Source organism: Lygodium microphyllum, chromosome 19, assembly GCF_053477565.2.
Source record: "Lygodium microphyllum isolate KBCC chromosome 19, Lygodium_microphyllum_v1.1.10, whole genome shotgun sequence".
Taxonomy (NCBI): Eukaryota; Viridiplantae; Streptophyta; class Polypodiopsida; order Schizaeales; family Lygodiaceae; genus Lygodium; species Lygodium microphyllum.
The window spans coordinates 134,686,640-134,758,728 of record NC_141153.1 but is presented as its reverse complement, the minus strand read 5'-3'; the positions used below and the strand labels follow the sequence as shown (position 1 = coordinate 134,758,728).

Genomic DNA, 72,089 nt, shown 5'->3' with positions numbered 1-72,089 from the left:
CTTCATTCACTTTTCAACTTTATATACAAAACCCTACTTCCCTTTTGGGCGGTCATCCCCTTTTTCCCTTTTTTACATGGCCAGACCAGGCCCTGTTTTCCATTGTCCTTTTATCTTCCTTGTTTCCTTTTCACTACCCTTCTATATTTACAAATCGCACGGGTGAGAGCCCGGCACTCTTTTACAAGATTTTAGGGTGCGATTTTTATGCGCCTTTCTCTTTTCGTGGTTGCCTTGGCCTTTAACGGTTGTCCTTGCGCTTTTGGCCTTTTCTCTTTTTTTTTCTTCCGTCGAGTTACCTTTTTTCCGCCTTTGCCCTGCGTCTTTTCCACTTTCTTTCGCTCTCTTCGTGTTGGGGTTAACAAGCGGGATTGGATGCATGTCCTTGTTACAATCGACCTGCCATTCTCATACCAAGAAGCGCATGAGCAAGCCATCAAAATGACGGGTGCGACCGACGGTACGCCCACTATACCAGTGTGCATGATGGAAGAAACCCATCTTGGGAGACCTAAGCCCCTATCACCTTCCAAGTGCCAGGCAACAAGAAAGAACTCCAGGAGGCCCTAGAATACTTAATAGACAAGCTGGCTGACAACTCAATAGCAAACCTCACACCTCTCCAGGGCCTCTTAGGCGAATCCGAGTGGCAATGGACCAGAGTACATGACTTGAACCTTATGTACAACTGGGCCTTAGTCCCGGATCAGGACAAGAGAAGTACCAATCCCTACGGGACGACAAACCGACTAGTGCGGAGAACTCTGACAACGAATACGAAGACTGCCAACCCTTCTAGGATGAAAGTGAGGGGGAGGTGGATTCGATAAAGTACGACATGAAGGGACATGAAATAGAACAAATACAAGCGGATTCCAAGCCGCAAAAAAGAAGTGCCTACAAGACAGAGCGAGGACTCGTGCACATGAATTGTGACCGTGCCTAGTTAGAACACATAGCAGCCATAGACCTTGAGCAAGCAGGCCTAGCTCAACCAGGGGCAATACAAGTGCTTAGAGTAGAATCACCATCTGAACTGCGACCACTAGGGGATACCCCCTCTTCTAGCGAAGACGGTGAGTTTGACTCTGAGTCAGAAGTGAGCTCGGATAGCGACCCACAGATACCTAGGCCCCCAAGACCTGATGCACCGTCGGGGACTTACCTGTCCACCTGAGGTGCAAACGATTGAAGTAAGAAAGGGCGAACCAACCCAAGGACACCCGAATAGACGAGCAACGAAAGCCACGGGACCTTCCAAAATGATTTACAAAATTCAAGAAAGGCGATAGGGTAGTGATCTTGATGGGTGCCAAACGACAAGGGCGAACGAGCAAACCAATAGAGGGACCAACCAGGGTCAGAGAGGTGAACTTAGCTCGGAAAGGGGAGACACCTCGACCAGTCTTCGTTGTCGATGACTTGGCTGAGGACGAGGAGGTGAGTCTGGCCACCCTCTTGTGAGAGTATGTGGACGTGTTTGCAATGGTCCTTGGAAGAGCTTAAAGGGGTAGATCCAAGTGTGGTGACTCATAACATACCCATAACACCAGACGCAGCAATGGTGAAGCAACGACTGTACCCAATGAATCCTAAGCATGCTCATGCTGTCAAGGAAGAAATTGATAAGCTGATGAAAGCAGGATTCATTTACGAAATTGAGCACACGGATTGGGTATCACCCATAGTCATTGTGATGAAGAAAAATGGAAAAATTAGAGTATGCGTCAATTATAAAAAGGTGAAAGCTACTACCAAGATGGATAACTATCCATTGCCATACACCGAGCACATGCTTGAAAGAGTGGCAGGAAAGGAGGCCTACAGTTTCCTGGACGACTTCTCACGGTACAACCAGGTGCAAGTTGAATTACGCACTGATAGCAAGACCTTTGTACAAACTGTTGATTGTCTTCGAATGGACTAAAGCTTGCCAACGCACATATGAAGAGTTGAAGAAGGCTCTAACCACAACACCAATTCTACGAGCCCCGGATTGGACCATAACCTTCCACGTGCATATCAATGCTTCTAAAATCGTTGTGGGGGCAATGTTGTGCCAATCGCACAGGCGAGCACAACCTAGACTATCCAGTGAGCTTTGCAAGCCGACAACTAACAGAGATGGAAATGAATTACTCGACGACCGAAAGAGAGGGCTTGGCCATGTTGTTTGTGCTATGAAGAAGTTCCGACATTATCTATTGGCTACACCCTTTACCTTCTTTGTAGACCATCAAGCCTTGCTATACCTAGTAAACAAACCTTGCGCTACGGGACGCATAGCTCAGTGGCTCCTTCTGCTCTTGGAGTTTGACTACTCGGTGGTTGTATAGAAGGGGAAACAACACTACATGGCTGATCATATGTCATGCATCCCCACAGGGGAATCCGTTGGAGAAGGCATCACTGATGAATTGCCATACACCCACCTCTTTAACCTCTCCAACAGGAGGGATTTATTCAAAGCTGACTTAACACCATATTGGACAAATGACATAGTCCAACTTCTTGAGAAAGGACTACCTAAACGACCAATAGAAAAGACAAGACAGGCGACTTATTCTCAAAATCCAACCCTATCAATTGATAGCAAGCCAGCTATATCGCTTAGGGCAAGATGGATTGATGTGCAGATGTGTGTGCGAGCATGAGATGCATGATGTGCTCTCAGAGGCACACAATGGGATTGCTGGAGTACACTTTTGCAGAGACACAACAGCCCGCAAGGTGTTGCAATCTCAACTATGGTGGCCAATGATGTTTCGTGATGCCACGCGATTTGTTAAGCATTGTAATGAATGTCAGCAGACAAAGGTCCCGATTTTCAAGGATCAGATGGAGTTGACCCCAATCATTGCATGACAACCCTTCGAAAAATGGGGGATAGACTTCATGGGACCCATCAGTCCTGCTGCACAGTATTCTCAGGCCAAATACATCATTGTGGCCACAGACTACCTAACGAAGTGGGCAGAGGCGAGAGCAACCCGAAATAATGATGCTCGAACAACTGCCAAGTTCTTATGGGAGCAGGTGATCTCACGATTTGGATGCCCCATTGAACTAGTCAGTGACCAAGGGACACACTTCATCAATGAATTGATAACTCATTTCCTATCCACCTTCCTGATTATCCATCAGAAATCCTCTCATTACTACCCTCAAGCAAACAGCCAGGCGGAATCCACAAATAAGATTCTTGTCAACGTCCTAACCAAGGTAGTCTCGGCCTCACGCAATGACTGGGATAACAAGCTGATGGCGGCCTTGTGGGCTTACCGCATAGCTTACAAAACAGTCATCAAACAGACCCCCTTTAGGCTCACCTACGGAACCGAAGCAATTCTCCCCGTGGAATTCTTCGTGCCTACCCTACGAATTGCACTTTAGGAGTGATGGGAAGGAAAGGAAGCATGGATGCAACGCCTAGTAGAACTCGAACGCCTCTCGGAGACCCATCTTCTAGCCACTCATGCACTCATATGCGAGAAGGCACGATGCAAGAGCTGGTTTGACAAACATGTTAAGCAATGTGATTTCGAACAAGGCGACCTAGTGCTCCTATACTCAGTCAAGGGGCACAAGCAAAAAACAAAGTTTCGAGTTCTTGGACCTTTCAGGGTCCGTGCAATCAGCCGAACAGGCAACATTGAGCTCAAAACTCTAGCCGGTGACGGAATTGACTTCTTCAATGGCAGCCGTGTCAAGAAATACTGTCCCCCCACACATACTTTACATGAACCACCAATTTTGGAACCACCAGTCAACGTCCGGGTAGCCACCATCACCGAAGTCGATGACGCGGATGAGGAAGTCGTGGAACCTGCATATTTGCACATCACGGTCACTACCAAGCGGACATGCATCTTCAATGCCTTAATTGACGAGGGAGCGGACTTCAATGTTCTAACTCACAATCATTGGACCCAACTTGGCAAACCACCCCACTATAACCCACTAACGCCAGGTTGAACCCATATGGGGGCCGATCCTATGCACTCCTTGACAAGTGCAGGGCCACCGTTTCTATCGAGACTAAAACTGTACCAATGATCTTCTACGTGCTGCCAAACACCAAGGACGCAGGCACGGAGACGCTGCTAGGGCGAACCTTCAAGAAGCAAACTCGTTGCCACGCCGATTATGAGTCGCAATGCATTCACCTCGCCATAGGCAACATCTGCATTGATACACATTTCAGTAAAGGTGGCACGATGGAATAGTCCACACAACCACCGATAGAACTATTAGCATCTAAATCTAAGGAGAAGGGTAGTGCCCGACCACCCCCACCACCACTCAGAAACCACTACTCGTGGCGACAAAAGCTAAGGCTCAACAGCATAGTTTCCAATGGAGGCCTAAACAACCACAACCGCTGCCTAGGAGTCATCACACATGACCTCATAAGACCCATAGCTCTAAACCTAGGACACCAAGGCGTAGTTACAAAAATCAGGGCATGATCCATCACAGGTGGGTCTCCAAAGCTCTCCTACTCGTGCAAGGCTACTATGAGGGAAACACCTGGTTGTATATCCCTAAAACCCACTTAGCCAAGACCGCCACTCGTATGCTACCCCCGAGCTTGATTGCCCCCAGCCCCATCAAACCTCAAAACAATGAGCCGTAGTGCTCCCCAAGACCACATCCATCAAGCCCATCTACACATATGCCCGAAAGACTCAAACAAGCCTACCGGCCTAAACGACAAACACCATCGCATGACCCATCACCCGTAGAGTCCATCCGACTACAATGATCCATGCTGAAGGCAGTAGTCCATCAGAAGTAGCTGCCACTCCACTAGCCCTAAGCCAGGATGCCCAACCGCAACCTAAGGCACACCTGCAACCACAGCTATCCATTGTCAAAGGCTCTAGGGCCATCAAACCCTAACCACCGGCAGGTCTTAAGCCCTCCTACAAGTGGAAGTCATTTTTGACATTGGCCTCAGATCTAGCCGCAGATACAGGGGATGATGTGGTTGATTGCATTAGACGGCTCAATGCCACCTTCAAAGAGCTAGCTCTGAGCTATGACCGCTTGGACTTAGGCTTGTTGCCCAAGGCTTTTGCAACAAAAATTCGCACGATGCCTTGTTCTTGGGAGACATTTGAACTTTCCTTTGCAAAGGTAGCAAACTCTGCTTTTGTATTGCTCAACAGCGAGGTCTCTAAAGAGCAATCACTCAAACAACGTCTCATAACGTCATACGATCAGCGAACCACTTCTGCCACCATCACCGACCAAGAAATCGCAGAATTATCCCAACTTGCTGGGACTGAATCCCCATTTTTACGGCACTGGTATAGTCTTAGGTTGCAATGGGAAGTAGAGGGATGCCGAGTCATGACTAACGCGGAGCAGCGCTGCGCAATCAAAACAGCGGAGTACGACCCCACTTATATCGCGGCAACCTCCTACAAAGTGTTAACCACTCTTCGCAACTGTCCCCTGGAAGAGCACATCAAGGGACACCCTTACCTCGATCGCCTGCTGACTGAGGAGAAACTACACATTGCCAGTCATGGTGCCTCCGGTGACTTCCTAACAGATGTTCTCACTTACATAACGCACATTGGCACTCGCACTTTTGATCTCGATCGCACAGCTCAGTTAGAGTATAACCCCGATTTTTACACTTGGTTCCTACACCGATGACTCCTAAGACCCATTCCAAGGTCCTCAACCCCCCACACCTTCAATCCTAGTAAGGATTCTTCTCCAGTTGGGAGGGGAAGGGGAGTAAGGTGCATCGAGAGATCAATTAAAATTAGAATCAAGAGATCAATTAAAATCAGCAGGAGTCAAGCAAAACGCATAAGCACGTAGGCAACAAGCGAGGTAGAAAAATGTCAAGAGAACTTTAAAATAAAAGGCAAAAAGTTAAAGTTGAAAGGGGGGGCTTCACATTGGATAGGATTTTGAGGATTCCATTCAATAAACACGTAAATCTTTCCTTTTCAGTCTAGGATGTTTTCGTATTGTCAATTTGGAAGAACTAATGGAAACTGGGGTTCATGACAAGAACGAAAAATGTCGCAACAAGACCGTGCCCACTGGCTTCCATTCACAGAAGAGGAGAGAGCATAGTACAGCATCACCTTGGAGAGCCGCACCTACAACCAACTAAAATTCCGAACTATTCACAACATAGAAGGATTGGTGGCCAAGGAAGAGGCGGCCAGGAGAGTCATTGAAAAATGCAACTTCACCAAGTACCTCGAAAGATTCACACAAGAACCCAACCACACAAGATGTGTGGAATTTCCTGGGTCTTACGACCCCGACATCGAGTCCGGCACTGTCACAATAGGAAGGGGACAAAACGCCAAGCAGGTGCTAGTTCGCTTAACCCCCGCCTTGGTGGAAAAGGCATTGGGACTAGAATTGAAAATAGAAAAGAAGCAGAAGAGAGATGTGTACGCCATGCTGGGGATGAGAAAAGAGGACGTACTGACAAACAATGACATCAGCATTCAAGATATCCCTGATGCAGAAACCAGATTGCAGGAAAAACTGGTACACGTGCTCTTCTCCAGCTAGCGCTACAACGCATTGATGCACCGAATCAGTGTGCATGTGCTGGAGAACATGGCAGCTCATTGCCTGCATGAAGTCGATTGGAACAGTTATGTGCATAAAACTATCGACCAGGCGGCTAAAGCGTTGGCTTTAGGAAGCATGCCCGCAGGAGGAGAGTCTCCAGCGTCTAAGGCCACAGAAAGAAAGAAGGCCTCGTTCATCGCCTATGGAAGCATCTTAACAGTGCTCATCCAGGAGGCCGTGAAAGAGACACAAGATGCAGAAGAGGGGGAAGGGAAAACGCCCGACAGGTCACCCCCTCATCAGTACTACCAGGAGAGGTCCAGTGACAGGACTGAGACCAATAAGGAAGGATAGGGGTAAGAAGAGAAATCAAGCAAAAAGCAAGTCAAGGAAACCAAGAAGAAGATAGCGCAGAAGAAAAAGAAACCAGATGAAGGCCGTAGAAAGGAGAAGGAAAATTTGGAAAAAGTAAAAAGACAATCCCTTAAGAAGGCCAAGGAGAGGGAGAAGAAGAGGAAGCAGGAAGAAGAAGAAACAACAGAGCAAGTCAAGCGGGCTAAAAAGGCGTCGAAGCATGAGCCTGAAAATAGAAAAAGAGAGGAGCAAGAAGAAAAGGAGAAACTGGAGGAAGAATATAGAAAGGCCGAAAAAGAAAGGCAAAGAAGGGCTGCAGAGGAAGAAGAGGAATTAAGAAGAAAGGAAGAGGAGGACTTGGCCGAGGCCACACACCAGTCCATTGAGCAACAATGCAGGGCGGATGATCCAGGAGCCTAGAGCCAGCTGAGGGAAGAAGAGCCTAGCTCTAGCACGCAGGTACCGGAAGTCGCGCCACCCGCAATCCTAGAAGGCAAAGGCAAAGCACCCCTCCATCTTATCCCCACCCTCATGGCACCCTCCACTGAACCCCTTATGCTCACCCCTAGCATCCCCACCAACATGGAAGTTTCCAACTTTGTGGCCTGGATGTCAAGATTGTGGGAGAGAAGGAAGAAGTCTCACTTGTAGCTTTCTTGCTTGCACAATGGGGAAATACACACAGAGGTGGAGGCTGAAAACAGTTTTCCTCTTCTTAGTTGTGTAAGCCAAAAGAACTCAAGTACATAGAAATAGAAGAACCCTATATATGGGTCTCAAACCAAACTCAACTAACTAAGGTGGCATACTAACTAAGCCACGAACTAGAGTAGATAAGGATAGCTGTCATCTAGCTATTATTCATGGGCGGTGTACCAACCGCATCTGCAACTGACACGTCGGTGACATGAATGCACAACGGTCACCCTGGCATATCACGACTCAAGCTCGATATCTCAACACTCCCCCTCGAGCTCAATCCCAATTCCTATACACCAAGCAGGTCTCTAAACTTACGCAGCTTCTCTGCACCCAATGCCTTCATGAATATGTCAGCTACCTGATAAAACCCTCTCCCGCACACAGTGATAATGCACCTCAATGTGCTTTGTTCTAGCATGATAGACTGGGTTATTTGCCAAGTGTATACTACTCATGTTGTCACAATAAATGACAACTGTCCCATCTGTAGGCTAATGCATATCATAAAGTAGCTTATGCAACCAAGCTACCTCACATGCAGCCATTGCTGCACCCCTGTACTCAGCCTCTGTGCTCGACAAGGCAACTGTAGGCTATTTCTTGCTGCTCCAAGTGACTGCAGCACTCCCAAAAGAGAACACATATCCACTGGTAGATCATCTATCAGAAATGCTACCAGCCCAATCAGCATCAGTATATCCATGCAACTGTATCTGAACCCTAGTTTCATAAAATAGTCCGTACTGCAATGTGGACTTCACATACCTGAGTATGCGTCTAGCCGCATCCAAATGCGGTTTCCTTGGAGCCTGCATAAACTGACTTACCAATCCAACAACATAGCTCAAATCTGGCCTGGTAATAGTCATATAAATCAAGCTTCCTACTATGCGTCTGTACATAGTAGGGTCTTCTAGAAGCTCACCTGCATCTGTGCTCAGCTTCACATTCTGCTCCAAAGGAACTAAAATAGGCTCACAGCCTGTCATCTCATATTTGGACAACATGTCCAATCCATACTGCCTCTGCAAGAGCTGTATCTCACTTAGTGATCTACTCACCTCAATGCCCAAGAAATAACGCAGCTCTCCCAAATCCTTCATCTCAAACTTCTGCTTCAATAGCATTTTCACATGAAGGATATCTTCATCACTGTCACCTGTCATAATCAAATCATCAACATAAATGACAAGTAGCATAATACCTTTCTCTGTTTTTCTCACATAGAGTGAGAAATCTGCCTTGGAAATCTGAAAGCCAATAGTGACAAGATACTGTCCTATCTTGTCAGACCATGCTCTAGGTGCTTGCTTCAAGCCATACAAGGCTTTCTTCAACCTGCAAACAAACTCAGGATGAACAGCATGCACATAACCTGGTGGCTACTCCATATAGACCTCTTCTTGCAAATCACCATGCAAGAAGGCATTCTTTACATCCATCTGATGTAAAGACCATCCCTTTGATGCAGCCATAGCAATGACTGCTCATACGATTGCCATCCTTGCAACCGGACTGAATGTTTATTCATAGTCAATGCCATATGTTTGTGCATACCCCTTGATTACTAATCTTGCCTTGTATCTGTTCACAGAACCATCTGCATTGTGCTTCACCTTATAAACCCACTTACAGCCAATTGCATTTTTACCTTTAGGCAAAGGTACCAATTCCCATGTAGCATTTGCTTCCAAGGCATCCATTTCTTCATCCATGGCTTTCTCCCATTTTTCTTTTCCCATGGCTTGCTCAAAAGAAGTGGGTTCTGGTTCCTGTATCACTTTGACCATATATGCATAGTGAATGGCTGTAAATCCATCATATTTCAGCCTATCCACAGGAAACCTAGCTCTCGTAAACCTGCGCAAAGTAGGTTCACTCCCAGGTGCTCTCAAAGCATCCCTGGTCTTCCTTACTCCACGTGTAACAATAGAAGGAATACCCAACTCATCATCAATGCTCTGTTCTGAGCCACTGGATTCACCATCCACATAAGAGTGACCTGCATTCACATCAAACATAGGCTGATCAACCTTCTCTTTTCCTTTTCGTGATACTTGCATACCACTATCTGCATTGCTTTGAGAAGATTCTCCTGATCTCAATCTGCCTGTCCATGGTGAAGTATGTGAACCACTACTAGAGGACGCTCCAGGTCCACTAATATTTTGTGACTGCTGCTGTGAATTCTGTGCAGCATTACCATTTTGTGCATCTACATCATCAATCACATTTACTGGTTTATACCAGCTACTCATCTCATCAAAAACAACATCTCTGCTCACTGTAAACTTACGAGTAGAAGGGTTATAGCATCTATACCCTTTTTGCTGCAGAGAGTAACCAATAAAGATGCACTTCTCAGCTTTTGGATCCAACTTGGATCTCAACTCATCTGGCACATGTACATAGGCAATGCAACCAAAAATTTTCAAATGAGAAATATCTGGTTTCCTACCAGTATACCTCTCCTCTGGAGTCATCCCATGTATTGCTGCAGTGGGAGTCTTGTTCATTATATAGACTGATGTAGCAACTACATCAGCCCAATAAAAATCTGGCAAGTCTTTTTCATTGACCATGGCACAAGATACCTCTCCAATATGCATGTTTTTCCTTTCTGCAATTCCATTTTGTTGTGGGGTATGACTACATGAATATTGCTGCTTTATGCCGTGCTCTTGCAGGAACCTTGCAAAATCATTTGAGAGGTACTCTCCCCCTCCATCTGACCTTAGGCATTTTATTTGCAGGCCTGTTTCTTTTTCAACCATAGCTTTAAGAGTTTTGAAATGCCCAAAAACTTCACTTTTCTTTTTCATAAAATACACCCAAACTTTTCTGCTATAGTCATCAATAAAAGTGACAAAATAATGACAACCTCCAAGAGATGCGGCTTTAGTAGTCCACACATCAAAGTGGATTAATTCCAATGGCTTCTCACTCTCTTGAACATGTCTAGGAAATGGTTTCCTTGCCTATTTTCCAAACTAACAGGCTTCACATACCTTATGCATTTCTGCAACCTTGAATTTTGGCAATCCTGCAACAATATTTTGGGCCTTCATTCATTTAAGTCGCTGTACATTAACATGACCAATGCGTTTATGCCAGATATCAATATCTGCAACTACATCGGTCCCATGTGCAAACATTGCTGCACTCAATTCAGACATGTCTGCATCCAACGTAAACATTCTGCCCTTCTTCTTTCCTTTTGCTATCAAGCGACCTTTATTTTTCATATCCTCAACAAAGCATCCATGAGGATTAAATCTGACCTGCAAGCCCTGCTCAACCATTTGACCAACAGAAACCAGATTCTTGGTGATATTTGGGACATGAAATACATTTGACAAGTATTTCTTTCTCCCATCCTGCATAGACAAAGGAATTTTTCCAATCTGCACAATAGGATGTGCAGTATCATCACCAGTCTCCACAAATCCTAGTTTTTCCATTTTCCTTGCATCCTCCATCCATTCTGCATGACCTATCATATGGTTTGACGCACCTGAGTCAACATACCATACATCGTTGCTTTCTTCTGCACTTGTCACAGAATTGTTCATGTACTGCACCATAAACAAATGCTCATTTCTGTCATCACCCTGTCTATTAGAAGATGCATAATTTCCTTGTTGCAGTTTTCCATTCATGATGTCATTCTGCTTTTTATAGCAATCTTTAGCCATATGACCCATTTTACCATAGTAGTAGCATTGAACATTGCTATTTGCATTTTGGCCTCTTTGCCATCCACCACGACCTCTTTGGCTCCCCCTGCCTCTAGAGTTACCACGTCCTCCTCCATAGGACTGGTTTTCTTGAGTTTGCTGCATATTCTGATTTCTACCACGGCCTCCAAATCGGCCTCCTCTACCTCTGCCTCTACCTCTTCCAGCATTTGAGTAGAAGACAGCTTCTTTTGAAGTTTCTCCTGAAGAAGATGCACCACCATTTCTCTGCTCCTCAGAAATTAGAAGAGCAATCAACTCCTCAAAATCAAGAAATCTTTCACGGACGGAAATGGATGTTCGAAACTATGCATAATCCTTTCCTAGACCATTCAAGGTCACAGAAACTAAATCATCATCTTCCACTGGCGACCCAATGGAAGCAAGTGCGTCTGCGATCTTCTTCACCTTCATGTGGTAGTCATTGATGCTCATATTTTCTCTTTGCACATTGTGTAACTCTTGCTTGAGCTGCATTTTCCTCGCTTGCGTATTTGTGCTATACATTTTTGACAGAGTATCCCATGCCTCCTTTGGCGTACTTGCATCCTGAATATGTACAATCGTAGAGTCTGAAATGCTGATAGACAGCCAGTACATAACTTTCCTGGCTCTCTCATGCCATGCTTTAAATGCCTGCATTTGCTGTTGATTGGAAACATCAGGAAGAACTGGTTCTTCTTCATTTCCTGCAACAAATTCCCAATATCCTTTTCCCATAAGGAAATTCGTCATTCTAAACTTCCATGCTTGGAAGTTGTTCTTGTCAAGCTTTTCAGTGACAATCTGTGAAAGAGAATCAGACGCCATTACAGAACACTGCAAAAAATTCTATCACTGCAAAAAACACAGCTTCACCCTCACAAGGGCAAATCTGCAAAACTGGCGAAAGTGGTATTTGACCACACAATCACTTCCTAGTGACGATTTTGCATAAACAGGAACCAAGGATGATTCTGTAACTCCCAATGTCTCTACACACAAGCATACGATGCAATTTCTGTGGTAAATTTTCACCGACCTGTAGAACAGTGGTCGCACAGCATAAAATAGGGCCTTTTCCTGAGTGCGTGCAGAATACTTCCGCCTCCAAAACAGGCCCCGAAATGGCCTCAAATTAAAAAAACAAGGTCGCCTAGGGCTAAAGCCCTATCGCGCAGCATACACTGCCCTCTTGCTTCACCGCGAAGGGCGTCTCAACCTGAGACAATGCACTCCTGCACTTTCCGATTGTGCTGCCTGCAGAGACTTGCTCCCAAAACAGAAAATGAAAGCAACACTGCTCCTCTTACCAGAACACCGCGAGCTTGGCTTGCTTCCTTGAGCTCCTTACCACGAACAAGGCTCTAATACCATGTCAAGATTGTGGGAGAGAAGGAAGGAGTCTCACTTGTAGCTTTCTTGCTTGCACAATGGGGGAATACACACAGAGGTGGAGGCTGAAAACAGTTTTCCTCTTCTTAGTTGTGTAAGCCAAAAGAACTCAAGTACATAGAAATAGAAGAACCCTATATTTGGGTCTCAAACCAAACTCAACTAACTAAGGTGGCATACTAACTGAGCCACGAACTAGAGTAGATAAGGATAGTTGTCATCTAGCTATTATTCATGGGCGGTGTACCAACCGCATCTGCAACTGACACGTCGATGACATGAATGCACAACGGTCACCCTGGCATATCACGAGTGGAGCTCGATATCTCAACACTGGATGTAATACTTCATCAGTAAAGAAGTGGCCCAAGGGAAGAGCACAGAAACCACGGCCACGAGGCAAAAAAGGCCAGCCGCGGATGCAGAATTGAGACAGGACCAGAAGCGTCCGCGCGTGGAGGCCTCAACCACCCCCCACCCATGCAACAATGATGCCACCAGCCAGTTACGACGAATACGTCGCCGAGCTACTCTCCCAATTGGAGAGGGCAAAGGAGGAAAAGAGAATGGCGTGGCTAAGTTGGTGGCAAAGAAAGAGTCTGTAGCCACCTTCCAACTGGAGAAAACCCGCATCATAGCCATGCAACAATGACAAATATTTGACCTCAAGCAAGAATTGAAAGCAAAGGAAGACATGGAAGAAAGCTACAAATAGCGGCTTAAGAACGAAAATCAAGAACTTATGCAGATGTAGCGGCAATGCAAGCTCCTCCTAATGCAACATGGGAAACTAGAGGTGAAAACCACCAACATTGAGCAAATGATGGAGGAACTAAATGCCAAAGAAGAGGAGAGAATACGAGAAAGGGAGCAACAATGACAAGAGATTGAGTCTATGACCGATCAACTGCACCTCAGAAGGAAAGAGCACGAGAATATGAGCAAAGAACTCAGAGCCTAGGAGTAGAAGCTCGTAACCCTAGCACAAAGGCAGGGGAAGAGCATGGAAGGAATGAACAAAAGGGCCGAGGAATGGGCCACGCAGAACGAGAAACGGGTGAACGCACTGGCATGACGCCTTGCTTTGGTGGAAAAAGAGAAAATCTTGGCAGAAAGCAAAGCGAAGCCACCTAGACAGCCTTCACTACCCAGCAACAAGCCTTCATCAACACATTACTGGACACGACCCTGTTAAGATATCGAGCTCCACTCGTGATATGCCAGGGTGACCGTTGTGCATTTATGTCACCGACTTGTCAGTTGCAGATGTGGTTGGTACACCGCTCATGAATAATAGCTAGATAACAGCTATCCTTATCTACTCTAGTTCGTGGCTCAGTTAGTATGCCACCTTAGTTAGTTGAGTTTGGTTTGAAACCCATATATAGGGTTCTTCTATTTCTTTTGTACTTGAGTTCTTTTTGGCTTACACAACTAAGAGAGGAAAACTGTTTTTCAGCCTCCACCCTTGTGTGTATTCCCCCATTTTGCAAGCAAGAAAGCTACAAGTGAGACTCCTTCCTTCTCTCCCACAATCTTGACATGGTATCAGAGGCTTGTTTATGGTAAGGAGCTCAAGAAAGCAACCCAAGCTCGCGGTGTTCTGGTAAGAGGAGCAGTGTTGCTTTCATTTTCTATTGGGAGCAGATCTCTGCAGGTAGCATAGCCAAAAATTGCAAGAGTGCATTGTCTCAAGTTGAGATGCCCTTCGCGGTGAAGCAAGAGGGCAGTATATGCTGCGAGAGAAGGCTTTAGCCCTTGGTGACCCTGTTTTTTTTATTTGAGGCCATTTCGGGGCCTATTTTGGAGGCGGAAGTTGTCTGCACGCACTCAGGAAAAGGCCTTGTTTTATGCTGTGCGACCACTGTTCTACAGGTCGGTGAAAAGTTACCACAGAAATTGCATCGTATGCTTGTGTGCAAAGGCATTGGGAGTTACAGAATCATCCTTGGCTCCTGTTTATGCAAAATCGTCACTAGGAAGTGACTGTGTGGTCAAATACCACTTTCGCCAGTTTTGCAGATTTGCCCTTGTGAGGGTGAAGCTGTGCTTTTTGCAGTGACAGAATTTTTTGCAGTGTTCTGTAATGGCGTCTAATTCTCTTTCACAGATTGTAACTAAAAAGCTTGACAAGAACAACTTCCAAGCATGGAAGTTTAGAATGACGAATTTTCTTATGAGAAAAGGATATTGGGAAATTGTTGCATGAAATGAAGAAGAACCAGTTCTTCCTGATGTTCCCAATCAACAGCAAATGCAGGCATTTAAAGCATGGCATGAGAGAGCCAGGAAAGTTATGTACTGGCTGTCTATCAGTATTTCAGACTCTATGATTGTGCATATTCAGGATGCAAGTACGCCAAAGGAGGCATGGGATACTTTGTCAAAAATGTATAGCACAAATACGCAAGCCAAAAAAATGCAGCTCAAGCAAGAGTTGCATAATGTGCAAAAAGAAAGTATGAGCATCAATCACTACCACATGAAGGTGAAGAAGATTGCAAATGCACTTGCTTCCATTGGGTCGCCAGTGGAAGATGATGATTTAGTTTCTGTGACCTTGAATGGTGTAGGAAAGGATTATGCACAGTTCCGAACATCCATTTCCGTCCGTGAAAGATTTCTTGATTTTGAGGAGGTGATTGCTCTTCTAATTTCTGAGGAGCAGAGAAATAGTGGTGCATCTTCTTCAGGAGGAACTTCAAAAGAAGTTGTCTTCTACTCAAATGCTGGAAGAGGTAGAGGCAGAGGTAGAGGAGGCCGATCTGGAGGCCGTGGTAGAAATCAGAATATGCAGCAAACTCAAGAAAACCAATCCTATGGAGGAGGACGTGGTAACTCTAGAGGTAGGGGGAGCCAAAGAGGTCGTGGTGGATGGCAAAGAGGCCAAAATGCAAACAGTAATGTTAAATGCTACTACTGTGGTAAAATGGGTCATATGGCTAAAGACTGCTATAAAAAGCAGAATGACATCATGAATGGGAAATTGCAACAAGGGAATTATGCATCTTCTAGTAGACAGGGTGATGACAGAAATGAGCATTTGTTTATGGTGCAGCACATGAACAATTCTGTGACAAGTGCAGAAGAAAGCAACGATGTGTGGTATGTTGACTCAGGTGCATCAAACCACATGATAGGTCATGCAGAATGGATGGAGGATGCAAGGAAAATGGAAAAACCAGGATTTGTGGAGACTGGTGATGATACTGCACATCCTATTGTGCAGATTGGAAAATTTCCTTTGTCTATGTAGGATGGGAAAAAGAAATACCTGTCAGATGTATTTCATGTCCTGAATATCACCAAGAATCTGGTTTCTGTTGGTCAAATGGTTGAGCAGGGCTTGCAGGTCAGATTTAATCCTCATGGATGCTTTGTTGAGGATATGAAAAATAAATGTCGCTTGATAGCAAAAGGAAAGAAGAAGGGCAGAATGTTTACGTTAGATGCAGACATGCCTGAATTGAGTGCAGCAATGTTTGCACATGGGACCGGTGTAGTTGCAGATATTGATATCTGGCATAAACGCATTGGTTATGTTAATGTACAACGACTTAAATCAATGCAAGCCCAAAATATTGTTGCAGGATTGCCAAAATTCAAGGTTGTAGAAATGCATAAGGTATGTGAACCCTGTCAGTTTGGAAAACAGGCAAGGAAACCATTTCCTAGACATGTTCAAGAGAGTAAGAAGCCATTGGAATTAATCCACTCTGATGTGTGGACTACTAAAGCTGCATCTCTTGGAGGCTGTCATTATTTTGTCACTTTTATTGATGACTATAGCAAAAAAGTTTGGGTGTATTTTATGAAAAAGAAAAGTGAAGTTTTTGGGCATTTCAAAACTCTTAAAGCTATGGTTGAAAAAGAAACAGGCTTGCAGATAAAATGCCTAAGGTCAGATGGAGGGGGAGAGTACCTATCAAATGAGTTTGCAAGGTTCCTGTAGGACCATGACATAAAGCAGCAATATTCATGCAGTCATACCCCACAACAAAATGGAATTGCAGAAAGAAAAAATAGGCATATTGGAGAGGTATCTCGTGCCATGCTCAACGAAAAAGACTTGCCAGATTTTTATTGGGCTGAGGCAGTTGCTACAGCAGTCTACATAATGAACAAGACTCCCACTCCAGCAATACATGGCATGACTCCAGAGGAGAGGTATACTGGTAGGAAACCAGATATTTCTCATTTGAAAATTTTTTGTTGCATTGCCTATGTTCATGTGCCAGATGAGTTGAGATCCAAGTTGGATCCAAAAGTTAACAAGTGCATCTTTATTGGTTATTCTCTGCAGCAAAAAGGGTATAGATGCTATAACCCTTCTACTCGTAAGTTTACAGTGAGCAAAGATGTTGTTTTTGATGAGATGAGTAGCTGGTATAAACCAGTAAATGTGATTGATAATGTAGATGCACAAAATGGTAATGCTGCACAGAATTCACAGCAGCAGTCACAAAATATTAGTGGACCTGGAGCATCCTCTAGCAGTGGTTCATATTCTTCGCCATGGACAGGCAGATTGAGATCAGGAGAATCTTCTCAAAGCAATGCAGATAGTGGTATGCATGTATCACGAAAAGGAAAAGAGAAGGTAGATCAGCCCATGTTTGATGTGAATGCAGGTCACTCTTATGTGGATGGTGAATCCAGTTGCTCAGAACAGAGCATTGATGATGAGTTGGGTATTCCTTCTATTGTTACACCTGGAGTAAGGAAGACCAGGGATGTTTTGAGAGCATCTGGGAGTAAACCTACTTTGCACAGGTCTACCAAAGCTAGGTATCCTGTGGATAGGCTGAAATATGATGGATTTACACCCATTCACTAAGCATATATGGTCAAAGTGATACAGGAACCAGAACCCACTTCCTTTGAGCAAGCCATGGGAAAAGAAAAATGGGAGAAAGCCATGGATGAAGAAATGGATGCCTTGGAAGCAAATGCTACGTGGGAATTGGTACCTTTGCCTAAAGGTAAGAATGCAATTGGTTGTAAGTGGGTTTATAAGGTGAAGCACAATGCAGATGGTTCTGTGAACAGATACAAGGCAAGATTAGTAGTCAAGGGGTATGCACAAACATATGGCATTGATTATGAAGAAACATTCAGTCCGGTTGCAAGGATGGCAACCGTAAGAGCAGTCATTGCTATGGCTGCATCAAAGGAATGGTCTTTACATTAGATGGATGTAAAAAATGCCTTCTTGCATGGTGATTTGCAAGAAGAGGTCTATATGGAGCAGCCACCAGGTTATGTGCATGCTGTTCATCCTGAGTTTGTTTGCAGGTTGAAGAAAGCCTTGTATGGCTTGAAGCAAGCACCTAGAGCATGGTCTGACAAGATAGGACAGTATCTTGTCACTATTGGCTTTCAAATTTCCAAGGCAGATTTCTCACTTTATGTGAAAAAAACAGAGAAAGATATTATGCTGCTCGTCATTTATGTTGATGATTTGATTATCACAGGTGACAGTGATGAAGATATCCTTCATGTGTAAATACTATTGAAGCAGAAGTTTGAGATGAAGGATTTGGGAGAGCTGCGTTATTTCTTGGGCATTAAGGTGATTAGATCACCAAGTGGGATATGGCTCTTACAAAGGCAGTATGGATTGGACATGTTGTCCAAATATGGGATGACAGGCTGTAAGCCTATTTCAGTTCCTTTGGAGCAGAACATGAAGCTGAGCACAAATGCACGTAAACTTCTGGAAGACCCTACTATGTACAGACGCATAGTAGAAAGTTTGATTTATATGACTATTACCAAGCCAGATTTGAGCTATGATGTTGGATTGGTAAGTCAATTTATGCAGGCTCCAAGGAAACCGCATTTGGATGCGGCTAGACGCATACTCAGGTATGTGAAGTCCACATTGCAGTATGGACTGTTTTATGAGACTGGGGTTCAGATACAGTTGCATGGATACACTGATGCTGATTGGGCTGGTAGTATTTCTGATAGACGATCTACCAGTGGATATGTGTTCTCTTTTGAGAGTGCTGCAGTCACTTGGAGCAGCAAGAAACAACCTACAGTTGCCTTGTCGAGCACTGAGGCTGAGTACAGGGGTGCAGCAATGGCTGCATGTGAGGTAGCTTGGTTGTTAGAAATGCGGGATCTAGAGCATGACATAACCGGAAGCTATGGAGGATGGAAGGAGAAGTGTAGACTCATGATGGAATGGACACTGTTTGTTACACAAGTGAATTAGGTTCCAAGATTGAGACTTGGACTCATAAACACAATCTTGTGTATGTGGACAATGACATTGACACTTTACTGAAATGAAAAGAGTACTATCATTGCATTAAGAAAGGAAGCAAGTACGATGCTTTATAGGAAAGTAGGAAACTGCAGTAGGCACTATTGTGCATATGGGATAAGTTAGCCTGCATATCCTTGACCCTGAGATTCCATACAAAGAGGCTGTTTGAGTGTGATTGCTGATTCTCAACACCCCTCCTCAATCACAAATAGGAAAGGCACCAAGTGTGTAGAGGCTGTAATGAGAACCACCTGCAAAGTGTGGGCATACCACAGACATGGCAGAACACCAGAGGCTGTTGCAGAAAAAGCTAAGTGTGGGTACCATAAACATGGTGGACATCCAGAGGCTGTAACAGGGGCCTCACAAAGTGTACAGGGACTGTAATGCCAAGTTACATAAGGAGTTTACAAAGCTTATGGCAGGAAACATTAGGGCAAGGAAAATACAAGGCTATTAAAACAGTCTATCAGAATTATGAGAGTACAATGACTGATGAGTCTTGTCCTTCCGATCCTGGTGGTCTTCATCTTCATCTTCTTCCTTTGCTTCATTTTCTTCTTCTTCTTTGACTGCGACTAGATAGGCCTTTTGGGATCTCTTTCTTGCGTGGCAGAACTTCTCGGTGTGTCCGGTCCTTTTGCAGAAGTCACAAAAGAGCTGATCTTTCTTGCCTTTGTACCTGTTGCCAACATATAATGCATGCTCATCTCTAGAGGTACTTGGTTCTTCTTTAGTTTTTAGCTTCTTTTCTTCTTCTAACAGTGATGCCTGGATGTCAACAAGTTCAGGATTTGGCATGTTGATTAAAGTTGTTGATACGTTATTATATTCAGGAGGCAAGCTCTTAAGTAGAACACCGATGCAAACATCTTCATCCATTTTAATGTTGATTCCTGCAAGTTGGGTTAGGAGTCCTTCCATGTAATTAAGATGTGTGGCAAGTGATGTGTTGGACTTCATTTCAAGCCTGAAGAATTCAATTAGGAGACCATACTTTGATGATTTAGATTGTGCACCGAACAGGGTGTCAAGTCTTTTCCATGTATCCTGTGAGGTCTCACAGTTATCCACGTGATGGATATAACTGTCATCTAGCTCCAATTTGATAATGGCCTGGGCTCTGTCATCATTCTTTTGCCAAGTAGTTGCAAGGTCCGCGTCCCGAGGTTTCTTCTCTTTGCCATTTGTGATGGCCCAGAGACCCTTCTTCATCAGGATGAGCTTGATGCGGGTTTGCCAAGTGTGGAATCCGACTCCTTTGAATCGAGCATTTGGCGAGTCTTTGCCCATGTTAGATTTACGGGAACAATAGCAAATCAACTTCAGACTTTATTAGATTTGAGCAACAGAAGAATTGATTGAGAGACACAAGTGCTAAAAAGCACTAACTGAGTGTCAATGAATACCAAATCTGCAAAAGTCTTTTACTCCAAGTGATCTTCCCCTTCTTGATTTGATGCTGATGTCGTCAGATCTGAGTGACAGTACTTTAACGAACTTCAGAGAGTATTGCTCAGTGATTAAAATCACTGTTGATAACTTCAGTGAGAGAAACAGTGAAAAATGTCAAGATTTTGAAGCTTTTGGCTATGGTGGATTTAGGGTTTCTGAGACAGGGGCCTGGTTTTTTGCTTATTGCAGGAGCTACAGTGCATCATTTTTAAAACTTTTTACATATCTAGGAAGCTTATGTCATGGGCTACCAAAGCCCCATGAAGATTGTGCAGATCGTGGTCAGTATGAGGCGCGCAGGTGCCGCGAACAGATTCGGCGCAGATCTGGACAGCGTGGTCGAATTTCTGCAATGCTGGAGCCAGGGAGCATCAATGTCATTGATTGTTGTGCCAAGATGAAACGCCTTGAGCAGAGGAACAACTCTCCAGAAGAAATCGTGGGCTGAAATGGCCTGGTTGAAGAGTTATGGAAGCTCCAAGCAAGGTAGGTCCTGTCTGGCTATGGCAGACACAGAACAGAGATTTGGGATTTTCACAATGCTGAGCTCCAGATGGTCCAATGTCCTGGATTGATGTGATACAGAGAAGCTTTATGAGTTGGGGAATACTTTTCCAGAAGGAAGCTGTAAGAGATTTGACCTGTGGAGTGAGATATAAGCAGTTCAATCTGATAGGGTGCTGCTGGCTATGGCTGCCATGGAAGCTTCAGTGAGAGTAGAGTTGGGAGATGAAGTCATGAGCTGACATTGAGCTGGATGGAGGTTCAGAAGAATCAAGAGAGGCTAGAGAAGCAATGCCATGCCCAACTGGGCTCTGATACCATGTTAGAAATGCGGGATCTAGAGCATGACATAACCGGAAGCTATGGAGGATGGAAGGAGAAGTGTAGACTCATGATGGAATGGACACTGTTTGTTACACAAGTGAATTAGGTTCCAAGATTGAGACTTGGACTCATAAACACAATCTTGTGTATGTGGACAATGACATTGACACTTTACTGAAATGAAAAGAGTACTATCATTGCATTAAGAAAGGAAGCAAGTACAATGCTTTATAGGAAAGTAGGAAACTGCAGTAGGCACTATTGTGCATATGGGATAAGTTAGCCTGCATATCCTTGACCCTGAGATTCCATACAAAGAGGCTGTTTGAGTGTGATTGCTGATTCTCAACATTGGTTGCATAAGCTACTTTATGATATGCATCAATCTACAGATGGGCCAGTTGTCATTTATTGTGACAACATGAGTAGTATACACTTGGCAAATAACCCAGTCTATCATGCTAGAACAAAGCACATTGAGGTGCATTATCACTATGTGCGGGAGAGGGTTTTACTAGGTCTTATTGATCTAGTTTATGTCAGCACAAAGGATTGGGTAGCTAACATATTCACGAAGGCATTGGGCGTAGAGAAGTTGCGCAAGTTCAGAGACCTGCTTGGTGTGCAGAAATTGGGATTGAGCTCGAGGGGGAGTATTAAGATATCGAGCTCCACTCGTGATATGCCAGGGTGACCGTTGTGCATTTATGTCACCAACTTGTCAGTTGCAGATGTGGTTGGTACACCGCTCATGAATAATAGCTAGATGACAGCTATCCTTATCTACTCTAGTTCGTGGCTCAGTTAGTATGCCACCTTAATTAGTTGAGTTTGGTTTGAAACCCATATATAGGGTTCTTCTATTTCTTTTGTACTTGAGTTCTTTTTGGCTTACACAACTAAGAGAGGAAAACTGTTTTTCAGCCTCCACCCTTGTTTGTATTCCCCCATTGTGCAAGCAAGAAAGCTACAAGTGAGACTCCTTTCTTCTCTCCCACAATCTTGACAGACCCGGCCAGAGGGAAAGGAATCATTGGAGGTGGTGCAGAAGAAACTGAGCATCGCACATAGGGCCCTACATGCAGGGCTATAGATGCCACCCCAACCTGCGGAGGTTAGGCTGGGCTTAGAAGAACAACGAAAGTACCTACTATTGGCCGGCCTAATCCCCCAGGAGTTGGACGCACTTGGCTTTGAGGAAGGAGCGCAATTAGACGACCGGCAGGGGGAGGAGGCTGACATTGAATTTTTCATAAGGAGAACCAGCGAATAAATAATCCCATAGCCCCCCTCGCCGCATGATCAGGAACAGCAACAAATCGACCCACCCTTGAACAGACAAACCGCGCTCAGGAAGCGACGGAGGAAATTAGTTGAAGAAACCAGGAGGCAGTTGAGAGCCAAACCAGTCGTGCGGCCATCCGCACCCCTCCCACCATGCCCCGATGACCTCCCGGCGCAATTCCACGCGGAGCTGGTGATTTGGGAACAGCAAGAAAACTAAAAGGACCCTTTCACTTTCAATTTCCTCATGCCTAACAGCCTGAGAAGGGTCCTATCAATTAAGGTAATGGAGGAGGTGATCGTGACTGGCGGTCGGCTGGGCCAAAAATGGCTGGAAGACAGAGCGAAGACCCCCACTCTGTGGGGCACGGAGGAAGCAGAGTTTTGGCAAGACAAGGTGTTCGAGGTACCACACACTGTACAGGGCTACAACTGCCAACCTCTTTAGAGAAGGCGAGTATGTGATATTAACATGCTCGCCTGGATGGCGTTTTACAACACCCTATCCTACGAGAGGAACGACCCCACATTCATGGTGTATCCTCATAGGGTAGGCATGGATTTTGTTGCCACCCTCCATGGGTGGCATGACTTTCCCATCATCTACAACTCCAATGCCGCCTCCTTCGAGCATGCCCTCCTTTTTTATTTAGAAAGCCTAAGTGATTCCATGACGCGCTTTCTCGTATACTTCTTCTCCTGTGCAGATCTCGCCTTTATAACTATATGTAATTACCTTAGGCTTCTTAAGCTATTACTCAAGCAAGACCCGACACCACAAGAGCGTGGCTTGCCCCCCTCTTTTTTGACCCCAACGCTATTGATAGCTGCGCCATGGCATGCCTAATGATGAGAGCTAGCCTTCTTCCCTCCTTTTACCTAGCTCTCCTAGAAGATATGAACAACAGTCAGTTTACTAGGTGCAACCATCCCTTCCTTTCTACCACCTCTCTCCACGTTTGCATGAACCTCAAAGGGTACATGTAAAGCCGTCAATTTTTTAGCAAGTCCACCCAACCCCCTTCTCCGCCTCCATCAGACAAGGAAGATTAGGTACAGGTTGTCGTTCTCCTAGTAGTGCCAAAAAAAAAAACGCGCAAGCGGATCCTTACACATGGAATACCTGTCCATCCTTACGCATGGAATAAACCAAACAACTCACTTCCATAACCACTCAACACCACATAACACACAATCACCGCACCTAGGTGTCCTCAAGTAAGGCGTGCCTGGTGGCTTCGGTCAGTCGGCTCCACTCCTAACCCCCTAGCCCTTTTCTGCTCCCCCACTTCTTACTTAGGGCCCACCAAGGGCAGGACATACCTAGGGACACCACTCGCCTATGGTTAGACCTGTCACCCTGACCCACTCGCACTGCACATTAAGATAGACATCCCTCTCCTTAGGAGGAGCACCACCCCCTGCCCTTCCAAGCACCACCACTGCGCCCACCCACCGACATCGGAGGCCGCCATCAACATCCGTTACTTCTCCAACCAACCTTACTCCCACGCTTCCACGAGCACCCGAGTCTACATGCTGCCCTGCCCTCACACCACTGCTCCACCAACTACCTCTTCAACCACCAACAGTTGACAAGAGTGCCATGGGAGTGGCACCCGTCTCGGAGCCGGGTAATGTTAACCCCAAGCCGAGAAGGCAAAAAGACGAATGAAAAAGCAGAAAGAATATGGAAAAGGAGCAAGGACACGCAGGTGGGCTTCAAATCTAAGCCGGAGCCAAAAGCGTAGTTTTAAATAAAAGGCACCTCAAAAACTCCAAAAACTCTTGTAAAAGAGCGCCAGGCTCCCTCCTACGCCACCTGTAAAAGAATAGTCAAATATAGGCCTAGAGCATGAAGCAAAAAGAGAGAATTAGAAAAAGGGACCTTGCCACAATGGCCGGTCATGTAAAAAAGGATAGGTGCCCATGGGGTTTTAGGGTTCGTATATATAAAGTTCAAAAAGTGAATGGAAGGTCATTCTTTGGTGTGTGCCCAACAAGAGCTCTTCTCTTCTCCTCTTCTTCTCCTCTCCTTGCTTGTGTGTACTCTTGAGAGAGGGAGTGATTATGAGAGTGAGGGAGGAAGTGAGTGGAAGTGAGGGATCAAGGGGGTGAAGCTCTTCATCATCTTCTCTTCTCTTTCCTTCTTTTGCGTGCACGGCTATGGCAGTTAGAGCTTGGAGAAGGAGGAGTCTTGAGCATGCTTGAAGCTAGCATCTAGGATCGTGGAGCTACCAAAGTGTGGAAGAGAGAAGGCAACCCATATCGGCATCAAGGTAAGCTCACTACACTCTTAGGATCGAGGGCACGTCGGCTATGTGAGAGGTAGCCATTAGAGCTCGCTTGGAATGCTTGAAACAATAAGCGGTCCGTGGGTCTTGGTAGTTGAGCGAAAGCTCCCACAAAGAGTTTGGATAATAAGCTTGATATTCCTTGAGTCAAGACACTAGGTGTATAGAGAGTACATGGTGATGTAAAAGCTCCACTAAGTGATGCAGTGGTATGTAGGTCTACTAGGGCTAGATACCCTCTTAAAATATTTGGTTTTGAAGGTTATGTAGCTCACCATTATGCTTATATGGTAAAGGTGGTTGAGGATGTTGAGCCCACTTGCTTTGAGGATGTTGTTGATCATACTCATTCGGATGCAACAATTGATGAGGAGATGGCTGCATTAGAAATTAACAAATCTTGGAATCTAGTACCATTGCCTAAGCACAATAAATCTATTGACTGTAAGTGGGTTTACAAAATCAGGTATGATGTAGATGGTTCTATTAGTAGGTGTATAAGCTAGGTTGGTTGCAAAAAGCCAAGCTCAAATGTATAGCTTAGATTATGAAGAGACATTCAATCCAATTGCTAGGATAGTAATTGTTAGATGCGTGATTTCTTTGGTAGTAGCCAAAGGTTGGAATTTGTTTGCAGCAAATGGATGTCAAGAATACCTTCTTACATGGTGAATTGCAAGACGTATATGGAGCGGCCATCATGTTGTGAGGATTTAGAGCATCCCACATATGTACACAAGTTAAGGAAAGTAGTCTATGGGTTGAAGCCAGCACCTAGAGCATGGTTTGACAAGGTCAGAGAGTATCTTATCAACATTGACTTTTATATTTATGATGTTGGTCACTTACTTTATGTGAGAAAGGGAGATGAAGGCTTGGTCATCATAGTCATCTATGTGGATGACTTGATTATTACATGTGACAGTGATAGTGGGATTGTTGAAGTGAAGGAATTTTTAAAGAAGAAATTTGAGATGAAGGATTTGGGTGAGCTGAGGTACTTTCTTGGTATTGAGGTGATCAGATGTGATGATGGTATACGACTGTCCTAAAGGTAGTATGCGTTGGATATATTGTTCAAGTACGGTATGACAGCATATAAGCCTCTTTCAATGCCATTGGAACAAAATGTGAAGTTAAGTGTTGATATTGGGAATGCGATAGAAGACCCTACTATGTTTAGGAGGATAGCATATGTCTAGAAAGCCTCACTTGAATGCATTTAGACACATATTGAGGTATGTGAAGTCCACTTTGCATTATGGACTTTTTAATTAGACAGGTAAGGATATATAGGTGTTTGGATACATAGTTGTAGATTGGGCTAGTAGCATGTCTAATAGAATATCTACCAATGGATTCATGTTTTCCCCTGGTATACTGTTGCCGTTACATGGAGCAGCAAAAAGCAACCTACAATTGCTTTATCGAGTACAGAGGCTAAGTATAGAGGTGCTACTATGGCAACATGTGAGGTGGTATGGCTACAAAAGTTATTGGGTGATTTGGATGTGTAGGGAGATGGTCCAATTGTCATTCACTATGGCAACATGAGCAACATAAAGCTAGCTAGGCACCCAATGTTCCATGCTAGGATAAAACACATTGAGGTGCATTATCACTTTGTGAGAAAGAAGATACTTGCAAGAGAGATTGACTTGGTATATGTCGACACACAAGATCAAATAGTTGACATTTTCACAAAAGCATTAGATGTAGAGAAGCTTCAAAAATTTTGAAGCTTGGAGTTGCAGAGATACAGTTGAGCTTGAGGGAGAGTGTTGAGATAGCAAGCTCAACATGTGAGAACATTGATGATGGACTGTCTAATTAGATGGTTCTGCATGTCTACACTTACCACGTCGGTGATTATTATGATCCTCACATGTGTGAAATTTGGTGACATGAATCATTACCCATTTGCACATAACCTGGATTTTATAAGTCTTGCATCTCTCCAAACCATTCAACATGACTGGTCATATGATTAGATGCACTTGAATCGATATACCATACATCATCATGTGTCACATTTCCTGTAGCTGCATTCATCATATGTTGCATAACAAACAGACGCTCATTTTTATCTTCATTATGTCGTGAAGACGATGTATAGTTTCCTTGCTGCAATTTACCCCACTACAAATATCATCTTTCTTAGCATAACAATTGGCTGCAATATGACTTGTTTTGCCACAATAATGGCAAACAATAACAAAATTTCCAGAACCTCTATTCTGCCATTCACCTCTTCGTCTAGAGCTCCCCCTGCCTCTAAAGTTTCCTCAGCCTCCTAAAACCTGCATTTCACCAAATTCTTGATTGAACCTGTTTTGTTGGTTATCGCCACCACGTCCCATACCATGGAGTAAAATACTTGAACATGTTCACCATTTTTTTCAGATGAGTCACCCTGCATATTGACCTCTTCGGTAATCATGAGAGAGATCAGCTCATCAAAATCTGAAAATGGCTTCCGTACATATACTGAAGTAACAAATGATTTCCATGCCTTCTCATTATTAAGGCCACTCAAAGTAGATGAAACCAAATCATCATCATCAGGCATTGCATCAATCGCTGCTAAAGCATCTGCAATGCTCCTCACCTTCAACACATACTCATTGACAGACATTTTCTCTTTCTTCAAGGCATTCAACTCTTGCTTGAGTTGAATCTTTCGTGCCTTTGTATTTACTGAAAACATGTTCTCAAAAATTATCCAATGTGCATGTGAAGTTTTTGCATTCCTGATATGTCCCAACATCGTATTATCAATGACTGCAAATAACCAGTACATCACCTTTTTGTCTTTCGCATTCCATTCTTTCCATGCTTTTAATTCTTCTGCAGTCGGAGAGATACCCAGCTCTTGCTCATTTTCTTCACCTGAAACAAACTCATAAATGCCCCTTCTAATGAGGAAGTTCGTCACCCGGAACTTCATGAAGGGTAGTTGTTCTTGTCGAGCTTTTCAATAATGGGATTTCCACTGTTCTCGACCATTATCATAAACAAGGATACAATACAACAAGCTAGTCTTTTGCAATCTTTCACAACACGTGCACAGCACTACACCAAGCAACCTTTTTCACTGACTGCTGAATAGTACATGTAATCTGCAACCTCTATGCAGATAAACCTTATGTTTGCTTCCTGCAAACACCTCAAAAATTATAGATTCACAATATATAACATGTGCACCCACTTTCGGTAAATACAACTGAAATCACAATGTATCCTGAAATTGTTGTCCACAACCTTGCGGCTCTAAAATGGGACCTGAAACGACCTCAGACGCCCAAAATAACTGCATACAAGCCCTGAAGGGCTAGGGCTTGTCTGCAAAATATACAATACTCTGCTCGCACACCAAATCTCACAGCAATCTGAGATTTTCTCTCTACCCTGCTTCCGGTGCCTCCACAGGCACTATCCAAGAGAGAGAGTGTGGAAAAATGGGAGAGCTTCTTACCCGTTGCTTGCTTACTCGAACCCTACTTCTTCTCCTTCACTTCATCCTTCAAAATCAGTCTCTCTGAGTGGCGCGGCTCTGATACCATGTCAAGAATCGTGTGGTGGGGGACTTTGCTTGAGCTAATGCGCCAAACACACACTATATACACAAGAGGAAGCTTACTCAAGAACACAAGAAGAGAGATGGAGGCCAAAACGTTTTCTTGCTGATTTTTTCTTCTTCTTCTACTCACTATACAATGTACACAAAGTATAGATAAGATACAACATAAAGGGAAGTGGCCTTCTAAGTCAAACAGTGCATAACTGACTACACTAATCAACTGGCGCTATATCTTTGCCAGCTATAGGTAGGTGTAACAACCTAAATATAATAAGTGATAAGTCAATGGCCATGTGAGTGTCATAATGACCACCAACATGCTAAGTATAGACGTGCGAACCCATCTAGCCAGGCGGTCCATCATCAATGTTCGCACGTGTTGAGCTTGCCATCTCAACACAGGGACCTTTAACAAAATCTCTCTATACTTGTCCGCATATTCCTGGACAGAGTAGCTCTTCTGAGCTATGAAGAACCTTGCATCTAGAGCCCTTGTCCGCTCATTTGGAGGGACAAAATTATTATAGAACAATGTCTTAAATGCAATCCAAGTAGACGGCTCTGTATGATCCTGCTCAATTTTTTGCCACCAATGGTGAGTGGCATCCAAGAGATGTTATATAGCTTGTTGTATCTTTAAAGCATCCTCATGAATATGGCATAACTTAAAACACTGCTCCCATTTAGAGAGCCACTGTTCCACCCATCTGCAGTCCTTTGTGCCACCATGCCATTGAACTTAGGTGGTGTAAGGTATTTAAGTTGCCACTTAGCTTCTGGCAACGGAGGAACGACTACAGAGGAGTCATGTACAGCTTGTATGTCAAGCATACATGCATTGGGTAAACTCTCATATAAAGGTCTCTTACCTTTATCCAAAGCATTTCAAGTTAAAATTTGCATTTGTTCAAGCAGAACTTGCATAGTGGCTTTCAAACTAGAAAGACAATTATGCACAACATTAGATGAAGAGGGCAACTCGTCATCATGCATAAGAGGTTCTTCCTCTACATCAATGTCGTTCAAAGGCATATCTTCAATGCCTGACATGATTGATTAATTGATGTTTTTTTTTTAAATTGATAATTCAAACCAACAAAAGCAAGGCAAAGGTAAATACAATGTACTTTTAGAAAACTGCTATGTTTCCACACAAGTACTATCCACAAGAAGCATACATGTCAAAAGCAAGCCTCTTTGTACATTTCGAACAAAAGTGCAAAGCTGAATAAGTCACCAAATCCTCTTTGAAACCATGCATAAACATCCAAATGCACAGAATCCACACTCTCAAGCATACATAGACGCACTCAAAGTAATGAATTTTAAGTCCCAAAAGGTAGAGATGATGCGTATCTGACACCACGAAAGCAATTTGAAATGTCCTCAGTAATCCTCACTAATCAAAGCCAGAGGTCAAATATGTTGAAATTTGATACTCACCGATGCAAGAAAACCACATGAACTGACAGCACTTGAATCGGAGTCCATTGGAGCCCAAAAAATCCCAATTTTTGCTCGCCTCAAGAGGTCACTTTGGCGTGAAATTTCGGAAGTGCTCCCAAGCTCAATTGGCAACGATAATACTTCAAAAGCTTGTCTTCAAATCAGCTCATGAAATCGGTTTGCAATTTGGATGTCGTACCAAGAAGTTATAGATCTTAGAAAATGTGCTCAGAAAGGGGAGAAAACACCCTTTTTTTTTAATACAAGGGGATGGAGGGCTCACAAGCTTGGTAAAAAGGGGATTCTATCCCACATGCAGAGTGCCACAGGGAATTTACTAAGAATAAAAGGTGAAAGAGAGATGGTCATCCTCTCAAGTAAAAGAGAGAGAGCTCTCTTGTGTGATGGAGTGTGCCTTGGCCTTAGTGGTGCTATTGGCCGCTGCCGTTGGCTCACGTGATTGACTCGTTGGACTATCGCTAGGCCTTGTGGTGGGTGCCACCACCTGTAGAGAAAGAGGCTTTTCACGCTGCACTATCTTCTGTGGTGTGTTGCAGAGATGCCTTCACGTTGCCCACTCATGTGTGCTCTCGCAACTGTAGCACGATCTCACCTGTGTGGCTGTAAAAACCCCCAAATCTCTTTTTTTTTTGAAACCCACGAGCTCTAATACCAAATGTGAGAGAGAAAAGAAATTTTATTGTGTGTCTTACTCACCTCTCAACCAAATATACCCTCTTCCCACCTTCTAATCAGGTCTCTAGGGCCTGTTTTCATGGTGCACCCGACCAGTGTTCCCAAATAGACAAGTCGTGCCTAATTTAGCAAGAAATCTGAGGGTATCCCCCGAGCTTCGAACCTTGGCACTTATTGCCCTTGCATGGAACACACTAATTAATGGCCGTCTTGGGCTACTTGCCCGGTTGAAGGTTATTATGTCTAACACTGGCCACCATAGAAGAGTCACCACCATCACCTCCTATAGTTTAGCTATACTGGGAGCCAAAGGAACCTGAAGAACTAATATCACAAGAATCAAAATCATTGCAAGGGGGCTGAAGAGAAACCTACTCCCTCAAAAGGAATAACAAATGTTATGCCAAGAAAAAAGGAAAAGGTGGGAAGAATCTTGAGAAAACTCATTGCCACTCCTTAGCCACCACCAATGCTAGACATGTCCTTTTCACAAAGAGGGGAGTGTATTTCAATCAATTGGATGGGGAGATTTCTATGTGGGAGCAATGGGAGACCCAAGAAACCCCAATGCAATTCACTTTCAATTTTCCACATGGACTTAGGAAGGTTTTACCACTCACTATGATGAAAAGGGTGATTCAAGTGTACTCACGATTGGGAAAGAAATGGCTCGAGCAAAAAACGTAAGACCCTGGATTGTGGTAGCGAGAACTAGTCAACTTCTAGCATGACAAGGTATTTGAGGTGCGAAGGACAGTGAGGGGGTATGAAACCCAACTAGGATGGAGGAGGAACATATTGATGATAGCATACAAGCATGGGTAGCATTCTACAGTGCAACCTTTTGAAACAAGGGATCCCAATCACATGCCTTATCCTAGAAAGCATGGGGTTGATTACAATCCAAAAAAGCATGGTAGGTAAGACTCCCCTCTATCTTTAATATTAATGCTTACAAGTCGACAAACAACCTTAAATTTTGAGAAAATGACTTAATTCCCTCTTTCAAGTGGTTCATGGAGAACTTTTCAATCTATCCTAACCCTACTTTCATTATCACATGCAAATACTAATGGTTACTTTTCTAGCTACTCAATCAAAAGAATGCAACAAAAGAGGAGACCTTGCATCCACTCTTCTTTGACATAAGTACAGATATTGATAGATATACCATGGTAAGTCTGCCTTTTTAGGCCTTGCATCCGCTCTTCTTTGACATAAGTATAGATATTGATAGATATGGCATGATAAGACTGCCTTTTTAGGCCATCTATTACTTGCATATTGTTTTGAACTACTAGAGGATATGAATTCAATTGATCCACATGTTGCAATAACGCTTTCCTTCTATACCCCTAGCTACAAGAGCAACATTGAAAACTTACATCATGAGCAAGCCATGCTTGGAAAGATCATTGCAATTACTTTCTTAGCAAATGCAAGGAAAAGAAAAGGAGCTACAATGAAATACATGTCAAAAAAATAGAGAAAAAAAGAAAAACATATTTAAAAAATAAAGGAGAGAAAAAGCTCCAATGTAGAATAGGTACACCACAATCAAAGTACTTAGGTGCCCCTCAAGTTGGGCACATCTAGTGGTATTTGCTAGCGAGCTCCATTCCCAATCCCCTAGTCCTTCCCTGCTTCATAGACTCCTGCACATCAAGGATAGGACATGTTAAGGCCATCGGTAGACGTGTCACCTTGAGCTTTGCATCGCACCTCCTCTTGGACCAATTGGGCCCTCAAGTTAGGGACAACACTCCAAGCTTGCTTAGGGTTCAATCCATCTCCTAGTTGCACTCTAACTTACATGAGAAGCCATAGCACAATAAGGCAAGCACACTCACCCTTAGGGAGTATATATTATTTTTAATTGGAGGGTATGGATGTTTCACGAGCAATGTTCGAAGGTATTCGTCTCACACAACTCAAAAACAAGAAGACAAGGAGTGCCGGTGACTTGATTGAACTTTATTTTAGAACGAAATCTTAAAAAAATGATTGTTTAAAACTGGAGTCAACCCACGACTATTATGCATCAAGTAGTTGGAGACTACATAACACACAAAGCTATAATAAATACCCATGTCATAAAATACATACCTCAAGTTTGTCAACAAATTCGAATTCGAAATTCCACAAAACTTATCACTTCCACAAAGCCTGATGACTTGAACGGAAGAGGCTCTTCCAAATAAAAATGCTTGTTTCTACAATCCGTCTTAATTCTTGTGTGATCCTCCTCTCTCCACACATGAAAGGTAATTCCATACGCATGAGGCAGGCCCCTTGCTTCCCACATCTTGAGGTGTAAATAGGTTTGCTCTCCCCCAAGACCCTAAAGAGTGTGTTAGGGAAACATTATGCTTTAATTGTTGACATGCTTTTTCCGAAAGCAGGTCATCTCCGATATCAGATGGTGAAGATTCTTGGCAAAACGTTGTTGAGCCGCCACGCCACTTCTTCAACACGCTAGTAATATGCCTCTTAATACACACTGGCAGGAGCTCAGCGATCTCGAGGAAGGAAAAAAACTGCAGCGCATAACCTGCATAAATGCGGAAAACGGCCATGAATCTGCAAACCATATTACCAACCCTCCTGCTTCCAATGTCTTTCTTAGGTAGCCGTTTAGGTTTGTCGGGTTCACCAGCTGTATTGCCCTCTGGCTTGCGACAAGATCCGAGAGCTGGTATTCTGATGTTTGCCGCCCCAGCACCACTGCTCGATTGCTTCATTGCACAACTGGATCAGATTTTTGCTGCGACTGGATCAGATTTTGCTGTTATTTTGGAATGCTGCAACTGTTGAATCTCAGCATCTTTTCCTTTCACATTTGCCTCCCACTTGTCTCCAGCGCCATAGCCAACTGAAGTGTTGCTGGACTGATATACCGGCATTGATGCCTTGAACAGAGCTCATTAGATTCAGGATTCACAAGGCTCGTAAAAGATGGTGCTTCAAATAGTTCTTTTGTCTCTGCTACAAAACCCACAGTGTCATCAGCAGAATAGGCGCGGATCTAATACCTCTTCTCCCTCCACCGGTAGACTATGCTCTGCAGCATTTTGCAGCATACCTGCATGATTCTTCTCTGCATATCGAGTTCTCTCAACACGGGGGAATGTCTACTCTCAGCTCTTCTGAAAACTTGCTAACTCTGTCAAGATCTTCTATAAAAGGACTCCCTGGTGATGTGATGCCAAGCTGGTGTACTTGAAATGAAGAACCAATCCTTTCAACCTGAAGAGGTAAATATCATACTATGTCCTCTGGTTGCTGCTCCATCTTCTTCCCACAGCGGCTCCCAAGGTGCCAAATGACAGGAACTTTGAGAAGCTACACACTTACCTGTATGATAAGCATCCTGACTCTCTTCTTTGAGGTGAAAACGATGCCAACCCTGCAGATTGTTGATAACCAATGTGCTATTTCTAGCCACAGTGACTTCACTGGTCCATTCTGCAACACTGCTCGCAAAGACTTGATCGTGTTCAGGTGCTACAAACAGCTCCTCGTCTTTGCCATCCAGACCAATGTCACCATCTGGAACACAGGCTCTCCCAACCAAGTTTGAAGGATTCGTAGTATCATTGTCACCCTTTGCCACCTCTGTGACATCATATGAACTGCCAGCTGCTGCTAACCCCCCTTCTCTTCTGTCAAGCATCTTTGGGTCGTAATTGATAAAATCAGGAGATGACCCTTGAGTGCAGTGTATCCAACAAGTACTCGTGAATCCAAAATCCCTGTGATGTGCAAAGATATCGGCAAGAAAATATACATATTTCAGGATGTCTAGTAGCTACCATCGTAATCTTGCTCCAATCTGTACAAGGAAATACCAATCTCGACCAAGGCCATCAAGTTTTCAACCTCAAAAAATCCAAACAAAACGACAAAAACAATTCTTGATCTAGACAAACACACGAAATCCAACTACAAAACACTAAAATAAGCAATTACTCAAACGACTATACTTTAAAAAAACATGCCTATCTAATGTTTTTCTAGGGTTTTCAATTTACACAAAAACGCTTAACACCAACTTGAAATTTTGCTTGGCCAACCTAATGATGTCGATGGCCCTTGTCATTTTGTTCCCTTTCTCCTTTTCCTCAGCTGTAAGACAACTCCAAAAGACCAAAGCAAGAAAGCTAATCCCATCCACACCAATGATCCAAAAATACAATATCATTATTATCCATCCTCGTTGTGATTCACCAACATCAACCACACAATGCTACCTACCAAATTGCAGAGTGTCATTGGCCTAACACATGTCTAGGAGGTCGATAATGTTAACTCTCTCTAGGAAAGCAATGATGAAGATGAGACATGCAAGAAAAAACACGAAATTTTAGAAAAAGAGACGTGGAAATAAGACTCTTTATCAAGTATTTTTGCTTTTTAACAAGAAAGGTATATTGTAAATCATTTAGGAGACCCAAGCTCACTCTGATGAAAATTGGAATAATATTTTGAGTGAGGCAAGAGCATAACAATCTCGGCTCAATAAGCTAGAAAGGATGTGTAAATCAATAAGAGTATGCACAAAGTGGGAAAGGACCGATTTAGGCCAATGAGATGGGAGGGTACCCAAAAAAATCAAGGCCATGTATAAAAACTAAGAAATGAAAGGATAAGGTCATTCTTGTGGTGTGTAATCTTGTGGAGATCTCTTCTTGCTTCTTGCTTATATCTTGCTATATTAGAAAGTGTGTGTGTGAGATAGAGCGAGGGACCAATGTAGGTGAAGTTCTTGCATCCTCTTTGAGGTTCTTTTCTTTCTTCTCTTTCTTCTTCTTCTCCTACATGAATCTCATGCAATGATCAAGGCCATGGAGGTGGAGCTTACTCAAGGCGCATTGTTTGAGTCCTAGAGCCTTGTGGATGGACTACAACAAGAAGGTAAATCGGTCAGTTCACTATTTTCATTTTGAGAGCAGGCAATGATTATATAAGAGGTAGCCATGGTTGTCTTGCTTGATTAAAGTTATAAGTGTTCTATCAAGTTCGACATTCCTAGCCAGTGAGAGCGACAACATAAACGAAGATTACCAAATAAGAAATTGAACATCATTTCATATAATAAAAAATTTCAAATGAAATAAATACAAACTGGCTACATTTGTGAAGCAAGTAATAAAACTCGCAACATATTTTATCTAAGTTGTGATTGGATCTAAGTGTCATTCTCCACATGCACAATGAGGAAAAATAAGTTTATGGTAAAAGCAATTCAAAAGGAGCAAATAGTGAGCTTGAAAACCACCTTTATAGAGTGAAGAAGGATGAAAGCCAAGCTGTAAAACTTTTAGCTTTAGAGATTTGGAAATATTAAAACATTCAGAGAATTTTTCTATGACCACTTTTTTTTGAAGTATTAAAAGATTGAAAGTAAAAAAACAGAGAGGGTGATAATTTTGTAGTTTATGCACTTTTTCTTAAAGTAAGGAGAGAGATAGAGCCCCTCCAAAGTCCATATTTTTCATGATCTCCACTAGACCAACCCTTTCTTTGGGAATTAGCTCAAATTAATCTTGCTTTGATGATGAAAAAATATTCAAGTATGGATGGTCATGCAATGGACCTCTTTTACAAAATTTGGGAGATGTTAAAGACTTCATCATCGGTCAAACATCACTCAAAGTTATTGCATGATAATGCAAATGATTCCAAAAAGAAATTCTAGGAAGGCTGATTCGCAAAGATTGGAGGCCATTGACTATTTTTAATGCCTCATATAACATTTTAGCCAATGTTCATGAAGCTATCTTGAATATATATGCTCAATACCTCATGTGATTTAGCAAGATAAAACATTTGTAGTGATAAAAAGGATATAGATTAAGCATGTTATAGGGTGATATAGAACTTCATTACACTTGTTTTGGCAAAGATTGGGTTTGACCCTAAATTTTGTTACATCTAGATGATTCATTGGACATTGTGTGACATGGTGAGTACTTCGTTTCCAATGCAAATGATAGTCTATGCCTTAGTAGACATCTTCAAGACTATTGTTGCTTGAAAATATCGGTAAGGCCAATAGACCCACCATTATGAGCATCTTCTTCTCAAGCGTATAGTTCAAATTTTTAAACTTTTGCATCTCCTAAAGTAATCTCATAATAAATACTCAATGAAATCCTTTAATTATAACTAAGTGGGGAGGGGCCCAATTAAATGAGATGCTTCATGCAAGTATATGTTTGGATCTTTGTAGCCTATAGTGATAACAAGTCATTTGTATTGCTTAGGCCTAAGCTTTCACAAAGCCCACTAAAGGAAAGTGTAAATGGACACGTCTTTGGATCTCTACATACCTTGAGGGGGAGAAGGCGGAGTACATTTTTTGAGATGCATGTTTTGTCTAACAAAGAGACTCAATGGTTGCAACAAGCTATGTTGAGGATGGAATTGGACGGACCCAACACCCCTTGTCTCCAATTCAATCTCCTTGCATTCAACTAAACTAGGTGATAAATTTGGTGGATCTCTGAAATAGATCCTAAAAGTTTTGGACCAATCTTGCCATGAGGCAATAGCAAAGTCAAATATCAAAAGCTCTTTGTGGGCTAGTTGCCTTGCTAGCAAGGATGCGAGAAAGGTCAATTTAGCCTACATATCAAATGGTGCGCGGAGGCAAACTTGAACTTAGATTGTCTTCAACTAGATTTTTGAAGTCCACAAATGACCCTCCAAAATGGGTAATGTGATAAAGCATAGCACACGTGAAGAAGAACAACCATTCATTAATTTCCCAAAGGTGGTAATTAAGCTCACTCCAATTGGAAACTCCTCATCATGCTACAAGTCTATGAGGCCCACCCCATCATAACCTAAGTATAAATAAGTAAATAGCTAAGCAATCCCTTGGACAAGCTTGTGCTATTTTGTGACAACACTCCTAGACATTACTTTTAAACAATTTGTGCACATTTTTAAAACTATTCAAAGTAGAAGAAATTCAATGCACACTTGGATCCATCATTAAGACAATGTGGATTAAGAGTCCCTACCTATGCAAACAAATTGCGATTTCAACAAAAACTTGTCCACACAAAAGTGAATACTATGGTGGACCGTATCCTTCTGAAGAGAGAGAGAGAGAGAGAGAGAGAGAGAGAGAGAATAGGTGGAAGGACAAAGCCCCCTTTGTTGCCACTTGTTTACACTAGGGCAAAGGGCCAATACTGTCATAAAACGATTGTCCTTTCTACAGTTTTTATGCAAAGTGAGCTATATAAGTTTTTTTTCAAATAGTAAAATGCATCCATCATATTACACCACAAGAGAAAATGTGCATTTTGGCATTTTAATCAATAAGACCCAAATATAAATGAAGGGTTTACAAGAGAGTGGCACTCATGGTTTCATTGTTTCGAGGTTTCTCAAAACCAAAAATATAAAAAGGCTTTCAATTCTCGATTGTTTTGAGTCACATTGCACATACATTCAACACATAAAAACCTGTGCCACCATAGCTTCGAGCAGCAAAAAGTGATGCATATTTTGTGCAGAATTATCACTAGATTGAGGTGGTGGGTGTGATTGCTTTAAAAAGGGAGTTACGTTAATGACCCATTATTTTGGGGAATTATCACACTAAATTGAGGTGGGTGTGCTATCAAAACACACCATCCCCTTTTCGTGATGCCATCCAACCCATCATACACATATGCTGTTTCTTCTTAATGCAAGCGCAAAGAATTCACAAGGCACCGCTTGTTTCGGACCCTCGGAACTAGTACACCACAATCGCATTATCAGGCATGGGCGTGAATCTGATATTTCCTTATTAACGAGTGCTTCAGCACAAAACAATCTCTTCCGGAATTGCCTCGGAAAGAGTTATCAATTAAAAATTCCTCGCTTGACTTGGATTGAGGAAAAAAAAAAATGAGGTTAGTGCATGCGACTCCAATCTGTTGAATTTGAATGTTAGGGATCTTTTTGCTGGCTTCCTCTGTCCTGTCGCATTGGTTTCAAACGTGTCATCTGGTTATCCCATGCTACTGCCAAACAAATTATCAATTGGCCTTGCTCTATTGGTTGTTTAGTTAGTGTCTGTCAATCATTAGCCACACAGACCCTGCCATGAAGTATCAAGTTTCTCGTCCTCCTAATCAAACTGTCTGCCTGACGATTGGCCACATGACCATGCAGCTACCAGAGTCAGGCTTTGTATGTCTTACCCAAGTGCTGGGCCTGCTGGCACTCGGCTACATCATAACTCCTTCACAGAGTATGTCCTGTTACTGCTAACGCTGTGTGATTCTCTTGTATTAGATACGGACCCAACAGTCGATCTGTTAAAGACCCCTTTGATTCTGATTTTGTTGCTGACTGGAAAGCCTTCTCCACTGGCATACGCCCAGCAATCAGCTGTTTGGAGCCTCATTGAAGAGGGATTACCTGGCTTTTGTTCCTTTAAATGAAGCATTCCCCGAGGATAGGGATGTGGCCTGAAGTTCACCGTACGGAGATGGGATCGAGGATGAGGATGGTGATAATGACTATGGAACGAGTTTGGCCTGGAGGCATATTTTTGCAAGGATGCTACTTTGTCTGCTCTTGCAGGTCCTGATCTTCTCCTATCACATTTGAAGTTTATATCCTTTTCCCCTGTTACAGTAGAGGGTAGAGAAGCAAAGCCAGGGCATCCCTGCCCAGGTGCAGTCCACCCTCCAGTCTTAGTAATCCCACAGCTGGTCTTCCTTGCTCTGTGCCAACCTCTTTGATCCCGTGCGTCAGACAATCGGTAATCTGCACCATTGGAGAATGGCAACTTCTTGTGAAATCGACATTCATCTCTCTGCATGCGCTTAGAGTCCGAACCTCGTTGGGCGAAGCCAAGGGTGCATTGCTCTCTACACTGAACCACACCTGAATACAACCTGGTTAAAAGCTCACCACTGGATTTCTCTGAAAGCCCTTGTTTTTGCAGATAGCGCCACTCTTGATGGTTGAAGTTGATGACCTGTGAAGACTGCACCTCATGTTCATCAAAACCGTTTGTTCTCACCTCCAGGTCTTCAGCCTGCCATAGTTTCTGCTCCTCACTGCCTAAAGCAGCAGAGTGACTATGGCCAGTAGTAGCCAAACCTGAGTATGGTGATTGGGAATAGTTGTCAAATTTTTTATCACTCAGCAGTAAATTGCTGGTCTCACTACCAACCAGATCTCTCGTTTCCTTCAGCTCTCCCTCTTCTAGAGAATCATCAGCTAACATGTCTGATTGGTTCCAGCATTTTAGAGCACTAGGACCACTAACCTGATCCTTACAATCGTCCTGTGCCAGCTCTTGATCAAAGCAGGACGTTGTGAGTGAAGGCTGCTGTGTAGGTTGCTCAGTGTGCCGCTCTACTTCAGGACCTGATAAGGGATTCACAGCCTCTTGTTCAGGCCAGACAGCAGGAATCCTTCCACTTGCCTCAGAGTTCTCTACTTGCTCAGGAGACATCTCGAGGCATTTACTTATTCCCTCTTTTTCCTGTGAAGTGCCCACAGAAGGTGCAGCCAGAAGAACTCTTACTTTATCTACCTTAAGATGAACAATAAGTCCTCTTTTTGATCCACATTCTGAGATATTTTCTTTTTTCTGTTTACCTGAGGGTGCAATGACATCAGAGACAACTTCCCTTTCTTCCTTGTTAGATTCATCACAAACCTTAATCATGCAATCATCTTCACTAGTCTCAGAGAGACCACTCTTGGGTTCTGAAACTTGAGCTACTTTTTTGAGTCCCTGGCCTCTGATCACATTAGCGTTTCCATCATCTACAAAGGGCCTTGTTCTCTTCCTTCCAATGTCTATGCCAGCAGGGGGTGCTGGCCCTCTAACTATCAAGCGGCTGACCTTGTGATCTTTTTTTGCATCACCTCCAAGGAGAGTAGTTTCAGTTGACAGTGACTTTTGTACCATAATTCGCTGTGTGTTTGAGGGAGTTGGAGTTTCTTCTTCCATAGAAGCTGCACTCAGCTTTAACGCACCCTCAAAGTCTGTCTCATTCTGTTCTGAAAATCGTTGCATCTGCATCTGTGTGTTGTCTGAATGTTCTAAATTTGATATCTCCTTGACCATGCCAAAATCATTGCATGAAGTATCTCCACCAGAAGCCACCTGTAAGACGCATCAATATTACCGCATTGCCAAAAGCCCCTTTGTAATGCACCGATGACAAAAAGAATTACCTTGCTACATTTACTCTTTCCAGGCAAGTTTCGCACCAATCTGCTAAGTTTCGCAGCAGTTTCACCTGATAAAATCTTTTTCAATCGCTCACAACCCTGCAAGGAAATATGAAGTGAGCACTACAAACCACACAAGGCACTAAAGAAGAAGCTGCTGCACAAAGATGCTTGCCTTCAGTGACAATGCCTCGAAAACTTTGCCATCCAGGCAAACTTTTTTAACTTTCAGGCTCATGCCCTGATTCAAAGCATCAGCTTGCCATTGCTGAATCACCTACAACATTCCAGAGTCTAGGAATGAGCTTTGAATCTATGCTCGGAGAAAAATTAGAGCACTATGAGGGGAGACACACAAAACACATTCGCAATGACAAACACCATACCATTGGAGTAGGTCCTTCTATATCTAGCTCGTTAATTATGTCATCAATGAGCACTTGATACCGCTCACTTTTTGAAAGCAGCCATCTCAGTCTACCACCTTTGCTTTCAGTCTGACTATTAGAAGGAGGCTCTTTATCACCATCTGGTGTTCCCTCCTGTTAATTTCAACCACGGATACATCATGTTCAGTGTTTTAGTCAAAAATTGAACTTGAGCAATCAGGATACTTCATAACAGATATACCTCTAACTGTCCCAGCATTAAGCCATTGTGCTCATCAGCATAGATAGAATTACTTCTTGCAGACGAAACCCTTCTTCGCTTAACTCTGAAAGCCTCTGTGTCAAATTCCTCCTCTTCCTGTTCTTGTTTACAAACAGAAAAAACGAAGCGTGATTCCCGTTTTTCTGATACATTTTGGGAAGTATGTGAAGATAGGCTTGGTGTTGACACTCCCCCACTCATTTTGAGATCATGAACATCTGAAAGCAGACGCAGATGTTGCCGGCACAACTCATTAGCATTCCGAGAGCCTTTCTGTTCTTCCACTTGCCAAGCATTTACAGTAGAAGAATCTATGAACAAATCTTCCTCCCCTGATGCAGTTGTGATTCTATTCTCACATTCAAATTTCTTAGCAGTTGCTTCCAGCTCTGCATGGTTCTCTCTTATAAACACAGACCGGTCACTACCACAGCGACATTCGTATATTTGCTTTCCTGCAAAAACACAAATCCTGTCATTCAAGACCCCCACATTCAAATCGTGTCTTATGTATAGATTTGCAGTTTACCGTGATTGAAACAAATTGGCTCGAAATGACACTTGCAACTGATGTAAGCAACATAACAGGTATGTTTACAAATGCCACAAAGCACATTGGTAACATTTGACTGGATTATTTGTGCCCCTTGTTCAATCATAAAGGTTTGCATTTGCCGTTGGGAGCATATTAGATTCAAAAAAGATGCTTTCAGACAATCATTGCCGCCATTAATAGGTTCTGCATCGTCACTACAGCTTGACCAAAGTGCAACTGCTTCCTTGCAAAGCAACTCTTCATGCGGAAGTAGAGGGATGCGATTAAGGCACTCATACAGCTGGCAAGCTGCAGAACCAAAAGGGAACCAGTCTGCCATTGCAAAGTTCACAGCCTCTCCGCAATTGAAACCTGTAAGTGCAAACCAGAACCTTAGAGCAGAAACTTCATTTTACAGAAGAACTCATACGGGATTAATCATAAGTGTTTACCCAAGCCCCTTGACACAAGAAAGTGGCAACAAAGTTGTTTGACAAGCACTAGAATTGGATGGAAATAAGTTACTCACCATGACTGAAACCTGAGTGATACGCCCGAGGAAAAGTGATTACAAACTCCCCTGGATTTTGTACAGTTCTAAAAACAGGCACACCATGCTCAGAAAGAAGTTTTGGAGCAAACATGGTTGTTTTTCCCAGAAGGAGATCAACTGTTTCATCATTTTCTGCATCTTCAATGTTTCCCAGATTGTAAACATGCTCTCGCACAACCTTCTCAAAGGCTGATGCTGCATCTCCAGGAACACCATACCAAGTCTTGGCAGCACCACAATGATGATAGTTGATACTGCAGAACAGAAGCCAGACCACAATGATGATAAGTAGTGCTGGAGATCCATCTTAGAGTTGGAATTATCTCATATACTTCCCTTTTAAAACCAGTGCATGTCACAGAGATGATGATAAACAGAACTGACAAACAAGAATCATAAACATTGAACCCAACTGGAAGACAGAAGGAAAGAGAGAGAGAGAGAGAGAAGAGACTCCAATCTTACTAGGGAGTGACCAAGAATGGACACAAGCACCTAGTAGAACTCGAGGCAAGCGGAGAGCCACATCCCCATTATCTCAACTAGCTTAACACACAAGTCGGTGATCTTACAGTAGAACTATAATTTTGTCCCCCCCAGGCAACCACACAAAGAGAGAAAAGAGGGGTGTATGAACACCTTCAAAAGACCAAAACGACCTGTAGGATCCAAAACAATGTAAATCATGTCTATGAAGGTTCTCCTCATCATGTGATACAAGTGAAAAACTCCAAAATGAAAGTCAAGACCAACTACTATTCAGTGGTAAATCGACGAGGGGAATGCTACTGTGGTATCAGATGGATTTATCCTATAATATCCCTCGTCCAACGCTGCAACATAGAGAGTAAGATGCAAGGCTCGTCCGGGTGCCACGGTGTCCAACTCCTATTGCTCTGAGTAGTAATGGTCTGAGTCTTGCCATAGTACCACCTCAGTCATAGTCAAGGGCCACTATTAAATATCTAAAGTTACCTTGCTTCATAGACTGGGTTAGTACTCCCTCCTTTACAACTACATCTGTTGTTCAGACCTTGCTTTGCTTTCCAAAGGAGCAATCAGAAGTAGCCCAATGGATAAACTACAAATTTATCCGATGTCATGAGAAAAAAAGTGGAATGTACTTGCAAAGCTTCCCAGTCATTACATATGTCAAATGCATTCATTCTTAACAAACAAAATAGTACAGTTTCTGATTAAATTATCACACTGAAAGGTTGCAAACCCTAAAGCAGAATTGGAAACAAAGAAACTAACAATCTTCTAAACCCATTCAGAAAAGAGTACCTGTACAAATAATGATCTTCCACATGCCATGCAAACATGCTGAACAGCATTCCTACGTAGAGCATTGGTTCAGTCACACCCTATATTTCAGTCAATGGTATTTTATTTGTCAGCCCCTATCACTGGTTGCAGATAGCAAAACAAAAGACAGGTTATAAAGACATACCGGAATAGCACTCTCTAAAAGGCGCAGGGTGGACTTTGAAAGTCGAGAAAAACCCTGTGTTTAGGAGATGGGAGGTTTGAAAACAGCGTCCGAATGAGATCAAAAAGGAAATTCATGCAACGAAATGCATACATTGCCAGCTTGACATGTTGGCATGGAGGTTTACTATTCTAGTTAGATCAGATGAAGTCAGATCAAAAATAAGTGCAACTCACAAACAAACTTGGACCTTAAGGTTCCACTTGCTTTGTGCTAAAGGATCTTTCGGGGACACAGAAAATGCACTGCCTTCAACATCACAAGCATATTCAACAGTTCGAGTCTTTCCAGCAACCAGCTCCTTCCAAAACTCTTCCTCGACAAATCTAGCAGGAAGACTTGCAGCAGTCGAGAATCTGCGAGCAAATGCTCGGTTTGCCATCTTCTCAAACAAAGTCAGGGAATAATGGCTGCATGGAAAATGTAACAAATTAGATTTGCCAAACTATAGACTGATAGTGTTGGACATCAAAGCCACCAGATCTCACCGGCCGCTCATAGGGAAGGCAATCCTGTCATCCTCAACCCAATCAGCAAGCCTTAATGGTTGTATCCTGGTGGTGAATCTGAAGCCAGCTTGCTCCTTTGTTAAGACCACCCCAGCAGATACAGATACAACCAAAGGGGATACAATCTTGCACATGCCTGAAAACAAACCAAAATCCATGCTGCTGTGAAAAAACTTTCTGGCATCTGAAGCAAATGCTGTCAAACTTGTGTACATCTGACAAAAAATATCTTTGGCAAAAACTGACCGTATTTAGAAGCCTCAGGTGCTACGCTCTGGATGTAATGTAGTGGATCACGAAATTCTTCCATTGTTGGATAGTATACAGGACATGATGCAATTTGATCAATCCATTCCGTTTGTCCAGCTCCATGTTTATCAGTCTTTGCCCTTTTTATATCAAAGCCCGGTTTTACTCCTCTAGCCTGTAAAGGTGGCCTCCAAGAATCCCCCAACTTCAAAGCATCACCTCCACTTCTGGCCAATGTAAATTTACATCTTCCCTTATCCAAGATCGCATCTGACTTCATGATGCTGTTTTGTGACAATTCGTTCATTTACCTCAAACAGAGGCTACCCTTCATCCATATGCACCAGTCAAGCCTGGCCTGCTGTTTAATGTGACTTGCGATAACCTAGCTCATGCGTAGAAAATTTCAGGAAGTCTTCATACACTTATATCCATTGTACAAGAGACAATACAAGGTTCCAGACAGAGCTGGGGGTATTATATTTTCGATTGCCAATTCCGGAAGCTTCAAACTGAACTCGGACCTGCTGCATTCAAAATTCCAAAACCGTCTCACAGAATATCGCATTCTTTCACCTGCTGGAGCTAATTGCCAGCCCTAACAATTGGCCTCCTCAGTTTCCCTTCTAGTCCGCGTTGGCAAGCTTACAGGCCCTTCAATTCTTGCAAACTGTAGCCGCAGTATGACGATTTTGCCCGACAGAAAGCAGTTCTTGAAGGTACAGCGCAACATTGCTTTCACTTAACTCCTGTTTCGTCACAGTTTTGCCCGCGAAGTCTGTGTAGATCCGGGCACCTGTGTGAAAGAAAAGGAACATCTTTGACTACAGGGCAGCAGGAGGAAAGAAACTAGATCACAGGCACGGAGAAAGAAAAAGAGCACGCAATGCAGAAGAACGGCTGCGAAAAACTGAGAACAGTCACCAACCTGTGACAGCAAAGGCGTGATGCGCAGGAAGCACATTTCATGTGCCGGATGGAGCAAAGGTCATGATTTCCCGAGTGATGAGCAAGAAGGAAGGGGGATTTGCGGAGGGACGGGGACGGCAATGTGGCTTCCAGGGAGGCAGGAGAAGAGATGAGAACGCGGCTGCTGCTGGGGATGATGATGGCCGGGTAACTGTGCAGACGTTGTCATCGCCATCGTCGTGGTCTTCTTGGTGCTTGCGGAGCCGAGCAACAACAAAAAGAAAAGAGAAAAGGAAGGAAAAGGAAAAGAAGAGAAAAGAAATGCAGGGAGGTAGACAGGCAAAAAACGAGAAGCAGAAAAGACGCATAAGAACGAGAGAGAGAGAGAGAGGGGGGGGGGGGGGGGGGGCTACTCAGAGGAGAGCCAATAAAGCCCAAACGCATGATGTTGGTGCCTCCAGATTCCAGTTCCTGAATCCTGCCAGGCTGCCGCTCATCGCCCAACTGTCCAGACTCCACATGTCTCCCAAGCTCATTGATTGCCTCGCCCTACAGGCCTCCTATGAATGCAATGTCAGTTTGGCTCCTGGTGGTGACTGACTCACCTCTCTCGAGTCTCATGTGACCAGAGTGCATGCCCACATAGGTGATCTCATGAATCGCCTTCTCTTTGGCCTAAGTTGTCCATGCGACTATGGGTGTGTACTATGTAGCCCTTAGTGGTGATTGTTACACCTCTTATGTAGGATAAAGGAGCCACACTCCCACTAAAGTGCTATCTATACAAAGGCTCTTCAAGCTTCTCAGGTAAGCTACAGATATTTCGATTTGGAACCAAGGGCCTCTTGCTCAATCACAATGGAGCTGCAAGAAAAAAGTTCGGATGTGGATATGGAGGGAAACATGCTCTTCCTTCAAGAAAAAAATAAGGGTTCTATTGATGGACCAAAAGAAAGACAGTTTGCAAAGGAATATTGAAAGATCTAAACCATTTAGTAGAAGTGAGGATAAAGGGTGCATCAAAGATTCTTGCAAAAAATGCTACTTCATAAGGGTGCGACTATCATTCATCCTAGGGGTGCTACCCTCTCGGCCCCTTTACCCTACATGGAGTATGTCCTAGCACATACAATGCACACATTCAATCAAAAAGGTCAACTATGGTGATGTTTGTCCTGTGTGTCTAGAATTTATATACCTAAATTATGTTAGTTAATTAGAGTGAACCCAATAGATTAGGGATTCATCATATTGATTATCATAGTTCACCACTCCTTTCATATGACATGTCCACTTTTCATTTCATGGTGTTCACTCTACAAGAGATGGTTCCACTTTTCTTAGAGTGAAATTCTTTAGTTCACATGTTACATGTGTGTTGAATATGGTTTTCCATGTACCAAATTGACCTTATCAAATCTTTTATGGTCGATGCCTCTATGCTCATTTACACAACATAAGAGGGAGTTGTGGCTTTTCTTCAATTTGGCCTATGGTGTCCACACAATAGAAGATCATGACCCATTGGATGCCTTTGGTCTACAAAATGAGAGGGAAGGGATCAAGGCCCAAAAATATAGTGGGATCTCTAAAAAAGGTGCAAATAGCTCTATGTCCTGCTGTTGATTGAGCTTCAACAAGTAAACCAAGATTCGCCTCTAGAAGACCATAAGCCCAAAGTACTAGTTGTACACATGTTGCTTTTGAAGGCTAATGCAGCTTACCTACATAAGTTTTGATAGGAATGGCACGTTGTGCAAATGAAGGCACACATGCAAAGGTCAACAAGTTGCTAGTTATTGACCTGTTACCACAAGCTAATAGCGTGACTCTATCTTATTGGCATAATCAACATGAGAATGCACCCATTAGTGAGCACTTCATAGATTGAAAAACTTATAAAGGTCATTAAGAGTTGCTCTAAAGACGAGCTATCACAAGAACTTCAGATGAAGCTATCGGACACAAGTCAAAGTTGCCTATGGAGCCCACTACTGTGAGAGGATGGAAGCGAACAATGAGAGAGACAAAAGCTCATCCAATGGAAGTTTTACTCATCTATTACACTACGTTGAATGAATGAACTACTTTGTCAACTTGTAGAGGGTACGTGAAAAGTGGAGTTGAAGTTCATGATGTCATCCTTGTGCTGATCAACAGCACCACCATGACACGCTAGAGTAAATCTCACTTGTGTGTGCATTGGCCCTAAGGTGGTCCTTGAAAAAAAAGAGATAACTAGCAAAATATTATGGGGCAAAAACCTCCCAATGATTATAAACCATATAGAATGAGAGAGAAGGAGAAAGAGAGAGGACAACTAGCATAAGGGTAGGCATTGGCCATTCATATGTGGGCTTCATGTGGTCCATGGCTTGGACATGAACCATGGCCGTGTCAAAAAACAAATCTCCACCCAACTCATCAGCTTGTTTGTGGAGGGGCTATTACTCATAAACAAAAGCTTTGGGGTGTGGACCACAAGTATGCCAAGTCTCCACTTGGATTTGACGAACCCAATGTGTGAAGGGGCTCTCAATCATAGGCAAAGTTCTAGTTTCTATAGATGGCATCAATGGTTTTTATAAGTGATTGATCACTTACCTATTTGTATTATGATAAGTGGTGTTAACAAGGAAAGCTAATATCATTTGGTCACCCTCCTAGTCCCATGGGAATGAGGCCCTTAACAAGCAAACTAGGACAAAAGAATACTCTATTGTCGTTGCCTACTTTTACTTTACAATTGTTCCATGTGCACAAATATCAAAATCTAGGTGAAGGTAAGAGGTCTAATGGCTCATCAATATTACACACATACTACACTCATTTATCAATATTACATACATACGGCACTAGTAGGGCCTTATGGAGTGAGAGCTATGTTTATAATGCATAATAAAGTGTTTCAAGCTAAATAAAGTGGCATTGAGTATGGGCTCAAGCTCATTATACTGGAACTAATATTCCTAGCAAGTTATGCTTTCATGAATTTCTCTCATAATCAATCATGTGTAAGTTTGCATGCTTCAGAACTTATCATTGTCCATAAATATTTGAGGAGTCGTGCATGTAAAAGATATGTGTCATCCATAGTAATGAACCAAGACTATCATAATAATCTTCTCTATTCGTTTCATTTTGCATGTTGTAGATTTTATGTTGTTTAAATGCTACAATCATCTACTCTACACTTACATGCAAGTTCTCGTTTGTTGTGGCCACTATATGTGCACCCCCAACTTATCAACTTTGTATCTTCAATATCTTTTATGAAGAAACATGAACATGGTTGAAAAGGCTAAAGTTGGTGCGTATCCACATGCAACAAAAATATGCAATTTTGTTCAAAGCTAGTAAATTAAACTTGAGAAGTGTAGTTTGAGGTTTTATAGTTTTACAATGATGAAAAGTTCATTTCTATTAGATATTCCCATTTAGATTTGGGTGTGTTGTCAATTAAAAGCTCTAGAGCCTAAACATTATATGCTCATTTTAAATGGTTTTAAAATAGAAGAGAATTGAGGTGAATATTTAAATGCACTTTAAAATAGCCTCTAAGCTATCCCCCAACCATAATAAAAATTACAACTATGTCCTAATAATTGCCATCAAAATCTCGTAACCATGGCTTTGGATTTGGTTTAAGAGCTATATGCAAGAAATTGGTAAGTTGATAAAGCTAATTTATCGTGTTTTTGTTATCTTTCCAAGGGCTCTTATTTCTTAGATGTTTACGCCATGCCTATGGTGGAATATTTTGTTATTATGCAAGCCCAACAAAACAAATAGGACCATACATTTGTGGAGACAAAAAAGGTAGAGCCACACAAATGTTGGTATCATGAATGAAGGTAGGTGGAAAGTCATTGTTAGTGGCAAAATTCAATTAGGCAAGGTGGAAGCAATATTATGACATATAGCCAAATCTTTTCTCTCTCTTTGACACCAATGGGATATAACTTGTAACCCATTTGGATGACAATATGCCCTCTAAGAGTAATTATTTTGGGATCATGTATTTCTCATCTATTGATTAGTGTAAGCTAGCTTATATAACATGAAAGGTTTGGATAATGGTGTCCTTGTCAACATGTGTTAGGAGTGTCTACAAGAGTTATATATAGTTATGAAACACCTCAATGGATCTTCACTCTCACATAGACTAGCCTTTAGAATGATGAGAATGGTTGTGTGTTCCATGTCTTGGGTTTATTTTGATTGTGCTTCTTATGTTTTTTTGCCAAGGAGGTTATAAAAATTTACTACATCATCATCACGTGACAAGTTTTTGCATTAAAATGTAAGCTAGAGTATACTAATTTCTTTGTGGTATCCCACAACCTAGCTAAGGTGTATCACACGATATGGTCAATTATTTATGTCAACTACAATAAGGCTCTTAAATTCACAATTTGTCGAATTTAAAGCAGATGTGTAATGTCTCTCAATAGATCAAATATGAAAAGTTGAATAAAGGAAACAAGAAAACTCTTTCTTTAAAAGGAGAAATTTAGTATCATGACTCAATGCACATCGATTAGTTTGTCACTTTGATGATTTCAAATAGACCACTATGTCAATGAAAAAAGGTAAAATATTGACATAATTTGCCACAATTATTGATAAACTTTGTGCATTAGAAACCCTAGAACACTATCTCACATGAAAAAGAGTAACCCACCTACCACTCTCTTACATATATAGGAGAACAAGAATGGTAACCTAGCAATAAAATTGCATTGCCTTATATTAATCAACTTGCCAAACATGCTAAAGAAAAAAGACACCCTAATGCACTAATCGACACACATACCCATCATTGATACTTGATTTACATCGATTCATTAATTTGTTGTTAAGTTTCACTTCAAAATTTGATGGCTCAATGTTTCTTACACTTTTTATTTGTGTTAATAGATTACTGATTGACTTTGGTATCTTACCCTATACCATGAAGCTTTCAAAACTACATATTTCTATGACAATGGTTCAAAATGTAATTATTATAGTCTTTTAAACACTCCATTCAAACATTTTAGTCGCACCATTAAGAACCAACAAGTAATAATAATCAGTTCTTGTGTCGACACAACCATACACAAGTGCACTTTTATCCCCACTAATGTTGTTTAATTCTTGTGATTATCTTGGTGTTTTTATTAAAAATTGACAAGCTATCTCCACCATTCATCAGTTTGAGCAGTCTCTTATTACCAAAGACATAACACGAAAAAACTTTTGGTGTACTTTTTTTGTTTTATTTTGTTGACTTCATCCTCCACATCGAGATTGATAAGTGAGGTCCTTCCAAATCTCCCTTCTTGTATATATTGAGCCACAAATATTTGCATCTCGTATTGTTGGTTCCCTTACCATATTGTGTTCAAAACTTTGATATTTTTATGCATCACGAGGTAGTATTTTTGGTTGGAAAATGGATATGTCAACTTCTCCGAGTTTACGACTCGTGGGCCAAAAGGAAAAAGAAAAAGAAAACATAAACACTATTTTAACTTTTGCACATTCTTGGGCACCACCTTGTAATATCCCCCATTGAAGAGGTTAAGAATGTTTTGAATTGTTATGTTACTTTGGAGGAGTCATGCTACTCGAGCATGACGCATCTTTGCCGTTATAGGGGAGGCTTTTGCCTCACTATGGTGGCCACACAAAGGCTTTTATAGCTTTAGAGAGGGGGTGACAAGACAAAGAGGATGAAGGCCCAATGTTATCACTATTGTAAGAAGGCCCATCTTTGCAAGGGTTGCAATGAGCTAGTGGCATCACAAAAGAAGAAGAAGAAGAAGAAGCTAGATATGGACTCCTCTAACAAATCTTCATCCTTATCCTCCTCCAACTCCAATTTAGATCGTCCAGCAAAGGTGAAGATTGAGGTATGGAAGGGTTCATCTTTTCCCAATTTGTTACTTTCTAATGTTGGTGATATGGTCATCCCTCACGACTCTCCAATGAGATAGAGGGAATGTGAGAGGGTGGTAACATGGATTAGTTGAGTCTCAACTATAGATTCAAACACATGCAAAAGACCCAAAGAGGGGTTCTCTTCTGCATATCCAACTAAAGTTTGGCAAGTTTTGAAATCTTGGAGCTAGGATTGACATCTAGGTTTATAATGGGGTTTTTTTATAATAAAAAGTGGGATTTGCTCCTAGTCTAAGCTCACATAAGGGGACCTTTTGGTAGTTTGGCTAAAGGTATGGAATCTGTGGTCACACTTCTCAGATGCCTTATGATAGGATGGTCACATATGCTATTAGAGATGCATTGTTGATAGACATAGAGAGTTGCTATGAGTCCTTTCTATTTTCAGGAGCTAGTATGATTGACATCCATTGACATCGACAACAAGTTCTCTTTGAGGCACCTTGGTGGTGGCTTGATCATCCACCACTACTTGGGCATCCATGGTTCATTCTGATGGCCACTATTATATTTACTATGATGAGTCCTTATCATTGAATGTTGTGTCGTACCAAATCACCTAGTGTTAACCCCAATGCGAGATGGAAAAAGAAAATTCAAAATAAGGAATAATGCAGAAAAAGGCAGCTTGATGAACGAATAAGAGAAGGCCAAAAGCGCAAAAGGTCAAGTCAAAGGTGAAGGTGCATTTTAAAATGCAAAGGCATCACCAAAATTTTGTAAAAGAGCTCCAAGTTCCCTCTTGTGCAAATTGTAAAATCTAAATGGGCATAGGTGAAGGGATAACGCAACTAGAAGGGAATAGGGGAAGATGACATTGGCAAGATGCCTGGTCATGTAAAAAAGGGGGTGGATGCCCAAGGGATTTAGGGCTTATATATAAACTCAAAAAGTGAATGAGAAGCTCATTCTTTGGTGTGTGGCAAAACTGGCTTCTTCTTCCTCTCTTCTTCTTCCCTTCTTGCTTGTGTGTGCTTGTGCTTGAGAGAGGGAGTGTGAGAGTGCGAGGGGGTGAGTGTGTGAGGGTGAGGGAGTGTGGTGGAGAAGCTCTCCATCTTCTCCTCTCTTCTTCTCTTCTCTTCTCTTGACCCGTGCTTGGCTATGGAGGATGGAACTCGAAGGAGGAGACATGAGGTTGCTTGAGCTTGCAACTAGGATCATGGAGCTACTGGAGTGCTCTAAGGAGGAGGCCACTCATTCGAGCATCAAGGTAAGCTCACTACACCCATGGGATCGGAGGCGCATCAGCTAAGTGAGAGATAGCCATTAGAGCTCACTTGAAATGCTTGAACAATAACTGATCCAAGGGTCTGGGCGGTTGAGCGTGAGCTCCCACTACATTTTGGTTCCATTGCCGAGACCATAGATTCAAGCTTGAGCACTTGTGCACTTCAAATCGTGCGTTGAAGTAGGGTTTCATCCTTGAACTGATGCTTAATTTAGGTAGGAGATTTCAGAGTTTAATCTTCAATGCAAGTAAGTATTTTGGGGTTTTAATGATTAGGCAAGTAGGATAAATCATTTCAATACTTAAATTGTGATTTTTGTTGCATTTAGAGTAGGATAGAATCGAGAGATCGAATCGAATTGCTTTAGGGTTATTGCTGTAAAGAGGCCCAAAATAGGGCAAAAACATGGTTGAAATCCATTGGCAAGGCATGAGCAACAGGGCAATGATCAGGCATTAGAACAAAGGGTTAAGACCCAAGGAAGTGGGGTGGAAGGCTCATTTTTAGCTTCTGCAACACACACACACACTCGCACACACACACACACACACACACACATACACACACAAAAGAGAGAGTCCAAGGCCAAAGCACAAATCGATCATCGCGTAGTATGGGTGTTTTCTAGCTGCATCAGGTATATATAAACCTTGCCTCTTGTCTGTTCTTGCTTCCTAGAAGTTTGTATGGCATGGCATCCCCAAAATCATGCCATCGATTTGATTTTTGTATCTACTGGAACCACGGCTGTCGGATTTAGACGCGACTGACAGAGTCCGATTCCCAGAATCAGACTCAGATAATCCAATTCTAGATAATCAGACGATCCAATTTTGGAAATCAGACCACTCAGACACCACCCAACCCATTCGAGCGTACACGTGGCTTGTCGATTCGAACAATCGGATGCCCAAAATTGAACAGCCTAGAAATCAGACACGTTGAAATCGGATGCAGACCACCCGCACTTGGCAAGAATCGGACCCTGTGAAATTGGACCAAAGGTGGATGGTGAAAATTGACCGATCCAGCGCATCCCGAGCAACACAGAGCACCTTTTGCAGCAAGAAAACCTCTTGCTAGTCTTCTAAACGCATCGGGCAGCTCATGGAGCCGATAAGATTTGACCGAGTTGAAAGATGCAATAGAGACCCTAGAGACCCTTGAGAGCGGCCACAGCAACTAAGCCTGGAAGCATACCTAGTCGAGAACATACAAGGGAGTGAGAGACTTGCATTCGTCATCCTGCACTCGCATCCCACAACTGTTTTCGACACTTGAAGTGCACTTAAAAAAACTGAAAGCCTGATTTCGCATAGTGCATGAAAAGAACACCATGCACACTCAAGAACACCACGCACATAAGTTGAGGTTTGTTTGTAATAAAGAAAGGAACATACCTAGAACTAATTAGCAGAATGAACCCACCAATAGGAGACAACCCTCAGACCTAGATGGGCCATCAAGAATCCCGATATGTAGGACCAAGAGAGAGACCCGATACATAGAGCTAGATGCATAGAAGGATCGACTCCATTGGAGGTGCATCACTGCTCGACCTGACCAACCACAGCAACAACTTGGTGGAGCAACATGTTGTAGATATGGCAAGAACTAGTGCGACTCACAGAAGTGATGAGCTTGACTTGGGAGATTTCCCAGTTGAAATCCAGAAAATGGTGAGTAAATATGATCTCCAAACCTAGATGGACCACCATGGTAGACCATCAGAGGACATCATCGCATACCTCAAGGAATAGAGGAGATTAGCACGTAGGGCATTGCAGAGTATCATAGCCTACAACCACGTGCAACAAGATAGGAGATTGTGACAAGAATCGAATAGGACCAAACACGGAGAGGGAGAGAGCGCTAGAGGTAGACTTAACACTGAACAAAGTGGCTCATTGACAATACATCAAGAGAGCAGAGTGCGGCAGTCTTAGCAACCTCGTTGCTTGCATGATTAGGAGTCATCCAAGCCTCTAAGAGCCAATCAAAGATCCCTACAATCGCAAAGTAGCTAGACAAATATCAACTGAGCAACGACCTGTATAGTTTCGTATAGCAATTCGAGTAGGTTTGTGAGGCTAATGGCCATATCGATCTTGCTCAATGCTCGCAAGCTCTCGGTCTGTGCCTAGGCGATAAGGGTAGGACATGGTACAAAAGCTTGGTGGACGTGGAAAAACACAACAACTTCAACAACCTCAAGAATCTCTTCATTAAGAGATTCTCTGAGATTGGGTACTTCGACAATCTCATAGTTTAGCTGATGAATGTCAAGCAAAAAGAGAAAGAGGACATTAGGGATTACGTTACTCTCATGCGGAGTCTCTATAAGAGAATCCCAACTAATGAAGGACCCACCAATAGAGTGGTCTCCACACTATTTATCAGCGAAATACGTAGTGAGGAACTCTACAAGGCCTTAGCAGGGAACTCGAGCCTGCAGAGAGACATACTAGCTAGGGTCTTTGAAGAGGCCATACGAGTGGATGACTGGATCAAGGAGAGAAGCTTCCAAAGCTCTAACCAAGACGAAGCTAATGCTAGATCCTTAGAAAGGGTCACAACATCTAGCGAACGGTCAGTCCCAAGTGCCAAAGATAAAGGGAAATTAATGACTAGAGTCAAGAGCTAGCAGATATGAAGATGCAGCTCGCTAGACTTCAATAGATGGTAAGGAGACATATGCGCCTAGATGTCCAATGTGTGCATTGCAATGAAAACCATCTCCCAACAAAGTGTCAAGACCTTCGATCTCGACCTTACGCCAATTGTAGTAGGTTTGGTCATGATGACATGCATTGTAGACTTCGAAGAAGACTTCCATACTAGCACTTGTACAACCAGCCATACCTAGGGAGTCGGCCACCAAAGTTTTTTGGAAGGGGAGCCTCATTGGCTCTTCTAGCACCTAATGATGCAAAGCCATCCATCCCCAGGATGGAAATAAACCCCATAGGCATACCTAGGCCGGCCCCCCGGACCTTTTGTAACCCACCCGTGAGCAATGCTCCAGTCCACTATGTGGAGGAGCCGAATGATGAAGAGACATATGTGAGCCCTTACGTCTCATATGATGAAGAGGGCAATCTGATCCTTATGGAGTACCGACCAGTGTCGGTGATGGCATTAGGCATAGGTAGAGGTAGAGGCCTAGGAGGGCAGACCCAAGAGCCGATTGTTGGACTTGCGGTCACCCGAGGCACATTTCATCGCGCTTCCCCAAGAGGGAGCAAGCTAACCAAGAAAAGGCTGACGTCGGATGTGCAGAGAGTATGAATCACACATCTATTTGCCGATTACCCTAGACGGAAACCATCCTCTAGTTTGGAAATCATGCCATTAGTGCCATTGGGACTCAGAGTTGAAACACTTGACTAAGAGGCTACACCCATCCCGTTGCATGTTATGATCCGCGAGGCAGGACCGGCATGTCACTACCAAGGCCTAGCAACCTAGACGTAGTCTCACTGGGAAAGAAAAGCCACAGGCAAAGGAAGAAGAAAAGTGAAGCAAAGCTCACACTTAAAACTAAGAGTGCCATGACATTATTTATAAGGAAGAAAGTCATGAACACAAAGCATAAACATCCACTTCGAAGACTGCAAAAAAAAAAAGTGCTAAGGCTGGGGAGTACCCCAATCCCAAAACGCCAACTCGAAGCCATAGATAAAGCCAAGGAGTGGGTGAGAGAAGCCCAAGACCACTTAAAGGATTCTGAGCGCATCTTAGAGGATGAAATCAATCATCTCTCTAGTGTGAGCATACCAGTTTCACCTATGCGAAGTGAAGCCAAGAGACGCCATTGCACCTCAAGCAACGCCGAATAGATAAAGCTTGAATGCCACAGGCCAGCAAGCTATCCAGAGCCATTGGCCAACCACCCCAATGACTTTGAGCTTAGGAGACCTACTTAAGTAGCATCCGATGTTGTGGCAAGAGTTGAAATAGTGGGTGGAAGGGCCACTTCAGTAAGAGGTAGTTGACTTGCACGACCACAATGTAGTGACACAGATATCGAGCTTGATGCTGTTCTCAGCGTCTAAGCCCTTACATGTCAACACTTTCTAGAAAGGCACAGATGCATGTAGTCTTGTCAGTCCTAGCACTAGGAGACGCAACAAGGAAAGGAATCATAGACACAGGGATCTGAGTCAGTGATCTTAGCCATGCGGTGCTCCAAGCTTGGCATGACCCACCTATGCTAGGTTTAATGTCATGCTGGCCAATGGGATGAAGGTCAAACCGTTTAGAGTGTTAAAAAATTGGCGATTGAAGATCGTCGTAGGAGACTAATTCTCAGTAGACTTCATCATCATGAAGGGAGTCGACTAAGATATCCTGCTAGGCCGACCCTAGATGCAAAATGCACGAGTCATAGAAGACTAGGGTAATGATATGATCTTCTTAGGAAATTGAATGAAAGTAGTGATTGTAGAAATGGACACTTGGAAGACTACGCCAATCAACCTTGACACCATCTTAGCTTTGCTAAAGGATGACACTCAGGTTAGAAAATCTTATGGGCCACTAACAAAGTATATCCCTTGCCTTGAGGATGAGCGTGATTGGATGCACATGCTAGCCACTATCGATCTACCATTCTCAGACAATGAGGAATATGAACAAGCTGCTAATGCAATCAGTGAGCCCAAGGACAAACCCTTAGCGCCACTATGCATGATGGCCAGAATCCCTAGTGAACATCCCACCCCTATTGCATTCCATATCCCAAAAAACAAGCGAGAGCTTCACAAGATCTTAGAGCACTTGGCGGACAAGCTGGCCGGCAACCCAGCCGCTAACCTCAAACCCCTCAAGGATCTCTTGGTCGAACCCAAGTGGAGTGGACCAAGGTGCACAATCTGAATTTGGTATACAATTGGGCCTTAGTCACCAATGAGAAAGAAATGGAGCATCGAAGCTTAAGAGGCGACAAGCAGTCATATGAGAACAATTTAGACCATTAGTATGAAGACTGCTACTCTATGAATGAGGACAGTGAAGAGGAGACCGACACCATAGAATAGGACACAGATGGTCAAGTGATTGAGTAGATTAGAGTAGAATCAAAGCCATATAGCACCAACACATCTAGAATTGAAAGAGGAGTCTTCAAAATCGAGTGTGATCGCACTTGGCTAGACCATGTAGGGGTGATAGACTATGAGCAAGTAGGGTTAGTTCTCCCACGTGCCATGCCCCTATTGAGAGCGGAGTCACTGCCAGAGCTACGAGCACTAGGAGACACTCCCTCTTCCAATGAAGATGGAGAGTTTGATTTTGAGTAAGAGGTAAGCTTAGATATTGACCCCAAGATACCTTGACCCCCTAGTGCAAAATGCACCAAGGGAGACCTACCGATCCACTTGAGACACCGATAGTTGAAGGAGAAAAGGAAGAGATAGACTAGGGAGTTAGAAGCTAGAGAACATAAAAAACTACAAGACCTACCAAAACAATTCATGAAATTCACGAAAGGCGATAGGGTAATGATCTTGCTGGGAGCCAAGTGACAAGGGCAAGCGAGCGAGCCGATAGAAGGACTTGCCAAAGTAAAAGAGGTTAATTTGGTTGAGGAAGGGGAGATGCCCTGACCGGTCTTTATAATCGATGACTTGAGCAAGAAGGAAGAAGCAAGACTCATTGCTCTCCTACAAGAGTACATAGACGTCTTCACTTGGTCACTCGACGAGTTGAAAGGATCCAAGTATAGTGACTCATAACATAGAGTACATAGACGTCTTCACTTGGTCACTCGACGAGTTGAAAGGAGTGGATCCAAGTACAGTGACTCATAACATCCCCATGACACCTGATGCAACACCGGTTAAGCAACGACCATATCCAATGAATCCCAATCATGCTCACGCGGTCAAGGAGGAGATAAACAAACTATTAAGAGCACGATTCATCTACCAAATTGAGCACACGGACTGGGTTTTGCCCATTATAGTCTTTTTCAAAGAGAACATAAAAATCAGAGTGTGAGTTAACTATAAGAAATTCAACACTGCCACGAAGAGAGACAACTATCTACTACCATACATGGAGCATATGCTTGAAAGAGTAGCTGGCAAGGAAGCCTACAGTTTCCTGGATGGCTTCTCAAGCTACAATGAAGTGCAAGTGCATCTTGATGATAGGCATAAGACCAAATTCACTACCGAGTGGGGTGTATTTGCCTACATAGTCATGCCCTTTGGATTGACTAGTGCACCAGCCACATTTCAATGGCTCATGTGTACCATCTTCAAGGACATGCTTCAGCAAGAGTTAGAAGTGTTTGTTGATGACCTATGTATTCACTCGAGTTGGAAGAACACCTAAACAAACTCAACACAGTCTTTGAATGATGGAGACTATATTGTCTCTCATTGGAACCCCCTTAAGTGCTAGTTCTGGGTGAAGCGTGGATGCATCTTAGGGCATGTGGTGTCCAAGAATGGCATTGCCACTGACTTCTTGAAAGTTGGGGTAATTGTTGACCTTCCACCACCAGCCAACTACAAGGGAGTTTAGTGCTTCCTAGGGCATACAAGATACTATTGATGATTTGTATTGAATGATGCATTAATCACTAGACCACTCTACAAATTGCTGATGATATTTGAATGGACCAAGGAATGCCAATGTGCTTACAAAGAATTGAAAAGGGATCTGACAACCACGCCAATATTACGAGTCTCGAATTGGACCATAACCTTCCATGTCCACATTGATGCCTTGAAGTTTGCCGACCGGTCTTTATAATCGATGACTTGAGCGAGAAGGAAGAAGCAAGACTCATTGCTCTCCTACAAGATACATAGACTTCTTCACTTGGTCACTCGACGAGTTGAAAGGAGTGGATCCAAGTATAGTGACTCATAACATCCCCATGACACTTGATGCAACACCGGTTAAGCATCGACCATATCCGATGAATCCCAATCATTCTCATGCAGTCAAGGAGGAGATAAACAAACTCTTAAGAGCAGGATTCATCTACCAAATTGAGCACATGGACTAGGTTTTGCCCATTGTAGTTGTTCTCAAAGAGAACATAAAAATCAGAGTGTGAGTTAACTATAAGAAATTCAATACTGCCATGAAGAGAGACAACTATCCATTGCTGTACATGGAGCATATGCTTGAAAGAGTAGCTGACAAGGAAGCCTACAGTTTCCTGGATGGCTTCTCAAGCTACAATGAAGTGCAAGTGCATCTTGATGATAGGCATAAGACCACATTCACTACCGAGTGGGGTGTCTTTGCCTACATAGTCATGCCCTTTGAATTGACTAGTGCACTAGCCACATTTCAATGGCTCATGTGTACCGTCTTCAAGGACATGCTTCAGCAGGAGTTAGAAGTGTTTGTTGATGACCTATGTATTCACTCTAGTTGGAAGAACACCTAAACAAACTCAGCATAGTCCTTGAACGATGGAGACTATATCGTCTCTCATTGGAACCCCCTTAAGTGCTAGTTCTGGGTGAAGCATGGATGCATCCTAGGGCATGTGGTGTCCAAGAATGGCATTACCACTGACTTCTCAAAAGTTAGGGTAATTGTTGACCTTCCACCACCAGCCAACTACAAGGGAGTTCAGTGCTTCCTAGGGCATACAAGATACTATCGACGATTTGTATTGAATGATGCATTAATCACTAGACCACTCTACAAATTGCTGATGATATTTGAACGGACCAAGGAATGCCAATGTGCATACAAAGAATTGAAAAGGGATCTGACAACCATGCCAATACTACGAGTCCCGAATTGGACCATAACCTTCCATGTCCACATTGACGCCTTGAAGTTTGCCGTGGGAGCAGTGTTGCGCTGGCCTAGTGAATACAATCTAGACTATCCCATGAGTTTCACTAGCAAACAACTCACAGACACTGAAATGAATTATTCCACTATGGAGAGAGAAGGTTTAGCCATGGTGCTGTTGATGTGAATAAATTTTAGCATTATTTATTGGCTACACCTTTGACTTTCTTTGTTGACCACTAATCTTTGCTCTATCTTGTTAATAAATGTTGTGCTACAAGACGCATTGCTCGATGGCTACTTCTGTTGTTAGAATTCGACTTCTCTATGGTTGCGTGCAAGGGAAAAAAACATCACATGACTGACCACATGTCTCGCATAACCATAGGAGAAGGCACTAGACAGGGTATCACCGATGATTTGCTAGATGCGCATCTCTTTAACATGTATGGTGAGTAAGATTTGTTTAGAGCCAACTTGATGCCATAATGTTGGGCAGATAACATAGTCCAAGTGCTTAAACATGGACTACTTGAAAGACTCTTAAAAAAGGCCCGACTTAGATGACTCATCCTTAAGATGTAGCTCTATTAGTTGATAGCAAGACAACTCTATAGGTTAGGGCAGGACGTCTTACTATGTAGATACGTGTGCGAGCATGAAATGCATGACATACTTGCAGAAGCACACATTAGAATTGCTAGAGGACACTTCATCAACGGAAACGCAATAACCCGCAAGGTGTTGCAGTCTCAACTATGGTGGCCTACACTTTTTTGAGACACAATGCGATTTGTAAAGCAGGTGATGAATGCCAATGGACCAAGGTACTTGTTTGCAAGAATAGGATGGAGTTGACCCCAATTATTGCAAGACAGCCTTTCAAAAAATGGAGAATTGACTTCATTGGGCCTATTAGTCCCATAGCATAATATTCGCAAGCCAAGTATCATAGTTGCTATCGACTACCTCACAAAGTTAGTAGAAGCATAAGCCACTAGAAAGAACAATACTAGAACCACAACTAAGTTCCTTGCAGGTGATCTCGTGATTTGGCTGCCCCATCGAGCTAGTTAGTGATCAAGGTATGAATTTCATAAGTGAAGTGATTGCTCACTTCATGTCTATCTTTCTGATCGTACATTGAAAATCCTCACCTTACTACCCTCAAGAGAATAGCCAGGTAGAATCTATGAATAAGATATTAGTGAATGTCTTGACCAAAGTTGTCTCGGCTTTGCACAACATTGGGATAATAAGCTAATGGTAGCCTTATGGACCTATCGAGCAGCCTATAAAATGGATGTAAGACAGACTCCCTTTTAGGTTGATCTATGGAACTAATGCCATTTTACCAGTAGAATTCTTTGTCCCTAGCTCGAGAGTAGCCACTCAAGAGAGATGGGATGGAAAGGAGGCATGGACAGAATGCCTATCAAAGACTTGACTTCTAGTTACCCATGCACTAATTTGCGAGAAAACGCAACGTAAGAGTTGGTTTGACAAGCATGTCAAGCAACGAGACTTCAATCAGGGTGACCTTGTGCTGCTATACTCAGTGAAAGGCCATAAGCAGAAGATGAAATTTAGGGTATTGGGCCTTTTCAAGTCCGCACCATCAGCCGAATCAACAAAGTAGAGCTCGAGACCCTAGATGGAGAGGGCATCAGCTTCTTCAATGGTAGTTGCATAAAGAAGTACTATCCTCCCATACATCCACTACATGAGTCTTCCATGATGCTAGAGTCCCCTGTGAAAATCTGAGTTGCCACAATTACAGAATTTGAAGATGAGTATGAAGAAGTAGTAGAATCTGCTTACCCTCGCATAACAGCCACTGCCCAACAAGCACATACTTTCAATGCATTGATCTATGGGGAATTGATTTCAACATCCTAACTCATGATCATTGGGCTCAAATCAGTCAACCATAACTACAGCCCACGAGCGCTAAACTCAGCTCTTTTGGACTCCAATCATATGCACTTTTAGGGAAGTGTAAAGTTGCAGCCTCTATCGAGTCTGAAAGTGTACCCATGATATTTTATGTGTTTCCAAACACAAAAGATGTGGCAAGGAATCGCTGCTAGGGTACACCTTTAAAAAACAGGTGCATTGCAACGTCGACTACAAGTCACAGTGCATTCATCTCTCCATCAACAATGTACGCATCGTGACAACTTTCAACAAAAGGGTAACGTGGCTCCATCCAAGACCGTGAAGCCACCCATAGAGGGACCCACCACCAAGTCTAAGGAGGGGGGTCATGACTTGTCACAATCCACCAAGCCTCAACGTCAGTAAACTACAGAGACAAAGAACAAAGCCTATGAACCCAAGTTCAAATGGGTACCTAAACATCAAGGACCACCAAAAAGAAGCAAGCAACCAGACCTCGCAAGGCTAGGAACTCATATTCGAAACCTTGGAACTAGAGAAGAAGCTTTAGGCATCGACAAACGATCAAGCCATGTTGGGTCCCCAAGACTTTATTGCAAGCACAAGGCTATTATGAGGGCAACACTTAGATATGGGTACCCAAACCCATGACTGCTAAGTGCATAACTCAAGCACAACCCTCAAGCTTGCCCACACAAGCCCGCATGACAAATCGGAAATCAAAATCTTGAGCAACTCATGCTGCTGAGCCCATAGAGTCCAAACCCGCTGATGGACCTAAAAACGGGCCGGCACTCGCTCATGCACTAGCCGGACCTCGTCACTATGCGCAAGACAACCCCTCGGCCTCGCGGCCAGGAGCGTCTATCAAAATCTCTGCCTTCCTAAACATTGCGTTTGTAATACGTTGTAGTCCAACTGATCCTAACCCAATAGTACTCCTCAGAGGGAGTCCCTTTCACATAGCCAAAAGGCTCGAATCACATACACATGGGGTTCCTCCTACGGCTGAATGCCGTCAACCCTCTGCGACTCTCCTACACCTTGGGGATTGGCCCCTCGATGCGTCGCTCAACATTTAGACATTTCGCACAAACGTCGCTCAAGGTACCAAATAAACGTGTCCAGGAATGTACCATTGTCCTTACTTGATTTCCCCTTCAGGATCCCACGACTAGCCTACAGCATGGGTATCTCACTGCCTCTCAACGTAGGTCGTGTCCCAAAACCAATTGCAATGCATGTCCAGGAGCTGATCACTGATACTTTTAAATTCTCTAAATGATCATGCAAAGAGGTGAATGCCTAATGCTCAAACATTTTAAAAAAACCAGCAGCGTGCAAGTGCAAAACATCTCTTTCATGCTTTTCTTTCTAACCGCTTTGTGCTTCGTTGCATGGGCTTAGCACCGAGGTGATCCTCGTGCTACTAAGCTCTTGATCTTAATTATCATCCGTCCTAAATGCTATGCATAGAAATCAGCAACTTTCCCATCATCTCACACGGCATTTAGACATATTTCAACTTCTCTACCCTTCCCCGTTTAAATAGTGCAGCGTTGGATAGGTGTATAGGGTATTTCACCATCATTTTATGTGAAAAAACTAGAAAAAGACACACTAGAACAAGAAGATGGGGTTGAACTGAGGCAAATCCTGATGCTTCAGTCCCCACAACCATTCACCAACATTATTCTTATTTATCCTTATTTTTCGGAACCCAAAATACATTTTTCCCATATTTTTCATGGTTTTTCCCTATTTTCCCTTATTTTCCTGCATTATTTAATTGCTGGAAATTCAAAACAGGTTATGGGCTGTGGCCCTTAGTTCCTTCTTGCAGAAAAATGAAAGTTTAGTTGATGTTCCTATCCATTTTTCCATTTTCATACCAAAACCCCTCATTTTCCCTTGTTTTTCATGCTTTACGTGTTTTATCATATTATTTTGAACCACAAAATGCATATTTTTCTGATTTTTTGATCGTGACCAGCAAGAACTCATAGAAAACAACATCATGAACAATTATTATCCCACATGAACACCATTTCATCCATCAAAAGCCATAAAAACTCAAATTTCCTTTGAAAATTTTAAATTACCGCTTATTTGCGTGTTTCGGGTTTTGTATCCATGGCTGTAGATTTGGAAAACAGCAACACTTCATGTCCAGCAACATCAAAAATCACCATTCTCAGCCCGTGTAGCAATCCGATCCATGCCGGACAAGCCTCCATCATTCTTTCTTCTTCCTTCTTCTTCCCACATGAATTGCCTCTTAGAAGAGAGAGAGGGAGGAGAGAGAAAGACTGAAATCAGAATTCTCCAAAGAGGGCATCATTGCGCGAGCGAAGGGCGGCGATAGAGTCAGGATACGGAGGGAAATGAGGGGCCATTGTCAAACAGGGGGGTTGTTTGCAGGCAGGGAGGAGCATGATCAACATCATGGCGCATTTTTCGGCGCCTTCCTGCTCACGCCCTCCCCACGATTTGTTGCATCTCTTCTCTCCAAAGTTTCATGTGACATTTAAATTTTGGGCTCCCAAAGGTCACTTGCCCATTTTGGCCAAATTTTGTCCACCGCTTCAAATCTTGACCGGTTTCTTGGCCATTTCCCCGTCCGGACTCGGAATCGAGCTCTGAAAAATCCTGGGCGTCCGGCTTAGCATCCTGCATTGGCCAGTAGCTCGTGTCAACCCGCACGATTGTCTGAAAAATTATGAAAAATCAACAAGTGTCGCTCGGGCGCCTTTAAAGCACTTTGGCGCTTAAAATCGTCCTAGATCGAGCCGCCGCCTTTGACAGTGAATATTTTTTCCTTGATATTCATAATTTTTAGCTATTTTTAAGCACTTCCCGTCTGCTAAATTCCGCTCTCATTGGCGACCACGGGATAGGGCGACTCAGCCCGTCGAATCCACGAACATATCTGCACATAAACAACCAAAGAAGCATCAAACTGATACAAAACAATTATCATCATAAAACTCAGCACAATGCTCCCCCCACCCCTGGCAGAACCAAGGCATAACATCCACAAGGAGGAGGCCTAGCATCATTTAATAGAAGATCCGAAGTGAGTCACTAACCAGCTGCTCCAACACAGCCAAACAAAAAAAACCTATCAAAGAGGTTGCCCTAAATGGTAGTCTGCACTACTTACCAACTAAAGACAACACCACTAGGAGCTCCTACAAGGCGAGGACTCCTATAGCCTGATCAAAGAATATTTTCATTCAGTGTATTTCTTCTTTTGGGATTTGTATTGGATGAACATACTTGGGCATGTAAAAAGGAGGGAGCTGAGCGTAGTGACCCAAGGAGATCAGGGCATCGGCCTCAGGACCTGTCTCGGCACCCAAGAACCTACCAAGCCCTTGCAAGGCGACACTTAATCCTTTTCTAACGCTCACTTTTATTTTCGCTCCAACCTTCCTTGTTTTGTCAATTTTCTCCAGCAAGAAGCCACCCCTAGGAAGACAAGGTATCGGCCCCGGGTCTGACTCGTCCCCAGGAACCTACCAGGCCCTCGCAAGGCAATGATCAACTGCTTATATCTTTTCATTTCTTTTCTTTTCATTGATAGGGGTTAGAACCCCTTTTTACACACCTTCGTATTTATATTCATCTTTTAGGATATTCAGGATTTCTTGACATCATTATTATTATATTCTAGCAGGCTTCTCTAACTGCCTCACTACTAACAGGAACTCCAAGAACGGCTGCCCAGCAGGCTAGCAGAACAGAGCCACTAGGACTTCCTTCTAAAACAGGTCTTTCAATGTCCAACAATGTCTTTACAGGAGGCAATGACTACTCCGACCTCCCTCAAACATACTCAACCTAAACCTGGGACTTCATGCCTTGGTTGCCGGTCCCCTAAAAAAATGTCCCCTCAACAAGTACAAATACACATATAACAGGAAAGAAAGGTACTCGTAAAGGAGAGGTATCACCTGGATTGGCCACAAGAAGCTTCCATCGCAGTAAAGGCTCCTCCAAATTCCACGAACCACGAAATCTGTCCAGCACAACACTAAAACAAAACCTAATGAAACGCACCCGCACTAGACAGGGAAATGGCCCTCTTGGCCTAATGAAATCAGACATGACTTTGCTACAAAACTGTATCGGCCCTCTTGGCCTAATGAAATCAAACACTACTATGCATAACATCCTCCTGGAAACAACTATGATAAACAACAAAGCATACTATTTCCAGGGGAACAGGGCTTGTAGCCCTAAACTAGGTGCAGTAGATTATGACCTATCCCTCTTGCGTATATCGCAAGAGGTGTTCGTATCACATGTCGTCGAATCAGTCTATGGGTCTGAGATAATAAAGGCAGATGAGTCTCGCTTACCCTCTGCATCACCCAAATCAACCATCGTCTGCCAAAAAGGGCATGGTCAGAAAGCATACCCCACAAACGACCAGGTCCTGTCTCACCATCAATAGATATATCGGGACAAGGGCCACAATTAAAGAAGAGGTCCTCTTCATACGCAAGATTAGCCAATGAATCGGCAAACTGATTCCAATTTCGTGGAATCAGCTGAAAAGACACTCTATCAAATTCGTCTAGCAGGGCTATGGCAGTGTGATGGTACATACAAAGGATCGGGTTCTGCACCATGTACGTCCCATTGAGTTGATTTAAAACCAACTGAGAGTCCCCTTTCACCAACAACTGGCGGATACCACCCTTTTTTGCAACATTCAAACCCATGATCAGGGCTTTGTATTCTGCCATATTATTAGTAAAATTCGCCCCGAGATAAGCAGTTAACTTCATGACAATGCGTCGTCGGGGGTCTCGGATGACAACTCCTACACTTCCTTTTTTGCATGCACCCCTGGACGCCCCATCAAAATACAAGGTGTACGTCCATAAAGGGTTTACATATCCTGCCATCCGGAACTCTACTCGTAATTATGGTAATTGAAATTCAGCATATTCAACGGGTGGACTGTAGGCTCCATCCCTCCATCATCATTGAATTCAACAGGGATGCTCGTCAAAATTTGTAGGCAGTGATGGCAGAAGACCTTGATTTCCCAAATAAATGTCCCGCCTTCTTGCTCAATCACCTTGTATCCTTTGCTCCACCAAATGAGCTTTCCCTGATGATACCTCTGTTCTAAATATGGGTGTTCTAAATAAGGGATCAGACGACCCATCAACCTCTATCACGATTTCCTTGCAGATGTTTGATCGATCTTGCCTAGACCTGCAAGGCAGTCATAGCATTAGTACAATCAGAAGTAATAAGGTTTAATCTTATTAAGATTAACCTTATTTTTAAATTCTATCCCCTCAAGGTCAGCTAACAACACTGTGGATTTATTCTTTCCTATCCTAACGATCTTATAAGGCCCATCCCATTTGGGTTCTAGCTTGCCTGGGAATAATTCACGTCGTGCGTCATAATACAGAACAAGCTGTCCTTTCTTGAAGGTGTATTTCTTGGCTTTGAGGTCGTGTAGCTTCTTCATTCGGCGCTTCGCCACTTCTTGGTGCAATAAGCTTTGCAACTTAAGCTCATCTAAATGTGCCAGTGTCGTCAAGCGCTCAAAAAGTGCGTCTTCATCACTCAAAGAATGATTGATGGCAAACCGAATAGTCGGCAGCTCGATTTCTAGAGGCAAGACACACTCCTCCCCATATACTAACTTGAACGGGGTATGCCCAGTGGCTCGTTTGAAAGTCGTATTATAGGCCCACACTGCCACGTATAACTTTTTATCCCAATCCCGTTTCTTTTCCGACACAGTTTTGGACAGGATACCCACAAGCTGCTTGTTGGTACTTTCAACTTGCCCATTGGCTTGTGGATTATATGGGGTTGTCTTGTTATGCTTGATGTTCCACAACTCTGTCAAACCTTTGATCACCTTATTCAGGAAATGGGTTCCGCGGTCCGACACTAATTCTTTCGGCGGACCAAACCGGCATATTATCTGCTCTAAAAGGAAACTAGCAGTTTCTTTAGCATCGTCTTTCCTTGTTGCTCGTGCTTCTGACCACTTTGTGAAGTAGTCAGTTGCTACAATGATGTATCGCTTTTGCGTAGTCGATGACGGAGTAATAGGACCCACAAAGTCTATTCCCCACTTCTCAAATGGAAGTATCGCCATAATAGGGGTGAGTGGTCGTTTCCTATTCTCTCGACTATCATGTCGTTGGCAAATATCGCATCGCTTAACATACGCAAACGCATCCTGGAAGATGGCAGGCCACCAATAACCTGCTCTTAAAGCCTTCTGTGCTGTAAGCCGTCCAGCAAAATGGCCACCGCAAGTAGAATCATGGCACTCTTCCAAAATGAATGGCACCTCGTGAGGCGTCACACATCGGCGATAGATATCATCAACCCCTTGCCGATATAATGTACCTGCGATCAATGCAAACTTTAACGCTTGCTGCTTAATTTTCCTTTTCTTAGCCTTAGATAACTCGGATCCCGCCTCTCCCGTTGATAAATAATGTGTTATTGCAGCATACCAGGAGGGAATAGATGCCGTATCTATTTTAAATATCATCTCCATGTCACTACCTTCAGCCACAGATTCTTTCGGCTCCCCAAAGTCCACTAGACATTCCACGATGCCTTGCAACCTTGGTGGCTTACTCTTGATTTCATAATCAAATTCCTGCAAAGTGATCAACCACTTCGCTAAACGATCAGGCGGCTGTAACTTATTCATCAATAGTCGAAGTCCCTCCGCCTTCGTATAAAGCACGACTTTCTCATAGAGAATGTAATGCCTGAACTTCTTGGTCCCAAAGACCATCGCTAGACACAGCTTCTCCATGTAGGTGTAATTGATTTCGGATACCCCCAGCTTCCGACTAGCAAAAGCAATCGGGTGGTACCACTTCTCTCCCCAAATTTGGGCTAAACAGCAGCTGATACTATACATGGTGGCTGCTGAGAATATATAGAACACCTCACCTCTTTTAGGTGCTTTTAAAACGGGCGCTCTTGCTAGCTCTTGTTTCACATCCTCGAATGCTACCTTACAAGGGTCACCCCATACAAACGAACAGCTAAAGGACAATAAATTTGTAAGTGGCAACGTTCTTTCTGCTAAGGCATTAATGAATCTACGGTAGTAACCAACCGAAGACAGAAAGCTATGAACTTCTTTCGGAGTGCGTGGTGGACCCATGGCAACTATAACTTTCACCTTCTCGGGGTCTGTCGCAATTCCTACCGAACTGACCACATGGCCCAACAATAGCCCATAAGGTACTCCAAAAGCACACTTCCGTGGGTTTAGGGCGATGCAAAATTGTCTACAGCGCTCAAAGCATTTTCTCAAAATGATCAACTGCCTTTCTCTCACGGTGGCGGCCCCTAAGTCATCAATAAACACCCTCAACTCTTCAGGGGATATGTCACCGAATGTCTTATCGGCTGTTCGTTGCCACGAACCAGGCGCATTGCATAAACCAAAGGCCATCACATGGTACGCAAAAGTGCCAAATACAGTGATAAAAGTTGTTTTCAACTTGTCCTCTTCTGCAATTGCCATTTGGTTGTATCCTGCAAAGCAATCCATAAACGAATATATCTCCCTACCCGCTAATTGATCCAAAATCTGGTCAATAAATGGTAATGGGTAGTAGTCCTTAACTGTCTACTTATTCAGCTCTCTAAAGTCTACACATAAACGGATTTGATTATTCTTCTTCTTTCTAATCACAACTGGCGAACACCATTCCGTGTGTTGCACAGGAAAAATCAAACCCGCTTTTCGAAGCTTCTGTAACTCTTCAAACAGCCCGTCCCGCAATTCGAAAGGCATACGCCTTACTTTCTGTCGTACAGGACGACTGCCCTCTTTCAACGGAATTGTATGAACAGCAAGGCTAGGGGGAATGCCTCTCAACTCATCATAACTCCAGGCAAAGATATCACGGAATTCTTGGATCAAGGCCACATAGTCCTCCCTTTCTGTTGTACTGAGCATAGACCCTAATTTGATTGGCCGCGAATCATCAAGCGTACCAAGGTCTAGCTCGATAACATCTGCATCTCTTATACCATCTTGGGCCTCTATCGGCTCGTTCAAAGTGATCTGATAGATGTCCTCTATGGTGGATCCTTCCTTGGACTCATCACTCGATGATGTCTCACTGCCAGATAAATCTTCTAATGTCTCCAATTCTGTAGAAGATAGGGGAGCTCTCTCACTCTATGGGGATTCAGGATAAGCATCAACCACCACGCGCTGGGCACCTCTGCCGAATAACAGTCGACCAGCGGGTATATCTACTTGGCAATCCGCTTGCAAGATCCAAGGTCGTCCAAGTAATACTTGGTAACTTGGCCGCCCTGCAAAACGAATCACCCTAAAGTCCAACATGCATTCTACATTTGCAACAGTGACATGGACCTTAGTAATGCAGCCTTCCGGCTGTCTCAAACTGTCATCTGCCATTCTGAGAATTGTGGAGGTATCTTTCTGGATCGCAAGACCCAACCTTTCCATCAGTTCAGAACTCATAATGTTAACAGATGATCCCGTGTCGACAATGGCATAATCTACTAATATCCCATTGACATAGGCTGCAACCCTTGGGCAATGCTTCTCAGCATGCTCAAACCAGTCATCACCAACTCGCGCAATACCCAAAGGTTCTACAATATAACCGGTACGTAAGATCTTTCTAAATTCCTTACGTACTCCTGGGGAAAGCTTAATAAGCTGCAAAAGGTTCACATCCGGCTTGACTTCGCAAAGAGAGCTCGCTTTTCACGCCAAATCATCCGCTCTTTAGGTCGCTGAACTGGCTTTATTGCCTCTTTCTTAACTTTCACCTTCTTCTTTGGTGCTTCCTTATCGGCTTTACTCTCTACGGGCTTCAAAGGTTCCCCTTCTAGGGCAGGATCCAAAACTTGCGTTCCTTTGTCGCCTTGTTTAGGGTTTCCGTCGACAGGCTTATCCTTGTCGGCTTCTCTACCCTTTTGACCTCTTGTAAGAACAGCTCGTAGATTAGAGGTTTCAGCATCATTAACGCGTCCAGCCTCAATCAAACTAACCCCACTACCACTTGGTAGCTCTTCCACTGTAGTCTTTGGTCGTTGAAGTATTTGTTTAGGCCCATTGTCTGGCTGGGAGTCATTTCCTTGGGCACGATGATTGACAGGCCCTGGTTGCCGACTTCCTCGCTGGAGGGAACTAATCTTACTCCAGTAAGTAGCTGCTAGATGGCTAGATTTTCCACAAATATCGCACTTAACATTTGGGCAATTTCTTGGATAGTGCTGCCCGCCACACCATTTACAACTAAACCTCGACGGTGCACCCTCCTCCGGGTATCTACTTCCTATCAAATTTTGTTGTTTTTTAAGGAAGTTGACATCAACCGCTATTTGTCGATACTGCTCCGTAATCATGTCGGTATAATGCTTCATCATGTCCTTAACCTCGCCAAGAACATTGGAAGAACTCGACTCATAGCCTTGGTCATTACCATGTCGCTCCATCGGCCTAACAATTCGATTAGGCACTGGTTGTTGAGCCACAGGCATGGTATTAGAATTGACCGCCTGG

General features: G+C 43.2%; 1 protein-coding gene across 2 annotated transcripts; it reads right to left on the bottom strand.

The window, feature by feature from the left end:
• Nucleotides 1–37,918: 37,918 nt before the first annotated feature.
• LOC148020408 (uncharacterized) lies at nt 37,919–46,064 on the bottom strand. Of its 2 annotated transcripts, XM_087700707.1 has the most exons (13): nt 45,700–46,064; nt 44,769–45,567; nt 44,502–44,658; nt 44,204–44,423; nt 43,975–44,028; nt 43,809–43,888; nt 42,498–42,775; nt 41,963–42,340; nt 41,413–41,888; nt 41,169–41,324; nt 40,958–41,059; nt 40,786–40,881; nt 37,919–40,714 (listed from the first exon to the last, which is right to left on the bottom strand). In XM_087700707.1, the coding sequence occupies exons 2-13, from the start codon at nt 45,076–45,078 to the stop codon at nt 38,819–38,821; spliced, it is 4,203 nt and encodes a 1,400-aa protein (XP_087556833.1). In that variant the 5' UTR covers nt 45,079–45,567; nt 45,700–46,064; the 3' UTR covers nt 37,919–38,818. The 2 variants fall into 2 exon arrangements, with proteins under 2 accessions (XP_087556833.1, XP_087556834.1); XM_087700708.1 differs by lacking the exons at nt 43,809–43,888; nt 43,975–44,028 and having other exon boundaries at nt 44,190–44,423; nt 45,700–46,063.
• Nucleotides 46,065–72,089: the final 26,025 nt, after the last annotated feature.

What these genes read in the sequence shown, in the direction of transcription:
- LOC148020408 (XM_087700707.1), bottom strand. Translation starts at nt 45,078, where the DNA reads ATGAACGAATTGTCACAAAACAGCATCATGAAGTCAGATGCGATCTTG. An exon ending in TAGAAGGACCTACTCCAATG is followed by an intron (nt 41,060 to 41,168) that starts GTATGGTGTTTG and finishes GGAATGTTGTAG; the next exon opens with GTGATTCAGCAATGGCAAGC. An exon ending in TCGAGGCATTGTCACTGAAG is followed by an intron (nt 40,882 to 40,957) that starts GCAAGCATCTTT and finishes ATTTCCTTGCAG; the next exon opens with GGTTGTGAGCGATTGAAAAA.